The 72,089-nt window shown below is 45.3% G+C and overlaps 2 protein-coding genes across 4 annotated transcripts in view; both read left to right on the forward strand.

Annotated features, from left to right (window-relative positions):
* SPART (spartin) overlaps positions 1-1,201 on the forward strand; it is a 17,734-nt gene extending 16,533 nt beyond the window's left edge. For 2 of the 3 annotated variants that reach the window (XM_054973693.1, XM_054973694.1), the window contains one exon: positions 1-1,201. This exon is cut by the window's left edge and continues 76 nt beyond it. In XM_054973693.1, coding sequence (XP_054829668.1) covers positions 1-114 — 114 coding nt within the window. In that variant the 3' untranslated portion in view covers positions 115-1,201. The other variant, XM_054973695.1, reaches the window with a different exon arrangement.
* Positions 1,202-7,597: 6,396 nt separating this feature from the next.
* Positions 7,598-57,519, forward strand: CCDC169 (coiled-coil domain containing 169). Its single transcript, XM_054974110.1, has 8 exons — positions 7,598-7,707; positions 13,823-13,905; positions 15,925-16,035; positions 16,138-16,178; positions 28,906-29,004; positions 29,200-29,253; positions 37,161-37,237; positions 53,522-57,519. The coding sequence occupies exons 1-8, from the start codon at positions 7,625-7,627 to the stop codon at positions 53,622-53,624; spliced, it is 651 nt and encodes a 216-aa protein (XP_054830085.1). The 5' UTR covers positions 7,598-7,624; the 3' UTR covers positions 53,625-57,519.
* Positions 57,520-72,089: the final 14,570 nt, after the last annotated feature.

The following is a 72,089-nucleotide window of genomic DNA, read 5'->3' on the forward strand; positions in this document are numbered from 1 at the left end:
ATCGACAATATTGGTATCAAAGCCATGGTGAAGAAAACTGCAAAGGAAGCGGGCCATGCCGTGCTGGACGAATACAAGATTATAGAAAAGGAGAAGAAAAAAGATGGACTGTGATAACTCCAGTTGGTGGATTTCCTAAAGCCTTAAAGTGTGGTGTAATTTATTTAAAAGAAATGAACTATTAACAGATGTCTCCCTGTATTTTTCTAATTCTTGGCACTTCTGAACTAATTCCAAAAGCTTTTTAAAAAGTCTCTCCTAGAATGAACGTTTCAAGTACCATCTCAGTATTTCTGTTTTCACACTGGCACTGTCATCAAGCTTCCGTAAGAGGAAGGCTATCGAGTGCTTTTTTCAAATTGGTAGATAAAAGAGTTTAGATCTGTGTATAGTGGGACTATTTTTGTAACCTTATTTATAGGTATAACATATCTGGAGTAACTAATATAAATGGCTGCTAAGATTAAAAATAACTAACAATATAAATGGCTGCTGAGATTAAAAAAAAGTCTAATGAAGCTGTATGCACTACTTCAATTTTAAACAAACCCACTGGTTAAACTGTAAGCTCCTTATATAGTTTCCTTTAAATGAACACTTGGTTCCAAGCACTTGTAATAAACCAAAGATTTAAATTTTGCTATTTATTCAGTTAGTGATACAGCACAGTTAACTGCACTGTGAAATCCTGGACTCCTCTGGAGTAGATCACCTTTCTGTCCTACTATGATGGGCAAACCTAATCCCACTTGTAGGTTGGCCTCATCAAACCTGTGGAAGATATATATATTTGCTTTAATAAGACTGGAGCTCTGCTAAAGAGAAGGGTGTGCTCAGCATAAATGCTTTAATCACTTTGTTGCATGTTTGATCCGGGATCACATCTCGGTCTCTGAGAAAGCTCTCTAACACAAGTGGAAACGGCTGCCCTGTGTTGCCATATGGTACATTTCATACGGTTAAGTATTTACTGACCTCCACAGTCAATATAAAAAATTCAATTGTTATTGACATGAGAATCTTCACTCAGTTAGCATACCCTTGCTTTAGTTTGATGTAACTTCACTGAGAGCTTTCACAGATGCCAAATGTTGTAGTATTGGTTGGGAATGAATCCACTGGTTAAGGGGCTTACGTCTTAAAATCTGACTGAGCTTTCTTATTAATTTAAAACTACAAATAAACTTAAAACGAACTTTTCTGTTACTTGCATTTTTATTTGAATATCTGCAATCAGTTGAGTGGTCTTGGAAAGGAATTGGGGAATATCTGTGTTTTCATTTTGTATACGTTGGGTTAATTAGAATCCTTACGCCTGTGAAGGTATAGCATCTCTCCCCCCCCCCCCCATTTTGCCTCTGGGCCTTTGACAGCTGACAGGCAGAAATTCAACAGGCAGATTGTTCTGATAGGCACAGTGATGGGGTACATTCTCCCTATTGAATTGCTGCTTCTGTGGTCAGCAAAGCTGCTGCAGTATTTTTAAAAAATACCAACTTTATTTCCATGACCAGGTTCAAAAAGTAGTCTTTTTAAAGCCCTTCTTTGGCAATGATATGTGTGCACAGTGGCTTTGAGGATGCGCATCATTCATTTGCTTCCCCATACCCAAGATTTACAAAGAGCACCTAAGGCTGGCCTCTCATACTAATTTGTAGAACCATGGCTGAGCCAAGGAAACTGGACAGCTTGACTCCCTTAAGGGCTTAGAAGGTCACAGGAGTGAGAATCAGGGCCTTACTTAGACAGGAATGGATCTAAACCACATGTGGAGTGTTTCAGCTGTGCAGGTGCTCTGTGATAATGGCATGAGTTGTGATCAAAGTTTAGTTTTACCATTCTTCCAACACAATTAAAAGACCTTCCTCCCCCCCACACACACCCAATATCTTCATAAAACTACTCAGACTTTGAAGTGGAATGTGTATTTGACATGCAGAAGGTTCTCAGTTCAATCTGGCATTTCTAGTCAATGGATTTCAAGTAGCAGCTTTTGAGAAAGATTTTGCTATGTGCTGGAGAACGATTTGTGCCTGGGGATGGGGGTGGGAGGGGGTTACTTACCAACAGGTAAGTTGGGGAAGGTGCAGACAGCAGTCCGACTGTCAACTGTACTCATTGTCCCCAGCATGTGCTGTGCCAAGACCTGAGGAACCTGCACTCAATAAAGTTGTCTGATTTTCCCCAGCACAGTGTGTCTATATTGACCTCTCCCTGCTCCCTCCACAGGCTGGTGAGATGCTGGAGAACTACTTCCAAAGACGTATAATGTGGCTTGGATATGATTGTCTGGTATTTCAGTACCTGCTGTGCATTTAGGTTATAAGGAGAAAAAATTCCATGGGGGCTCTCTATGCCTCTTTCTTTAATAGCAGTTTAATGGGATGTTATTTGCCAAATAATATTATCTCCATGCCATGAAAATTTCAACTTCAATTTTCACACATTAAGACTCTATTAAAAGGACATGATATTTCCCTCCAAGCCCATTGGTAATCCTAGTGGCCAGCTATACTATGCAACAGAAAAAACAGATTCTAATATTCCTTTATTCCAAAAGCTTGAATTGTAATATTCCAAAACACTGGAACTTTCTCCCCAGGGAGACTTGTCTGTCCCCTTCTGTAGCCATCTACTACCACCGGATGTGGCAGGCCTTCCAGCTAAGGGAACCCATGCAGTCTCCTATAGTTTTAGGAACTAGATTTGTTTTGGAATGTTTTGGCATGTAAACCTTCTCAGTTGCAAGATGTTCTTCTGATAGTATATGTAAATGCTTTGGTTTCTTTAAGGTAACTTGTGTAGTAAGAAGAACTCGGAGATCATTGAAGAAGGTTTATTAAAATAACAAGATTTATATACTGATTGTTTTTAAAGAACAGGTGTGGGGCATGCTGTTGCTTTGTAGGAAGATGGATGCAGAAATCTGAGCTCTGCTCTCTCCTGAACCTAACTAAATATCTAAGAGAGACTACTGAGTTACGATCACCCTTGACATGGGTAAACAAAACGTGGAGGAAAAGAAAGCAAATGATAAAATCTCCAGAAGACTCCAGGACTATTTTTCCCCGATGTAGCTGACTGAATCCCAGAGCAGGGTTGGAAAAGACGCAGCTAAAATGGTGTCGGAGGCATAACCGGCAGGTAAATTTCTACCCGAAGTTGATCTGCCTTTACTAATCCAAAATATGGAGCACAATATTTTGGATAAAATTACAAATCTAACAGAGAAGATTAATGGAATAAAACTTGACATTACCAAAGCTATCCAAAAGGCAGATTGTGCAATGGATCTCAGTAGCACGTTGCAAAAGGAGATACAAGTTTTGCAAAAAGAAAATGACTCAATGAAAAATAGAATACAATCCCTAGAACTTTCAACTCGTCTATTAAATCTTAACTTTAGAGGGATTGATGAAGAAGAAACAGCAACTGAAGATATAATTATATTTCTAGCAAACTGGCTAACAAAATGCTTCAAGTTAAAAGATGACATTGCCCCATTAATCACAAAAGCATTCCGAGTCGGCTTTCCAAATAATCCACAAAGGAGAGGCCCTAGAGACATTTTGGCAATATTTCTGACTGAAGGATAAGAAAGAAGATCCTAGAAATGGCCAGACCACAGAATTCATTTTTCTACAGAGAAACCGGTATCCTTGTACTCACTGACTTGCCTAAAGAAATTCTCAGCAGAAGGAAAGAACTCAAACAAATAACAGAAACCCTCAGAAAAGCAAAAATAGACTGCAGATGGTCAAACTTCACAAAGCTTCAAGATAAACACACAGGAAAAGTCTATCTGGCAGAAGATCAGGAGTCAGGCTTAAATTTACTGCAAAACATCAACCTAAACCTAATTATGGACTTTGAGAATGCACCTAACAAGAGGAAAAGATCACAACCACCTACTCCTCAAAAGAATAGCAAGATTCCAGTCAGATACAGCTCATAGACATTTCTCTACACTGTTAAATCTTTTTTTTAATGTTTAATCTTAGAAGACATATCTAAGTGAACTCTCAATAAACATAGAGATTAAAATCATAAGAATAAAGGTTTGGGGGAGGGATAAAGGAAAATAGTATCATCAACTTAGCTCCCAGAACAAAATGACCCAATAGCACTGGAAATTGTTCCAGAAATCCAGAAGAAGAAAATTCTCTTGGGTTCCAGTGGGTCAGGGTAGTCATGTATAAGTTTCCTTTAGTGTTAGTAATGTTAATTTTTTTTGTTGTGTTTATTCATCTCTCTTTATATATATGGAAGTTGCTAGGAAAACGCAGTTAGAGGAGGGGAATTTAGTTGACTGTTGCAAAAAATGTTCATATATATTAAAAAAAAAAGGAATGTGCTTTGTAACTCTTAATACCAGGCTTGTACTGATCTGTTTATACCCTAAAATTAATAATACCTTTTAAACACACAGAAAATAGAGATCTTACAAACTGAGTTTTACCTTATGCTAAAGTTATGTTGTTTTATTATCTTGCTTATAGACAGATCCAATTTTACAACACACTGAACTCTGTAAACTTCTTAATTAACACTAAAGTAAAGTTGTTCCCCTTCCTTGAATTTATCAGCATTAATATCTATAAGCATTGTATTTTTTTTTGTATAACTACATCACATTTATATGATAATTCACACTTGTATGTGTATTTTGTTTATATTTAAAAATAATAAAAAGAGTAAAAAAAAAAAAAACAGAGCCCAGGCCCCCTGACATTCAAAGGAGAAACCTGGCTGAGTCGCAAAAATTTAAGCTATTTATATGGCTTCAGACTGTGATTTTAATGTTCAGTTCAAGGTATTGGTTATCACATACAAAGCTCTTCACAGCCTTGGCCCAGCATACCTACGGGACTGCCTCCTTCCTTATGTTCCTCCACAGCAGCTTTGCTCATCTGAACAGGGGCTCCTGCAGGCGCCACCTTGCACATAGGCAAAATCAACAGCAGCCTGTACACAGGCTTTCTCTGTGGTGGCCCCTACCTGTGGAACGGCCTGCCTGAAGAGGTCAGGAGAGCCCCCACTCTCTTAGCTTTCCGCAAACGATGCAAAATCGAATTATTCAAAAGGCTTTTGTATTGTAACAAGGAGCTCTCAGATGCTTAGCTATTGAGTTAAGGACCATACACTTCACCACTATGTTGCCTTACGTGCTACCTGTTGCCTTAAATACCTGCTCCTATGAGGTACTTGTGGTTCATGTGGTCTAATGTTAGCCCTAGAATTGCTTATGTTCTGTTTCAGCATTTCTTCAACTCTGTATTAGATTCTTACTGCTGTCTTTGTAAAATTGTGTTTATTTACCCTATGGCATTGTTTATGGAAATGTCCTTGAAATTGACTGTACTAATCTCACACTATGTAATCTGCTTTGAGTCTCAGTGAGTAAGGTGGACTATAAATGACATTAAATAAATAAATAAATAAATAAATAAATGCTTTCGTGTACAAACAGCCTTTCATTGGCTAGCCACCAGGTTGGATTCTTTCACAGTGCCTGCCAGCATAGGGCAAACTCCCAGTGGTTTGCCCCTCTGCAGATATGGCAAACCTCTGGGTGATTGCTCACCAGTGGCAGACATCCCAGACAAACACAGCAGGCACACTGTCAGCCGTGTATAACAACGTAACTTCCTGAAGTGATATCATTGCATTTGCAGCAGGAGTGCTCCCATGCTTCAAGCAGAGCCGATTTCAGCCCCAAACAGGCCAATTCTTAAAGAATCACTCCCACGGTCACCGTGATGATGTCGCTTCTGGAAATGGTGGTGTTATGCCCCTGCTGGAACCGTACACTTGAAGAAGAAGAAGCAGCCTAGTATATACTGGGGCCCTGATCTGGAACCCTGCACACACAGGATTCCACACTTTCCCAGGAGTCAGACTAAAGGATGTCGATCCCCAGAGGCAGTCTTGGGCCTCTTCCAGAGGTAGAGTTAAACCACTCTGTCACAATACCAAGCAGAGCTCTACACAAAACCATCTGCCCTCTCCCTGAGGCAGCCCTGAACTGAACGTCTGCTGTGTTTCCCTCCAATTTTCTGTCTTGGTCTGGAAGGTGATTGGAAGCTCCCCCATAGGCTTAGGGCTGAAACAGCGGAGTGCCTGTTCTAACTTCCGGGGCAGGGCATCCTCCTGTCCATTGCAGTGGGTGAGGACCTTTTTGTTTCCTTTGGTGGTCCCTCAGTGGTCCCTCTCTCTTGCCCAATGTTTTGATTTTATGTTTTGTTTGCATTTTAGCTCTGGTTTTATTTGTTTTAATAATTTGGTCTTTTGTTAGTTTTAATGTGATTTTAAGATGTGCTTTTATTATGTGTTTTAATGTGTTCGCCTTCTTAGTGACCCTTATGATGAGGACAGAAAGGCGGGGCACAACTTATGTAAAATATAAAGTAAATAAAAATAATATAAACCAACAGAATGAAGAACGGCTAACTTTAATATAAGCAGCAGTTAAGAACATAAGAAGTGCTTTGCTGGATCAGACTAGCCGTCCATCTAGTCGAGCATCCTATTTCAGACTGGCCAACGAATTATTTATTTATTTATGTCATTTATAGTCCAGCTTTCTCACTGAGACTCAAGGCGGATTACACAGTATGAGGTTAATACAATCCCTATCAAGTAAGTACACTTCAATTCAATGCCATAAGGTAAACATATACAAGTTTAAAGACATAGCATTAGCAAGGATCCAAGGCATAGTAGAGATACTGAAACAATCAATTCTAGGACTAACATTAGACAACATGGAGCGCTGGTTGTACATAGGAGTACATATTTAAAGCAGCAGATAATATATGAGGCAAAAATGGTGATGAAGTCTATGATCCCCAACTTGTTCGTGAAGCACCTGAGACCCCATCCCAACAATGCAGCCCTCCCATTTGAGCAAAAAGCCTTTTTGAATAGTTTGGTTTTGCATCGTATACGGAGGTCCTGCCTGTCCCCAGACCCTGCCTTCCCCAGACTCCACCCCCAATTCTCCAGGAGTTTCCCAGTCTGAAATTGGCAACGCTATCAGTGCTCCCAATTCAGAAAATAGTTGCCTGGCCAGCCAGTGTGATACTATGGCGAGAGTATGAGGCTAGGGCAGGATGGACCTGGTTTCAAATCTCCACCCCGTTTAGTCATGATGCTCCCTGAACTAGTCAAACGTCCTCAGCTTAATCTACCTCGCAGTCTTGTGGAGACAATAAAATGTAAGAGAAGAGAACTACGTATGCCTCCCTTAATGAAAAGTGGGGCGGAAATGTAATTAGAGCAGGAGGAGAGCATGCATCAAAAGAAACCGCAAAGGCGACTCTCTAGAGTCCGTAGACTGGATATTTTCAATTAAAAACCCTACAAAACCAAACCACCGAAAGCGAGCCTCTATGTTTACTATTGGCTTTTATATAGTTGCGAAAGACATGTGCGTGTCTCCTCGTTTTAAGAGAGAGCGCCCTCTGCTGGCCCCATGCGAGAGGAGCCCGCTGCTGTAACGAGGCGCGCCTTTTCTTTCCCGGGTTTCTCCGCCTCGCCCTCTCCAAGGAGATTCGGACGCGGAGGCTGTTGGAGGAAGCGGACCGGCCAGCGGGCGCGCAGGTGGTGGCTGCTGTGGGAAGTCATGGGGCCAGGGGAAGAGAGAGACTGCAGAGAACTGTGCTTTGAGCAAGTTATGCTGGATGTAGAGCAAGAGACGCAAATGAAGTGAGTCTCTGGCTGATCCCCCTTCCCAGAATGGTGACATTCCTGTGATATAGAACCTATATATGCCCCGCTTCGTTTCTGACTCGCAACTGTCCAGGAGCTGCTTTCTCTCAACTTAAAAAAAAAAGTAGCAGTGATTCCGTGTGGTTTTATTGCATGTCCTCATAGTGAAACTTCTGCATTTATGCAGAGCTTTAGAGCATTTAAAGGGCTTCATGTACCATTATTTCAGTAAATCTTTACAACAAACCTGTAAGGTAAGCCAGCGTTAATATCCCTGCCCTGAGAAGGAATTGGGGAGGGTGGGAGGATGTGATTGACTGAGAGGAGAGTGGTTTGACCGAGACGGCTCACTGAACTCCAGGCAAAGGTGAGAGACTGTGCTTAGCTGTGATGTTGAAATGGTTGTCAAGGTAAACAGTACATTTATATTTTGAAATATATTGGATAAGTAGAGTCTTGGCTGCCGAGAAAATGCATATTCACTATTCCTGGTCATAGTTAGGATTTGACGCTGGAGAGGTGGGTGAGAGTTCAGTTTCCCCAGCATTTTCCTGCCATTTCCCTCCCTCTGATCCCACCCGTTATCCCTTCAGTGGAGACGTAGGCTGACAGCGCAATATTAAGCAGAGTTATACCCTTCTAGCTGGGCTTAAAAGAGTGTGATGCTGTTTAGGATTGCACTGTGAACGCTTTAAATCAACTGCAGAGGGGAGAAGGAGGCATTGGGTATGCAGAAATAGTGCTCTTTGGTGTTAAAAAGAGAGACTGCATGTCAGCAGCAACCCTGATGCAGAGGCTTGTGAGGGTCGCACACTCTTGAACATTAGTGCTGAATTTGTGCTGGAGCCATTTTCACCCACTTCCCAAGGCAGAGCCCACCTAACCTTACTCGAATAACTAACATTCAAGTGACACATTACATATACGTGCTAATTAACGTGGGCCGTAATTGACTGGGAAGTGGTCCTGCACAAGCTTCAGTGAAATAAGCACAAGTGTGCCATGGCAGAACTCTTGTTTAGTTAAGTCACTATAGTGGAGTATGGGAAGAGATTAATTTTAACAGGGCCCTGGCCTGGGCCATGATGAGTTCATGGTGTTTTTATAGTTGTTTCAGAAATAAAACAGACTTTTTTGTTACGTGGCTCATGAAATTGTATGTCTGGGACTGGGGGCAGGAAAAAGGGTATGACGTGTTCTGGGAGCACAGCAATGGTGCTTGAGTTCTAAACATGGTTCGCACTAGCAAGCTTCATAGTGGGCTGTTCCATGGATCAGATCCAACAGTCAGCCAATCGACTGCTTTTAATTGCACTCAAAATGGGCTTCCGGAGAGGGCTCTCTCGCTGTATTTGGGTCTGTCTCTGATGGCTGGAGATACAAAGTGAAACGAAGGTGGCAGTGTTCCTTAATTAAATGAAAGCTGTAGTTGTGGGTGGCTATAAGAATAATAGTTACTTATCTTACAGAGTTGGCCTAACAAATACAAAATAATACAGATGAAGTGCAGTATAAATGCTAAGTAAACTTTTGGTAACTTAAAAGAGTAACAAAACATTCTGGCAAAAGCTTTTGGAAATTAGATCTCACTTTGTCAGAGGTAGCGAATGGATCCTCGTGGTGCTGTCATTTTATGTCAGAGAGACGACAAATAATTTGACAAAGAATGCTATGGAGCAAAAATTACAAAGGCAGATAAACTGGTTTACTTACCTGCAACTTCAAACTTTTTGTTCTAAACTAGGTGTTACCCAGATATTATGTCCCCCTTTGACGGTTTTTGAATGCCTCCTTGAACAGCACCCTGTAAAGCACAAAGGATTGATTTTGTTACTCTATAAAATTGTAGAAACGAAGGCTCCAGGCTTACCTGGGGCCAGGTTGCCGCTGTAGGGCGGGACGGAGGGAGCGCGCGGCAGCCGCCATTGTGGAGGGCTGGCCCAGGATTCCCGGTACCAGCCAGCAGCCAATCAGTTTGAATCCTGAGCCGCCCAATCACTGGCCTGGGATTCAGGCGGGGAGGGGTGGGGCTTGCGCTCGGACCGCATTGCCCCAGTCTTCCCTCTGGTCCGGCGCTCGGGTATTTATACCCGGCTCGCCTCGCCCGGTCTCCAGTTCGTCGCCGGCTTCGGTGCGGTTTGGACATCAGCAGAATTTAATTCTTCAGTTTTGACAATACGCTATCATATGTTTAAATTAGTCTCCAGGTGATATCTAACACCAAAATCCTTATCGTATACTTCTTCATGGCTGAGCCCAGCATGTTGGACAAATTGGGAATTGGAGGGCTCTTATATCCTCTGTTGGTTGACTTGTCCAGTGTTGGCACCCTTTTGGCAAGCAATTTTGGTGACAGTTAAGATGATAACCGGTGTAACACTAAAATTTAATCCAGAGTGTCTCTTATTAGGAGTGAATTGGAATATAGATCAACCCCAATGGATAATGACTATTATAGCGACTCTCTTAGCAGCAGCCAAAATTTCCATGGCCTTTTGCTGGAAAGCCTCTACTGCCCCAACTTTACAGATGCGTCATACACAATTATGGGATGTCTTAGCAAGACTTTTTATTTGAACCAGATGCCCTCTCTAATTTCAAGAATATTTGGTCGCCAGTTTTAACTTATCTTTCTGAACAGAAGGAGATTCCAAAGGAATTATATCATAGTTATGTTTAATATATGTCATTACACACTGGCTGCTTCCACACACGTTGGATAATGCACTTTCAATGCTCTTTAGTGATCATTTGGAACTGGGTTTTTGTGTGTGAAAGACAAAATCCACTTCTAAAGGATAACTAAAGTGCATTGAAAGTGCATTATTCAACGTTTGTGGAAATGGCTACTGTATAGTTAATTGATACATTCTCAATTTATATCCATCTTTCCTATGTTTCTAATTTAGTAAGATCTGTATAAATCTATTGATGTTTTAAGAGGTATTGATATATTTTTTATGTACTGTTGTTTCTTTTATGCTCTGTATTTAAATAAAAAAACTTTTAAAAAGAGAGACGACAAAAAACAAACAGCAGGCTCAAGAGGCCATGAAGTGCAGAAAGCACAGGGTGAAATATAATTATTGCAGCTGAAGAAGTAGACTCTAGTGTCCCAAAACTTATACGGGAGTGAAATTTTGCTAGCCTTTTGTTAGCCATAAGACTTGATTATTTTGTTGCAATAGGCTAATCTCTCTCTCTCTCTCTCTCTCTCTCTCTCTCTCTCTCTCTCTCTCTCTCTCTCTCTCTCTCTCTCTCTCTCGTTGTAAATTGTATTTCCAAGAACTCAGTTTGAAAGCCACTGGTTCAGAAGCTTCAGTAATACAGAAAATGGCAGGCTGCTTCCTTGTTTAGAAAAGATCCATCTAGCCCAACAAGGGCTGATTCCGCACATGTTGGATAATGCACTTTCAATGCACTTTATGAATCGTTTGAGGTGGATTTTTTGTTCCGCACACAAAAAAATCCGTTCCAAATGATCTATAAAGAGGATTGGAAGTGCATTATCCAACGTGTGCGGAATCACTCAAGCTGTCCAGGGATGTTGTGTTCCTGGAACTACTTGCTTCTCTCCCAGAGTAAAGAGCCAATCCTGGTTTAGTTCTCTCTAATTCATTTGAGTGGGTGGTGCTTCAGAAGAACCCAGGAGGCACTGCCCCTGTGTCTGCAGGGAATATCCATACAGAAACACCACTATCCTCATCGTAGGCTTGGCAAGTTGGAACCACTTAACATTTTGTGGAACTTCTCAACATTTTGTGATTTATTTCAGGCCTTGGGGCTGTTTATTTCCTGCTCGTTTTTGACATTTTAAAAGAGGCTGCTAATTCAGTAAGGTCGAATCCACATTACTCATTCTAAGTCGCATGTTCCCCGCATTCCCCACGCAATCCCGAGTGCCGGTCACATTACCTCATTAAACAGACGCATTTCATTCGCATTTCTCCCGAATATGTAGTCACAGGTTTTCAACGGGAGTTTCACAGTGGCCGTGAATGGGCCAATGCGCAATTTACGCAGTTTTTTTAAAAACCACCCCCCTTCCTGTCTCTCCGGCTGTTCCGAGAGTTCCTATTGGCTGATCCAACTTGCAAGTGCTTCGTAGTCTGCAAAAGACTGTTTTTGACTTCATAGCATTGGATTTATTGATTATGCTGTTTCTGAATCAAATCTGGTAGTTTGAAAAATCATTTTGGGGTGAATCCATCCTCAGAACGGACTCGCGAAACTTCCTTTTTAACTGTTTTTTATTTTTTTTATTTTATATTACTGTAATATCAAAATTACGAAATATCGAAATAATGACACTCCAAGGAAGTGAAACTTCAGTAAAATTCAGGCACTGAACTGTCCTGCATAGGAAATGCCCATGAAAGCTTCCCACATGCTTCCAAATTTCCAAAAAAGAAACGGGAGAGAGCCATCAGTGCTGTCAGTGGGGGAAAGAGAGGCATCATTATCTTCAATGATGTTTCTTTATAAGGCAAGATCGAAATAACGGAAAAGTGCGCTCAAAAAAATTTTAAAAAATGGGCGGGGAAAAAGGTCCCACCCCAAAAAGCCGTTTCCAAGTGGCCATGTGACCGGAGGGACGCGCGAGAAAGACGGATTGGAAGCAGGAATGTGAACGAACAGGAAAAAATCGCGGATTGGAGGCAAACGGAAGATATCCGATAAACATGCGGGTAATGGGTGAATGTGGATTCGACCTAAGTTTGTGGGCCCCTGATCTTGTCCAAAATCCTGCTTCCCGCAGTAATCAACCAGTTGCCTCTTGTTGTAAGCCCTCAAGAAAGCAGTAGCTTCGCTTTGCTACTGCTCCCTAGCAACTAGTATTCAGTGCCATATTACCTCTGAACTCTGGAGGTTTGCTTTAGCTGCATCGTGGATATTTATATGCATCATATACAGAGAGGCAGATTTAAAGTGGTTTACTAAATATAATGGCTCAATATCCATTAATGCATTTCATCCCTGTTGCTGCAGTTTTACAGTGATGACTGCTTTGTCGAGCCCTCCATCTATCAAATAAGAACAGTGACATCATATGCAGAGTGGTTGTAATTTTCTGTGGAATTCCTTCCCTTTTTGAGCTCTACTGGAATTAGAACTTCAGCATTATATAGGAGCAATGCAAGATCTTTTTTTAAAAGAAAAGGGACTCTGGTCATTCTTTGTCCTGCATTTCCTGCAATCAGCTCAGAGCAGCATTTATGGTTCTCTTGCCCTTGTTGTGTCCTCACAACAAGCCTGTGAGGTTGTTGTGAATGGCACTGGCTCATGGCAAAGCAGGAAACTGAATCTGATAGTACAGAATCATATTTTATGTACAGTATATTTTTATATCTATATCCTATATTTTTATATCTATGACCTGAAGCTAATGTATATGTCTTGATGACTTTGATTTTGACTTCTGATCTTGGATCGTAACAATAAACATGATGATGATGATGAGTTCTGTCGAATCTGATAGTGCAGTCCTGAATATTGTTACGTTCTTCTAAGTCCATGGGCTTAGAAGGGTGTAACTCTGCTTAGGATGGCACTGTGAGCCTCCCAGGTCCTTGCCTGACATTCTTAAGCACATGGACTTTTCAGAGGGAAAAATTATGGAAATCACTTTAGTGTCTATTCATTTATATTTTAATATGGGTTTTAAATTGGGTGTTGTGTGCCAAAAGTGGATGGCATTTTTTTAAAAAAAACATCCTGGTCCAGCATTATTACATATGGCCACAGCAGGAGTAGGAACTGAATAATCTGTTAGTCCCAGGACTCTCAAAGCCTTGATGTGGTCTCGCTCAATAACACGAGCTGAAGCAGCCATCTGTCAGTTTAGTGTTAACACCTGAATATCCCTCCCAGAAAATGCTAGAGATGGGGGAATATGTTGTTTTATGAGGACAGCTGCTTCCCGGTTTTATAGGCTCTGCGAATTAGAGTATTAAGAAAAGCCTGCGCTCTGAAGTATTCTGTCGAATTTATCTGATAATAAATTTCCAGTATGAGCATAAAGATAAATTTTATACAACCATAAATATTAAGTTTTTATAGGTCATTGAAAGGCTGTGGGTTATATAACTACTTAATCTCTCTGTTCGTACAGAGAAGTGGTAGAACTCTCACTATTTGAAATGAAAAACACAGCAGCAGAACTGGAGAAAAGACTGAACAACATTGAGGATGAAGGTAAGAAACTAAATCTAGACTGCTGGTGAATTAAAATTTTAAACTCAATAGAGTATTGCAAATTTAATGACAGTATCAACACAACAATAATCCCCAGTCATTGCTGTTGAAATAAAATTGAAGTGTACCTGATCAGAGTATACACAACTGAGCTCAAGGCTTCCAGTCCTCATAAATAGGGATCCCTGCCCTCTTACTCTCGCTCTGAAAGCTAACTCCAGTCTGTGTGTGGTGTCACAGGGCTTTCTAAGGATTTTTTGCGAGGGAGGAATTGAGCATAACTCAGGATGAGGTCAAGCGATGGCTTTCCCTGGCTGGTTCAGGCTTCTAATTGCACCCATCAATCACATAAGGTTTTGACTGCCAGGCTTACTTTAGTATTGTGATCTAAACACTCAAATAAAAAACAAGGCATCAGTCTAAATGTACCGTAGCTTTTGCACCACTGCTTCCCCCAAACAACCATTTATTTCACAAGTAAGCACGTAGAGATAGGGTTGCCACCTCCAAGTTAGGAAATTTCTGGAGATCTGGGGGGAGAAACCTGGAGAAAGTGGGGTTTGGGGAGCGAAAGGACCTTGGCATGGCATAATTCCATAGAGTCCACCCCCTAAAGTAGCCATTTTCTCCAGGTGAACTGATCGCTGTGGCCTGGGGACCAGTTGTAATTCCAGGAGATCTCCAGCCACTACTTGGAGGCTGGCAATCCTATGTAGAGAGGTCCTTGCCCGCAAGAATAGGAATACAATAGATCTTCCCCAGACGACCCCCAAGTGCAGAGAAGCCTCTCTAGAACAAGGCAAAGGCTCTTCTGAACTCCCTTCTTGCCATATCAGCATGGGACGTTATGCATCCTCACAGATTCAGTACAGTTCCTCAAGAGTCCTTGATTGGAGCACTGAACCTATCCAGTTCCCCGCTCTTGATATTGGGTAGCGGGTTAGGGATTATTCTCTCCCTCCTTTTAGATATGTCATAAGCTAGAGGCCTGAGAGGAATCCTGGGGGGAGATAAACAAGTTGGAAATTGCATTCTCTCACACACCCTAGATCTCCCCATCCAGATTCTCTAGGTGCTCAAGGGTGTGAGCAAGCCAATTTCCCTATTTTACTCTGTTTAAATGACTCTCAGCCTTGCGTGCCTCCTGGAATGTGCTCCCTCTGGCAGGGGTTGGGGTTGGATAACTTCCCAAGTTAGTGGGTTTTTTTTTGTCTCTCAGCCCCACCTGCCTCACAGAGTGTCTGTTGTGGGTATAATAATAACACTGACTTGTTAACCACTCTGAGTATTGCACTAATCTGTCCTGAAGAGCACAATATAAGCACAAGGTTGTTGTTGTTATTATTCTTATTATTAATTATCAGGGGAGTCCTTTTAATTTGAAGCAACACCTGCCTTGTCTAAGGATGGCCTCATTTTGCTACTTCCATATTTAATCCAAGACACTCACTTTATTATTGAATATAACAAGTGGAAGCACTATGAGGAAATGTGGGAGAGTTGGGGGAACAAGTTGGAAATCTTACCCCACCTCTCAACATATCTCCTTTCATGATTTTCTAAGGTCACAGGGCCTTGAGAAGGCTGGTTTCTTTCCACACACACACCTTTTTGCCTTTAATTGTTCCATACAGAACATTTTCAGTCTTTATGCCAGTTACTTAGACCTTTGGGGTGGAGGGTTGAATTACAAAGCCCACATTTTCAGCATACCTGAGGAGTTCCCCCGAGTGGACAGATACACACCCTTACCTTTTCTGTGGGGAGGGCTGGTTTCACAGGTGCATCACCCACAGCTAGCCAGTTTAATTCTAGTTTGAATCATAATTCTTTTGAAGTAAGATTCTTACTTGAGATATTGAATCTATGTGGTAGTATCCTGTCATGTATTGATTTAGGTAGTGATCTTCTCTTTTGTGAGTCAGCAAATGTATCTTGATGAAAAGGTTGCCGTGTTTGAGATAGTTTGGTTTAGTGAATAAAAGGGCAAGAAACACAGTATTTTTTTCTGTTTTTTAGATAATGAATGGAAGACCAGGTATGAAACACAAATAGAACTGAACAGACAGTTAGAACGGCAAATTGGGCTTCTCCGGGGGAAAATGCAGCATGTTTGTGGCAACCCAATAGGTATGATTTAACTTCCTTCTCCTGAAGTTGAGTTATTACACACAGCTATTCCCTATGTTAGGAATGTTGCTTATTATGTTAATGTATTTTTCTTATTTGTAGGTAAATTGACTTCGGTTCGCTCTTTTGATCAAATGCACCTGGTAAGTGTAATGGTGTTTAATTGGATGAACACCTAGTAATTTTACTATAAAAAGAAATATTATGTGTTATGCTACAACTTGAAAATTTCTGTACAGTTGCTCCTACCCCAGTTTTGTAACATTTACGTTCTGAAGTACTTGTCCATTCGTCACAATGATTGGGTTTTACTGCTGAATTTTAATGCAGTTTTACATGTTTTTGTGGGCAATTTCTCAGCTGTTGGCTTCCTTGCATGGCTATTGGTCAAACGATGGGTTGTAGGAAAAGCCCGTGTGTACTGCCAACTACCCCATGTGTCATATGAGCCCACCACTATGTGTACGATTTGGCTTTCATCATACATCATTGCTGAAAACTATTTCTGTTTTTCAAAGCTACTTCATGCAGTACAGGAATTGCCTATATTGCTTGTCTCTGCAGTGACCACTATAAATGATGTGGAGGAGAGAGACACATAGCAAACATAGTCCCTGCTCGCTGCTATGGTTTAGATCCCAAAAAACTGTAAACAGGACATGTCAGAACTTCTATGTGACTGTCATATGTTCATTAAAAGCCATCCCATCAGGATAGCCATTCTGCCAGAACAAGCGCAATACAATCCTAAGCAGCCGTACATCCTTCAAAGTCCATTGAAGGCAAAGGGCTAACTGCTTAGGGTGGCACTGTGACTAACAAAGAATTTTGTGACACTTTAAATCTTAAACTTACTGAGTCACAAACTTTTGTGAGTCAGATTCACGAAAGATTATGCCGCAATCAAATCATTAGAGTTTAAGGTGCCACAAGACTTTTTTTGTCATTTTGGTGGCAGCAGACAAGCACAATTATGCCATCAGAATGTAGCAAAAATTGGCTTTTCTCCACAGTTTTATTCCACTTGCAAAGGTTAATTTTCTTGATTTACAGTAATAAGGCAATAATAATAATGTGGATAGGCCTATTGGAATCAAAGCAGAATATTTAATAGTAATGAAAATGACTGAATGGTGCAAAAGGAAGCAAATTGGATTTTCAGTTCAGAGCTGCTGCTAAAGGTCATTGCTGTTTTGTTCTCATGAGCAGACCTCTTTCTTAATTGTTTCTCTCCATGTTTTTATAGGCCATTATTTTCTACATGTACTGGTTTTTCTGAGAATCTGATTTTATTTTATTTTACACGATTTCTTCTCCAAAGTTCAGTCTATTTGTCAAGCACAGTTAGAGGCAGTGGAGTAGAACTGACTGGCATAGGAAATGAAAAAAATCTATTTGCGCCTGTTGGGGTTGCACACTGAAACTGCCCTCTAGACTCAAGGGCAACTCAGTGGCATCCCTGTCGTGAGCATTGCTTAACTGATAAATTCTTTTAGTGCCCAATATTCTTTATTTTGTATTGGCAATAATTATGAATTAATCAAAATCATTAATCCCTTTGATGCATGCTTCACTGCATTGTGCATTTTGCCTTCTGAAAAACTAGCCAGCCTGCAACCTTTCATCAAGAGAGATTACAGGGAATGTATAAAAGTTTGCTCAGAAATTAATTTTCCATGTTATCAAAGGAAAACCATTTTTTCCTCTCATAACATGGCCTACGTGATAGCAGAGGCCTCCACCAAACAGCTGTCATGTTCAGCTGGGACTGATTCTAATTAGACCAGCCTTCCTGGCCAGGAAGCTGAAATGGCTAAGCCATCAGCAGCAGAGGAGCTATGGGCAGAGAGGGGGTCACATCCAAGAAGTGGTCAGTAGAGACAGGGCATAGTTATTCCCAAGCAGAATGTCAAGTCCAGGAGGCAAGGAATGAGGCCGGAGCCATAGCCCAGGCAGGTAGTTTTAACGGGTTGTGCAATTATGTCCACCCCTGTTTTTAAGTAATCCGGATAATAGGTATTTTATCTTGTTTTATGCTATCGTTATAAATTGTTATAAATACAATAAATAAAGTTCCAGGTTTTGGGGACCTGAACAAACATTGCCATGGGCCCCTTCTGTTCATCACCAGGCTTCCGTCCTGCTTCCCTTTTCACCTTCATGTCCCCCCGTCTCCTGCGCACAAGTTGTTCACAACTACCTGCACAACATTCATGCCTTTTCCTCAACAGCACTGGCTGGGGCATGCACCTGCTGCGCACCACAAGCTTGTGCTTCCCCATCAGCACTGGAAACACAGGGGGTGGAGTGCTTGTAAATGAATGGGCAGGGAAGGGCACATGGACGGGTGCCTGGGGAGGTATATACGCATGTGAGGGAGTCAGCGACAGTAGGCCCCATCAGAAGTCCTGGACTCTGGCAGCTGCCCCACCTTTCAGTCTGCTGATGCTGACCCTGGAAGCAACGCAGGCCTAGGTGCTTTCACATTAAACAAGTTGTGAGGACTGGGAGCGAAGGCCGAGGCAGAGATGATTCACCCCACCCCCTTCCCTCTCAGGCTCCTGCCTCTGCTGAGTTGGCCTCGGCTGCAGTTCCTAGAAAAGTTTAATGGCTCCTTTCAGGATCAGGCTGGCTGGTGGCACCGAGAATAGGGCACTGGGGCTGGACTCCCTGAGTTTGAACCCTCTAGCACTTTAGCTGTCAGGAGGTGGGGGGAGTGCATCCTGGTGACTGCTTTGTCAGTAGTTTTCAATACCATCAGCCATATTATTCTTCTGGGCTGGTTATCCAAGCTGGTGGCGGAGGTGCTGTTTTGCTGTGGCTTCAGTTTTACCTGAGAAAGAGATCTCAGGCATAATTGTAGCAGGCATGAAGTGAGGGATATTGACAAGAGGGCTCTCAATCCTTGAAATACCCCCCACCCCCTTTTGAGCTCAAATCCAGACCACCACATTTCCCCAGATCCCAGTCTTTGTGTCTACAAATTGATGAACTCAACTTATTCAGTCCTCCTCTAACAGGAGGCTTAAGTTGCCTACAGGAGGTTAATGTGCTATGGAATATCCCACTGGAAGAAGGGATGCAAGCAGGCCGTAGCTTGTTCCTCTCAGGGAGAAAGGATAAAGCTATGATAGTGCGGATGGTGTGTGTAGAGGGTTGGACTTAGGGTTGCCAGGTCCAGGTTGGGAAATTCCTGGAGATTTTGGGGGTGGATCCTGGAAAGAGTGGAGTTTGGGAAGGGGAGGGGCCTCAATGGGATATAATGCCATAGAGTCTGCCCTCCAAAGCAGCCATTTTCTCTCTCTCTTTTTTTTTTTTATAAATTTTTTATTTTTCATAACTACAAAACACTACACAGCACTACACAAGACTATCACAAGGAAAGGGGAGAGGGAAGGGACAAAAGGGGATGGAAAAAGAAAAGGGGGGGGAATGAACTACAAACACTAAACACTACACTTCATGTTTTCCCTTCATACTGTCATAATACAAAAATAGCTCCATAGGATAATGATGGAGTGGTTAATCATACAGAGAATAAACATTTCAAATTCTGATTAAACTTTCCTCCCCCTTCTAGGTCCCGGACGCAATTCTCTCTGTGCAACCGCTGTTGCGGTGCTCTCCTCCTCCTCCCCCCCCTCCGGCTTCTCCTTTTCTTCGTTCTCGGTGCAGCAGAGTTCCGGGTTTTTATTCTCAAAATCCTTTAGTTGATCTTCTGATAGTATCTTATAGGTCTGATCTTTATATCTAAACCATATTCCTTCCGGGAATAACCATTTGTACTTTATTCCATGGTCCCTCAGAAGAGCTGCAAATTTTTTATACTTAAAACGCCTTTCAAAGCAGCCATTTTCTCTATGGGAACTGATCTCTGTGGCCTGGAGATCAGTTGTAATTCCAGGAGATCTCCAACCGCCACCTGGAGGCTGGCAACCCTAGTTGGACTGAATCCTACGTGTCCCAGGTAACCTAGGTTCAGACCGCCACTCGGCCGTTAAGTTCATTAGATGACCTTGGGCCAGTCTCTTAGCCTAACCTACCTCACAGGATCATTCTAGGGGCAAAATGGAGGAAGAGAAAAACATGTTCACCAACCTAAACTCCATGGACTAAGGCTGGATGAGGTGAAGTGCTTTCCCATATAAGTGTTTCATGGGTATTCCACAGCGTTTAAATGCATTTAGTGCACATATTAGTTCATTCATAAGTAGCATTAACATGCCAACACTCATTGACTTGGGTGGGTGACTCCTGGCAAGGCAAATAGACTAGAGCACAGGACAGATCCATTTCATCCAACAGACAGCAGCAAATCAGACAGACTGGGGGTGGGGCCATTTTGCTTGCTTCTTCTGCTCTTGCTATACTGTTCATACTATATATTAAAGGAGTCATCCCTTATATAAAATATTGGCTCCTGTTCTAGAATATCAGAGTTCTATACCATGTAACGGAGGTATGCTGTCACACCCAATCCGTACAATGTTCTACAAGCATTTTGTAGCGCTGTACAAAACTCCTTGGCAGTTTCCACACACGTTGAATAATGCACTTTCAATGCACTTTAGTTATCCTTTAGAAGTGGATTTTGTGTTCCACACACGAAAACCCAGTTCCAAATGATCACTAAAGAACATTGAAAGTGCATTATCCAACGTGTGTGGAAGCAGCCAATGTCTTTCTATGCACTTCAACTCCTCTTTTACTTTTAACTTGGCCTTCACTTTTTCCTGACTTCCTCTTTGTGCATACAAAGGAGTATTAGAGGAACAACGAGGAACAGAGCCCTTGGAAACAAATGGATGTGTTTGTAATTCTAGTTACTCTGCTGCAGTTTGCTAATAAAGGTGGCAAATGGTATTCTTATTCGCAAGTAGATTTACTTGCAGCTAAGTCCTACAACTTTCTATCTGAATCAGGGTTGGTACTGGTTTACTTGTGAGTTGGCACCCCAGTTTGTCCTGAATCTGAGGACCATGTACCTCACATGGTTAAAACAGTTATCTCAAGGACTGTTGTCAAAAGGTTGAAGAAATCTCTTTACTGAGATACTTGTGTTCCTATAATAAAACCTAACATTGTAGCACAATTCTGAGCAGAGTTATATTCTAAACCCACTGACATTAATGGACTCAAAGTTAGCTCTTCTCAGGACTGCTCTGTTGGAGCCTTAATCAGACGTGTATACCCCTGCACAATGTTCCAGCTATCTGGTCTTTTCCCAGTACTATAGTGGGGTGGGGGGGGTGGGGAACAGAGGATGAAGAATATTCCAAGCAACACATGATGTGAATTTCAAAATTAACCAGGAGGGGGCACTTCATATTTAAATATGCTTTATGCTGCTTGCATATGGGTTTCTGGTTTCAAACCTTTGTAAACATGGCAAAGTATTGAACATGTAGCACATCATCCAGCAAAAGCGAAGTTCCATGAGTTCTCAGTGCTTGACAACTCTCCTGTTGTCATCAGTGAGGTATAAAAGTGTTAATGGCTGAACTATGCCATTTGTATTCATGTGTCCTATGCTCAATCAAAAAAAAAATCATCGTTTGTTTATTTAATCTATTTAGAAGATTTGTATGCAGCTTCTCCAGACCAGCTTGAAGTGGCTCACAAATAAAACAGTAAAATAAAACTAAGCATGTTGATAGTTTCAAAGATTTTATATCAGCTTCCAAGAAGAAGCTTCCACCTTAAGCAAATCAGTGTCTATACAATTAAATCATGTTTGGTACGGACCTATATCAGAACTCCTCTTGATAGGAGATAAGGGGTGGAAAATACCAGCAGGTATGTAAAAAACACACACACACACAAACAGCAGTAAAAAAAAACATACCAATAAAACAAGTATTACGGCAGTATTAGTATAGTTAAAATGGGGGAGGGGGTTGTAGCAGGAAATATTGTTTCCTTTTTTATTTAATTATTTTTCCAGTTACCAAGCCTAATGTAGGTTGCTAGTTCTATGCACTGGCACCATACATACCCCAAAGTTGTGGCCATAATGCTACAATATGTAATTAAATCTGCTGTCAGAGAGTGCCTTCTGGTGCCGGAAGGAGGAGATACTGTTTTCTCAGTGACCCTGCATGTGCCTTTGATGCTTTGATGACAAGTGGCAAGTGAAATTATAGGGTCTTTACCATGACTATCTTTTTTGTTTTTTGTTTTTTTTTAAATAACCTGTCATACGATTATATTGTCTCTGTGCTTCTGGTATCTGCTGGAGAAAGTCAAAGAGAACTGAGGCTCAGTCAACAGAAAACATATCACATTCAAGGGAAACACAATTTGCAGTCCCTGATGGGTTTCCCTGCACCCTTTTAATGTCTTTTGAAGACTGGGGACTAATTAATCAGAATCTCTATTTGTACTGCTAATGGTGAAATATGCTAAAGTATCTAGAATATGATTACTGTGTATGTTGGTTTTTGTTTTTGTCTGCAACAAAAGTAATTAATTATGCAGTCCTAAAGAGAATTGCATCATTCTAAGTCTGTTGGAGTCAATGAGTTCAACTCTGCTTAGGATGGCACTGTAAGCTGCTGAACAAAGGTTCAATCAGTAATATCGCTTAGTGAAGGAAAGGGGAATTGATAAGACTACTTTCTCCTGAGATCTGAGATATTGCTTACTATGAAAAGTAAACCGTGAGACCAAGGTCATAGCCTGTTTGCCCCAGTGAACCATGCTGAACTAGTAAGCAATATACTGTACACATTCCGAGAGCAATCCCAAGTAGGCCTACTCAGAATTCTGATAAAGTCTATTCAATGCAGCTTGCTCCCAGGAAAGTGTTCTTAAGATGGTACTGATAATGGCTTAAGTGAAACAAATCGAATCATTTGAGGCACAATGATCAGCATACTGTGAAATAAGCCAAAATGCATTCATAAAACTAAAGAAAAGGGGGTGGGGAGGTATGCCCACAATTTGCATCAAAACTTTAAGTATTCAAAGGCAAACCTGATGAGTGGAGAGATGAACTGAAAGTATTTCCAATAGAGGTGGGCACGGATTGGAAAACAGACCTGAATTAGACACAGGCAGGCCCGGTTCATGAACACACAATTTGTGGGACTCACCTTTTTCACAAATTTTGGTCCATTTTGGCCTGTCCATGAGTCCAGACATCCTGGTGCCGATCTATCAATTCCCTAGACGATGGAGGGACATCTGCAGCCCTTTTGCAGCCCTTAAAAACTTAATAGGCAGCTCTGCCTGCCGAGTAGAAAGCTCTCATTCTACTCTATTGAGCAAGGAGCAAGAATGAATTCCCTAGGCAACGGTGGATGCTCTGCAGCCAATCTTAGCCCTCAAAACCTTGATAGGCAGCTCGGCCTGCCAACCAGAGATCTCCCATTCTGCAATGGAGAGGTTGGACATTCTGCAGCCAATCTTAGCCATCAAAACCTTGATAGGCAGCTCAGCCTGCCAACCAGAGAGCTCCCATTCAGCAAGGGCGGGGTGGATGTTCTGCAGCCAATCTTAGCCCTCAAAACCTTGATAGGCAGCTCGGCCTGCCAACCAGAGAGCTCCCATTCTGCAAGGGAGAGGGTGGATGTTCTGCAGCCAATCTTAGCCCTCAAAACCTTGATAGGCAGCTCTGCCTGCCAACCAGAGAGCTCCCATTCTTCTCTATGAGAGCAAGGATCAAGAATGAATTCCCTGGGCAACGGCTGGGAAGGTGTCTGTGTTGTGAGTGAGGGGGCTCTTCCCCCACCCTTTTCTGTTTGAATTTGCCTCATTGCAGCTTTTTGGTGCTGCTAGCCAATGCAAGTCAATTGGCATTTGCGACTCCAGTATCTACTGGAAGGTTCCTGGGGGCAGCTGCTTTGGGGGGGTCTGCAACTTGGACATCCAAAATGCAATCTTGACCAAACATGGTGGGTGGCTGGCGAAGAGGCTGCTGAAGATGCTCTGTGAGTTTGGGCCCTCTGGGTATAAAGGGGGTGGAGCCATGGCTGCTGGAAGTGACAGACTGCGGACCAATGAACTGGTCTGCGAACCAGGCTGGTCAGTGAAAAGTTCATGGTCCATGGTCTGTGAAAATTGACAGACCAAAGGCCAGCGGTCTGTGGGGTTTTCCCGGTCCATGCCCACCTCTAATTTCCAACAAAGTAAATAAAACCATTTCAGAATAAAAGCCAAAAATACTAATAGCGCCAGAATCATCAAATCATTGTGATGAATGGTTTTATAGTGTTGTTTCTCACTGCAATAGGACCAGATTAACACAAGGAAGCAGTCCTCCAAGTTCTGATGTTGCCCAGCCTCTGCACTTCTTAAAATGGCTTGTGTAGGAGGCCTGCACAAGCTCTATTGAGAAGAGCTGAGATTTCTTAAGGTTTGGAGGCCCATTGCCTGGAGTATTGGTTCTTCATGAGGAAGGAGGCTTAGTTCAGATGAAATGGTAAACCATAGGTTGCTGCTCTGTAAATGGGTCTGGGGGAATGCACAGACTCGTGTTCCCTTCTCTCCTCACAGACAGTGATGCAATGAGATCCTTCTGCTTTTACAGCAAACACTTCGACCATTACTTACAAACCGGAGACTTGTGCTCTTCTCTGCTCACAACCAAAGTTCAGAATCTGAATTTGCAGGATAAGTGTAAATGATAATTGGCCTATAATTGGTCAAACCGTGATTGACAGTGAAAGCAGAAGTATGTAATTAACTGGCCCCATGAAAGGAGAGAAAGTAGGGGGAAGAAAAAGCACAGAAACCCAAAGATCTAAAGTAAGACTAGATTTTACATGGGTGTCTTGATACTTCAGAAAGAATATCTCATGGCAGCAGTGGATGTTTCTTTAGTGAATTAATTGTTTTAAAGCTTCATAGAGTATTTAGTGAAGGTATAGGCTACCATAAATGAAACTTGAGTAACAGTTAGTTGGCAATTCTTCTAATTCCTGTCCATTCTAAAAGTCAAGAAGCAGGGTTATAGATGCTCTTAGGAGTACCATCCAACTCCATGTCTGAATATTAATTTAACTGTCATAGAAGCAGAACATTCTAGCTCCCTAATTTAGACAAGTTCTTTCTTCACAGCCAAGGCAATGACTTCTTTACATGGAAGTCTCATTTATTTCGATGAAACTTCGATCAATTTTATTTCAGATTGAAATGCAAACCAGTTTAAATGGTACAAATGATACCATGGTGTCAGAGAAGAAAAGGATGGATTTGTATTTTCTCTTCCTGTTTTCTCTCCACAAGTATCAAAGTAAGATCACAAGAAATGCCACGTTGTATCAGATTGAAGGCCTGTCTAGTCCAGTATTATGTCTCTAATAGTGGGCAACCAGATGCTGTGGTAAGCATTTAGTAATCAGACATAACGTATACATTATGTTGTACTCCTAGGCTGGGGGCCGAGAATACAAAATGGCTTGAACGAGGGATCCCTTCATGTGGTATATACATTCATCCCACTGTTGCCTTTGGTCAAACAGGTGTTGCCTTGTTTCAGAACTCTGCAAAACATGTTCAACAAGAGATGACAGCAGGACGGAGATCCATCTACATATATACCATTAGAAGCAATGCCTCAAATGAAACCGTTCCCATCTCTCTTCAAACTGGTGTCAATTTCCAGGCTTGGCTAATAGCCCTATTCCCCATGAGTTCTCTCTCTTTCACCACCTACCACTGCAGCATATTCTAACTACAAGTTAAGCATCCCTGTGTACCTGTGAAGCCCATAGGGCCAGGGACCTCATCCCTAGGAAGGGAGGCTTCTTCTTTCCACAGTGCCAAAGACATCCACACATCAGAAATGAATAGGTTGCCCTTTAATCACTTGGCTCCTTTACAATACCAGTTCCAGGTGCTGGGTCTGTTACCCCAGCCTGACTCCTTCTCCCAGCTCCTTAAGCTCCTGTCCCCGTAACAAAAAGTCTGCCAAGAAAACTCGTGATGCGACGTCCCCCCATGGGTCAGTAATGACTCGGTGCTTGCACAGGGGACTACCTTTACCTAGGTGCCATTACCAGAGGCTTTATCCAGGGGAGAGCTGGTTTGCCTGGATCAAGTGGGAAAAGTTCCTTCTGGCTTCCATCTGGGCCAAGAATGTCACCTTCTGACTCTCTTGGAGGCTTGGCACTCATTAGCCCACAAAGGAAACAAACCTGACTGCTCCTTCCCTACCAAGGTTGCCAACCTCCAGGTGATGGCTGGGGATCTCCCAGAATTGTAACTGATCTCCAGGCCATAGAAAACAGTTTCCCTGGAGAAAAAGGCTGGTTTGGAAGGTGGACTATATGGCATTATAAATGGCTAAGTTCTCTCCCCTCCCCAGACTCTGCCACCCCAAGGCTCCATCCTCAAAATCTCCAGGAATTTCCCAACCTGGAGCTGGCAAGCCAGCTCCCTTCCAGTGGGGCCTTTCCCTGGGCTACTCCCCATTCCTGATTCGCTGGTCCTACTGCAGATCAGGCCCTTTCTCTTGAGGAGGCCTTTACATCAGAGACGGCCATTGCTCCATAGGGAACTAGGATTGGTTGGCCTTCCTTTTGCCTGCTTCTCCCTTGTTGGCTTCCATTGCTCTTCCCTCACCTCTGTAACTTAGCTGCTGCTCTGCCCAACCCTTCTCCCCCAGGAGGAGGATGTCCCAGGCTGTGACAGTACTCTTTATTTGTTCTAAGCTAGTCAATTTGGCTGTAGGGTTTGGAATGCTGAACCCATCTGGGAGATGGGTTCAAATCCTTACTTGGCTGTACAGCTTGCTTGGTGACCTTGGCCTGTCACTCTTGGTTGTAACCTACCTCACAGATAAAATGGAGGACAGAATAATATACACTGCTCTGAGCTCTGGGGGTGGGATAACAATGTACAGAATAAGTAATTCATTGCTGTTTAATGTCAGTAATATTCTGGAGAATGTTCATTTTCATTCATGAGAGTACCATCTGTAATTAGGGTATGTTTTTTTATTTAAGAAAAAAAGTGGTGTGTGTGTATTCCTCTTGTGTGTTACTTCCTTGGAAAGATTAAAGTTCACAGTTGGCTGCCGAGCTATGGATGAAATATTCTTGAAATCTGTGGCCCTGATGTCAGTTTCTGATTTTTAAGCCAGCAGGGGGTTATTGCAGTGTGCCAGCAGCTTTTTAATAACACTTCATCTTTTGTCCACTTCATTGTAAACTCTTGTCTCTGATCTGACTTTTAAAAAATCATTTCCAGAAATGCTGAAAAATAGGCAGCTGTGGAAATGTTGTGACATGGTGCTTTTTTCACAAATAAAAATAGCTCTTCTGATTATAGGCTCCTTATCTGATGTGCCCATCTTTCTCATATTTATTGTAGTTTATTATTGAGGGAGATAAATTGTGGGTTGGAAGACTTACCTGAATGTAGGAAGAAAGAGGTGTGCAGATCATACCATTTTGAGTTTTTACTGCTCTTGGAAGAACAACACCACAACTGCTTAGTTCAGCTCAACTTTACTCAGTAAGGGGTGGTTTGGGGAGTGCTATTGAGTGTAGGTTTGAGGCTGGAGTGTGGAAGCGGGACTTGGGAAACCCAGCTTCAAACTGCTACTCTACCACAAAGCTCACCAGCTGACCTTAGGCCCATCACGCTCTCTTTCAACCTACCCCACCCTCCCAGTCTTGTTGTTATAATCAAGTGGAGAAGAAAACCATGTATATTACCCTGACATCCTTGAAGGAAGGACAGAATAAACATGGATCAGTCAGTTCAACTGCAATAACAGGTGTCGGGTTGCCAGATACCTCTTCTCATGCTATCCAGGCCAGTTTAGATTGCCCCTGTGGGGCAGTCACACAGGGATTGCTTAGCTTGGACACAGCTGGGAGCAGGCCAGGCCAATGGTTAAGCCTGTGGTTGCTGCTGGCTGGGCCTGAGCCAAGTAGCCTTTGTAGTGTCAGTCAGGCCAGCCAGCCAGCCTGCCATACATGTGAATGTATATCTACTGGGGGGGGGGATGGGTAGTAGCGTATCTTGGCTACGCTTTGCTTGGGTTGAGTGGTGTTATCAGTGCAGCTGGAACTCAACATCTGGGCACTGACCTTGGGAAACTCAGATCTGCATCTCTTTCAGGACTTTCGCTGACTTGAACTGACTCTTGTTTGACCTGGGGGGGAGGGGACTGGAAGTATAACCTCTCGGGGAAGACTTTGCTTTGGCATTGCAGGCAATTACTACGTACAAGTGCACTTCTAGGGAGCAATATCTAATAAAGACCTTTAACTCTTACAACTGTGTTTGATGAAGTGGAGAGTCTGAGAGAATCCCCTAGCCAGGCCTGATGTGTAGCCATGCTGATGTGCTGGCTGCAGGCCATAAGCAGCCCATTTGGAATTTTCCTGGTAAAGTAAGAGGCCAATCTGTCCACTTTTGGCAGCAGTTCTGAGAATGCTGTTCATGGAAGGGCTGTTTCCGTGGCACTATGATATGAAGCAACATTTGTATATGCATGTCAGTATAGCCCCCCCAAAATGTTCCAAGCAAGGTAAGCTTTTGGAGCTGCATGTGATCTTCCCTTCCTATGTGCACCTGTCTAAATTGGAACCACATAAAACTTCACGGTAACTGGGAGGACAAAATGAAAGCCTGAACTAAAAAAACATCTCATTAAGATACTGGAAAATTTACAGTGCAGAACTGATAGTAACGTACACTCCGTGTTGTTTTCTCTGCATCATCTTGGGTAAGTCAGCAGGAGACTTGTAAACAGCAGAGAGAACAGTGACCGCAATTGTCAAGTGTCTAAAAGTGTTCAGCCACAAATTCTGGGTTGTGATAATGATCTTTTTTTTTCTTTTTTCCACATGAGAAGAATGGAAGGGGGATGTTTATAAGCTAGTTGATTTTATTTTATTATCTACACAATGGCAGGATTCTTTAAATCAGTTTCTGAAACAACTGGAAGAAGAGAAGAACAGTCTCCAGAGCCAACTGAAAGATTATGCACTCAGATTGGAACAAGAAGTGAAGGTCTGTATTCTCCTATAATCACCTCACCTCTCAGACATTTTTTAAGTATCTTCTTTTCTATCTGACATGTTGTAAACTACAGTACTGAATAGAAGAATGTAATGATTCATGTAATATTTATCTTGGGCTTTACTTGTTCTCTAATCTTTTCTCAGCCCTGCTTTTCTAACCCCTTATTGCTTGTTTGGAATTTAGGCTTACCATAAAGTTAATGATGAACGCCGCGCATACTTTGCAGTGATTTCGCAGGTGAGTCCAAAAATCTCTGTAGCCTAACTTTTTATCTTAAGCTGATTGCTACTGTTTTCCCCAATGGATTTTTCTTCTCTGTTTTAAGCTGATTTCACTCAAAACCAGAGCTCTGAAAAATGAAGACTGACTTATCTGGATTGCTAGGGAAAGGATGTTAATCCCTTGTTGTTCCTGTAGACATTATGGTTGTATCTGTGTTGTTATAGTGCCTCCAATTTATTGTTAAGCTCAATTTCTATGCTGTCATTCCTCTGATGCACTAAAGTTTAATGTTAGTAGACTGGTTTTCCATATATGACTTCCTTCATTTCTTCCCATCTCTATTCTGTTGTAAGAAACATTAGTCAAAGCATTGCTCTGCTTAAATAGATGTGTCTTTTGGATACTGTCATGTATTGTTGGATGTAGTTTCATCACACTTACATAATTTATTTTTATTTCCAACATCATATGGTTTGGGATTGCTGAAGCTGGATTAGAAATCAAGACCAAACTAGACACAAATCTGGAAGATTTGTGAATCTATCTTTCCAGCAATTTAATAGTGGTGTGTTTAATTTGAATTGAGGCTGTGGTATGTGTTTCATGATTGAAATTGACCCATGTTCCTCCCAAACACTGGAAAGGAAAGAACACATGCATACAATAAGAGGGCGTGTCCATTTTTTCCCACTGGAACTAGTAACAGGCCAGGTCAGTTAGTTTTGATCAACAAAACCAAGTAGGAGTATAGAGAAGGATTAAAACCCTTTGCCCCCTGTCCTGATCCAAATGCAGTTGCTGTTTCCATTTTTAAAAAATTGCCGGGGAGATCAATTCATGGATTTCCCAACATCTTGGCTAATGTGGCCAATGGCTCTTGTTGATCTTTAGGCAGATTCATATACTGAGGTACATTTAAATTCTGAAATGTAATTGTGGGCCAAACTAGACATGACAGCATCCTCGTGGCTGCTACTAGGATGCCACCACCATTTAGAAGTTATTTTAAAATGCCATGAAGTTCTGATTGTGATTTGGTCTGCAGTGTGGCAGACTGAGATTTCCACGCCTCCCCCCCCCCCCGCCCGCCATGACTTATGAAGTGCTGAAATGGCCATGTGGCAGTTTTGGCACTTGAAAATCGGGGCAGGGGAGAGAAGAGTACAGTTCTGCAGGCCCAATCAGGATCAGGCTCTTGTGGCATTTTAAAATGAATTTTAGATGGCAACAGTGTCCTAGTGGCAACCATGAGGACATCATCTTGTCTAGTTTGGTGCTATGTTCAGTCACACTCACAGCTGAAATCTCGAAAGAGAGAAAAGCAGGATTCCTTTCCCCCCCCCCCCAACACACTGTGATTTCTGTAAGAAATGGTCACTCTAAAAGCATCTCCCAGCCCCATTTAATTTTTTTTCTTAATACAAGATATTGAAAAATAAAACGAATATGATGCCCTAATTTCTTCTAGTACCTATTTGATTTACTACTACTGCATCAACACTGTGGTGAGCCAAGCATTGCAAATAAGTCTACAAAAGTTGGTTAATCTCCATGTGTACATTTCTAACATGATGATGTGGAGGAAAACAGATATAGCTTTCTTCCATTTTACAAAAATGTCCTTGGCTAGTTACATAGTTGAGATTCTTATTTGTCACATGTTTCTAGTTGAGTGGCTACTTAAAAGTTTGGGACAACAGTGGTGGGGGGTGGCAGCCTTCCTCACGCCACACCCCGGCTATGTTCAGCACCTGTGCAATGTGTTACCTGATGGTTTTGGAAATAGGAGGGGGTTTAAGAGACACCCATGTTTTCCTCTTCTCCCCCTAGTCTTACTGCTTCCAGCATCAGGAGCTAAGGTCCAGCATGTCCTCACTGGCTGGCTTCCAACCCTCTTTCAACCCCTGTCTTATTACCTGCACCAGTCTTGGCCCCACACCTAACCTCTCCCAATAGGATTGCATTCCATGAGAGGCTGGAGCCAATCACATTCACCTTCCCTGAGAAGCTTCCCCCTAAAGTACCACTTCAGCACCTAGCTGTGCCTGGGCTGTAGATGGTCAGGCCTGGCCTATCAGAAATAATCCTTCCTCCAGTCCCCCTCTTTGTCTTTCTCAGCCCACTGCCCTGTTAGGCCACAGTAAAGGGTTTAAAGGGCCACTCTGTCCTGGCAGGCACCCATACTTTTGGACCAGTGCCACTGCTGCAGCTTACCCAATTCCCTCTCCTATTGTCAGAGTAAGAGCCAAGTGAGTCCTCAATGGACCTGCCCTGCCTGCAGGACCCTGGTGTCAGTGCCTCCCCCCTCCCAGAGCAGCTGCCAGTTTGGGGGGAGAGGGCAAAGCCAGCACCCCTTAACACACAATATTGTTTTAGTGCACATATCAAGAAGAACCTGCTATGGGCCTCACCCCTTCGGGAGGCAATGGCATCTGGATGCTCCCATGTCTGTGGGAGAGAAACGTAGCTGCTTTTTGTGGCTGGAGAGTCTTTCTTCAGCCGTTTGTCATTCTTGATAAGAGAATGATCAGAAGATACCCATTTGTGTCTCATTTGGTGAGTTCGATGGAAAGATTTACTGCCTGGACTATGTCAGGACAGTGTCCAATGCTGAAGTGCCGAGGACTGGGAATACAACATTGTTAGAAGCTCCCAATCTTACCCACTCCCAATCTTACCCACTAATTGCTTTCTTCAATATCTTAACTACAGTTTGGAACCTGCAATGCAGGATGATTCTATGCAGCTTTGGTGAGAAATTTTCTCTTGCTTAACTCTCGTCTAGCTTGGAAGTCTTTTATATGTTGGAGAACAAGAATGAGAAGAAATGAATATACACACAGGATCTTGCTTTATTTATATTGGAAGAAGAAAGTTTCAAACGGACCTGGGGTGACTTTTTTACTATGTATGTGGAAGCCTGTGTGTCTTTTTTCATGACTTGATAAGGTAAACAGTCTGGCGTGAGAAGCTGGAATGTAGTGTGAAGTAACAGCCTTGAAGATAAGCCGGCCGAATGACGACAAATCTCAGGAAGAGAGGCCCCTGTCTCTCTGCTATAGAACTCTGGCTAAATAACACTAATTTCTGGATCTATGAGAAATAATACTGTGAAAACTCTATGAAATTGCACTTTAATTACATTAAAATAATTGGATTTTATTGGAACAGAATAGGAAAAGAATATAACTTAAGGGACCAATCAAAAGAAGAAGAAGAAGAATGGTTGAGGTTTTTGTTTGCCTCATATGATATACCCAAAGAGTGGATTGGACTGTTTGGAATCTACATCAGACTGTTGACCCAAAGGTGAAGGTGGAATACATAAAGTTTGTGCTGGATTGGCAACCTAAATGTGGCAATGAAATGCGCAATAATAAAAGAAAAATAAATTAACAAGAGAAGCCACAATTTAGGTTGTGAAGAGTTGAAAGAATGGGAAGAAAGAAGATTACTAGTCTGGACCAGAAGGGGAAGAGGAATAAGATTAGAACAGTCATGAAAATGTGAATAAAGAACTTTGGGAATAAATAAATAAGGGATGAAGGGTAAATAAAGGGACCCCAAATTTATTTTGTAAAAAAAAAAAATTAAAGGGAATTTCTAGCCCTGGGAAAGTTTATTTCCAGAATCACAGGGACTAGCCACGTTAGTCAGGAGGCTGCAGTGGGAAAGGATGGAATGGTTCTATCTTCTACCATCTGTGGAGCTGAGCTGATGGAAGAGTCTGCAGCTTCCTTACCCATGTATCCGTGTGGCCATATATGTCATGCAATTCTCAAGTAAATTTTCTCTGGGTTAGAAATGATTGTTGCGGGGTGGGGGGGGGGGAATATGAAAAATATCTATGACAGTCAGCACCTTCCAATTTCTAGGTATCAGGTTCTGCCATGGCAGCAGCGGAGCTCTGGGTGCGAGTATCCGCGGGAGGGGCCTTGGGCACCAACAGGCTTGGGATTGCCCCCTGGATAGTGGAAGGATGGGGGGGTATACATCACCCTCGCACCCTCTCAGCCACCTATGGACCTATCCTGTAGGCTCTGCTCTTCCCTCTACTCCTGCACCATCTCTTGCCAAGTGAACTCCTCCCCCTGCTCCAACCATTCCTACACAACCCACCACGACCTCTCTACTGAGCCTGCCTTTATAGGGCTTCTTCCAACTTCCCCCTCCCTTCCTCCCAGGCTCCCTCCTATCCCTGGGCAGCCTCCTAGCCCTGGGTGGATTGCTCATGATGCCATCCAGCTGGGTATGCTCTCAGGTATTCCTCCTCTCATTCCAGTTGCTCCCTGGTCTCCTATCTTTTCTTGCAGGGTGGGGCTAGATGCTGTCCAGCTGGGGATGCTCTCAGGTGTTCCTTCTCTCATTCCAGTTCCTCTCTGCTCTCCTATCCTTTTTTGCAGGATGGGGCTAGCAGGGGCCTTTTCAGGTGACGCAGCTTGGCCGCCTCTGTTCGCAAGGTGCCGGACTGACCTCCTGGGTTCTGGCCGGTCCCCTGCGGTTGACGTCGGGCCCACCAGCCCCACCTGGGGTGGGTGCAGGTGCTACTAGCCCATCTGACTGAGTATCAGCGTCCCAGGTGTGCATATGCGCTTCTTGCCCTCTGTTTTCCCTTCACTCCTTGTTGGTTGGGGCTGCGTCACCTCCCTTGGGCTCTCTGTGCTTGCGGCTGGGGTGCCGTCAGTCCCCAGGCAGGGGATCTGTGGCAAGTCTGGGGCGCTCAGGGTGTTTGTCCTTGGACACTAGGTAACTTGAGACTACTGTAATCATTTAATACCTTGTTTTGAGAGAGAAAAGTACAGATCTCCTCTAACTGTTCTACTACCTAGGGTGTCCCAGGTACAGTCTCCTGCATCTCCAGTTAAAAGGATCGGTTAATAGGTGACGAGAAAGACCTCTAGGACCCTGGAGAGCAGCTGCCAGTCAGAGTAGACAATACTGACCTTGAGAGACAATTGATCTTATTTGGTATAAGTCATCTTCATGAGTTCCTGAAAATTATATGTGCATCATATTATGTTGGAGCTCTGTAACCGTCTGGGAGTGATGGTTTTCACATTTTGTTTGAGGGAGGAAAAATACAACTGTCTCTGTTTTGATTTTTCCTTTGGGATTCATTTGACTACATGCGTGTACCAAATTTCAGGATTCTGTCTCATCAGGAAATATCCCTCCTTAACGATATTCCCATGTATGGATTTATTCAGGAAGAAAGTAAATAATATATAATTTAGAATGAATATATAGTTATTCTAAAGAAAGAGATACTTCTTTTTTCTTATTGTTCTAAGGAAGATATTCTTTAAATAGTGTGAAAAGTAGTGGCTTGGAAAGATACTTCACTATACCATAAATAAACAACTGTCATTCATCTTATTATTTACCAGAGCACAGAAAAAGGAAAACTTGTAATTAGCTGTGTTTCTATGTATTTAACCAGCAAGCAAATGATTTACTCTGTATAATTATCTCTCCTATGGAATGAGGTAAAATGGTTGAAAAATGGTCCCCTTTGCGAGGCTGGCTTGGTACTGATATATTTGTATTTGTCCTTTTTAAGAATAGGGGGTGATGTGGGTGGGAGGGTACACATTCTAATGTGTGTGTATGTCTCTCTCTCTCTCTCTCTCTCTGTTCTCTGTTCTCTGCTTACTGAGCAATGAATTTCAACACATCCAAAATGATTGGTACAATACAGCTGAAGTTAGATACTCCTAAATTCTCTTAAAATCAATGAAATTTTAATATTAAAAATATTTCTGTTTCAGTTTAAAAGGAACAGAATGCAGATTATGATGCTATTTCCTGTGCCAATGGTAGAATTTTTTTTGTTCTTTTTAAAGAGGTAGCTCTCATGGAAGGCTATTCTCAGAATCGAACCTCTCCCCTTCAAACTTTGTGGTTTTTAAAAAATTTTTTTGAAGAACTTTCATGATTTTGAGTTTAAACCATCCTTCTTCATTCACCCCAGAATACTCTGGGATTTGGTTACATTTTTATTACATGAGATAGTTTTCTGAAAATGCAGCATTTCACAAGGTATACATTTAGGCTCTTGCCTTATTTGATACAGAAGAGAATGGTACTGTTGTATCATCTCTTCTGTCCCAGGGCAGATACATCTGACGAAGAGAGCTGTGGCTCTCAAAAGCTTATGCTATAATAAAGTTGGCTAGTCTTAAAGGTACTACTGGACTCTCTACTGTTTTGCTACTACAGACTAACACGGCTAACTCCTCTAGATCTCTGTCCCAGGGAGGTATGATAGCCTGCTTATTTATTTTATTAAATTTATATCCCACTCTCCCTGCAAGCAGGCTCAGAGCGGGTAACACCAATCAATAAAATCACACTAAAATACATTAAGTACATAAGCACATTTAGATACATCAAACCATGAAAAATCAGTGCCCAGGGTCACATCGCTTTAAAAAGGTTCCTGTGATTTAAAGAAAAATAAACAACATTCTATTGCAGTGGCAAAATGCCAGTGTGGTAATACTGCATTTAAAATATTCTGGGCTTTAATAGGAGCAAATTATTGGGTGTGGGGGTAGAAGAGAGGAAGGAAAAGAAAATAGCCACTCTGTGCATGCCCATACACTCACACACTTACAGACCAAGGCATGCAGGTACTTGCTGGATCTTGGACAAACTGGGCACATTGGGCTTTTTGTGCTAAATGAGTTGCCAACATCTATATTAGGGTACAGGTTTTGTCTTTTTATTTCTTAATAAGTATTATTTCTGTTTTTCCCAGTCTTAATCACAGGATATTTTGGCTATTAAAATATGCCCTGACCTGGATAGTCCAGGCAAGCCCAATCTTGTCAGATCTTGGAAGCTAAGCAGAGTTGGCCTTGATTAGTAATTGGATAGGAGACCTCCAACAAAGACCAGGATTTCAGAGGCAGGCAATGGCAAACCACCTGCCTCTGCTAGTCTCTTGCCATGAAAATCCCACCAGGGGTCTCTGTAAGTCAGTTATGCATTGATGGTACTCCACCACCACATCTGGTGTTTAAGGACTAAGTGGAAGATGTTATTCTAGCCATTCCATCCATATTTTGCCATATCTAGTGATACAGACAATTCTGCACACAACTAACTTCCTCCTGTCATAAATTAAATAGAATTAAACTCTGGAATTTTTTTTGGAAAACTGCTGAGAAATGAAAACCATGCTTGCCCATTCACAACAGAGAAATGCAGCAGCTGCATGTAGAGTGTTTGATTTAGTGCTGAGGCAACATTTCTTGGTCTCTTAATCATGATTTAAATATTTAATTCAAAGCTAGCCACAGTGAATGTTCAACTCTGGCTAGGTCTGAAAAGGGAAGTGAATTATATCCTCTTCCATCAGCTGAGGGCAAGAGGAACATGCCCCCCTGAGTAATGGAAGCTTGCAGACCTGAGGGACACTTCAGTTCTGACCTTTCAGCCATAGATAAGACATCAGCAAATGTTATAGCCATGTTATGTACAATGTTATGTAAACTACTAAATACATTTAAGGCGGAAGTTTCAAGCATGTGGTTTAGTTCATCAGTTAGTAAATATCAGCATGTAGATAATCACTTTTCCTAAGTTCTCCACATATATTGTCTCAGGCATCATGTTTATACCAACCATCGAAGATGGGCCAGAAGCTATAGAACAGCCAGAAGCTATAGAACAGTGCAGGTTCTTATATAAGAGATCTTTTTAAAAATATTATTTATTTAATTTTTTGAGTAATACAATACTAACACATAAACAACTAGTCAACATTCATCCAGATAACTTTGATAATAATACAAATAGGAACATACAATCGTTACATTGTCATATAAGAGATCTTTAACTCAGCCCTGCCAAATGAGGCGGCATTACTTTCCAGTTTGTGTATAGAGTTAAAAATCAGCATGTACTTACTTCTGCAGATATCAAGATCATTGAAATCATCTGAGAGGCAGAAAATGGATACAGTACAAATCAAGAGGGAAGACCAGATTCAGAGGTATTTATTTACAAAATTTGGATGATGTACTTCTACCCTTATCAGGGCCGCCAAAGCAACTAACAGATTAAGAACATACCATATAAAAACATCTTAAAAATCATTAAAATTAAATACAATTATGCATACCAGAACTGAAACATAATGCAGAAAGGAGGGATCACTGAGGGAATGCCAAATGAAACAAAAACGTTTTCACCTACTGTTGGAAGATGGCAACAGAAGAGAACAGCTGAGTCTCTTTGGAGAGAGAGTTGCAGAAGTTTTTTTGTTTATTTCTTACATTGGGAGGGGGATCTTCTTCATCCAAGGCACTCAGCACAGCCTGTGTCAATATTCCTTAGCTTACTAATGTGACATTGTTGTGAGGTAGATTATGCTGAAAGACAAATACTGAAGATCATCCAGAAGAGTGCATTGGCTGAAGGAGGGATTGAACCCGTGCCACCCTGCTGAGATTATACATCACTGTCCATTATACATGATTGGCTCCTTCTGACTCTGTACATTCTGTTAGAGAGGCAACAACCCCAAGTTCTTGATTCTCTTTGGGGCTTAGTTCATAGCCTTCCCTGCATCTTCTAAGGTCCCCTTCCCTGAACCACTCTGGAATTATGACAATGCAGCATTAATGAGGTATGTGCTGAGATTCATTATACTTACATGATCTGGAAGGGTTTGTACTGTTGTGTAGTCTCTCTTCTGCTTCAGAGAAGTATATTAGCCTCAGTTCCCTGTGTCACATCTAACGCAATGTCAGAATATTAGTATGGTAATGTTACATTTTAAATGTTCCAGGTTTTAAAAGGAACAGATTATGTAGTAGTTTGAGGGGACAAGGGAAGAGAAAGGAAATCATGACAAGGGTACTCAAGACCAGCTTGAGTCTAAGGAGATAAGATGGGATATAAATATTTTAAAGTCTCAGTCTCAGCCTTTTGCATACAGCATGGAAATTGTTTCCCCACCCCCACCCTCCGGTGTGAAACCACTCTGCTGAGGAATGTGTGAGAACATTTTAACCCCATGAGGAAGGGCTAGTCACAGTTTTTTCCCTCCTGACTAGGGGTGTGCAAAGGCACACTGTTTCGGGATTCTCATTTTGGGTATACCCGAAACAAGAATCTGTTTCGGGTTTAGCAGTTCGGGTATCATTTCGGGTTGTTTCGGGTTTCTTTTCGATGGGAAAATGCCTCCGTCTTCCCGGATGCCTGGGGGAGGCATTTTCCCACTGAATCAAGCCACAATTGGTGGGGACCTTCCTCTAACTCCTCTCTAACAACCCCCCAAGTTTCAGACCAATTGGACTTTGGTCCCCCTATCCTCGCCTACAAAAGGGAAACGTGAACGTATTTTTAGCTTGCTGCTGCTAATCTTCATTATTTCCTATGGGGAAAAAATGAAGAGGCAGGCTTGTCTTGCCGGGGGTGGCATTTTGCATGCAAAATGCCCCCCAACCCTCAGGGGACCTTCTTCCACCTTTCCTCCCACCCCCCACCAAGGCTCAGCCTGCTCCCACTTGGGGGGGCATTTCATGGCCTCCCCAAGTAGGTGCTCTTTTCTCCACCAATTCCACCTGGGGGAGGCTTGTCTTGCCAGGGGTGGCATTTTGCATGCAAAATGCCCCCCCCCCAACCCTCTGGGGCCCTTCTCCCACCTCTACTACCACTCCCCACCAAGGCTCAGCCTGCTGCCACTTGGGGGGGGCATTTCATGGCCTCCCCAAGTAGGTGCTCTCAGCCCCCAAAGTCCACCCCCACAGCCCCACACAAACCCAATTCCCCCCCAGCAGCCACACACAGACTCAAATCCTGATTCCCCACATTAGCCCCTCACAGACCCAAATCCACCCCCAGCAGCCCCACACCCATAACCCCAGGAACAGACTGGCAAAGGCCAGCCTTCCCCCTTTGTTCCCTATGCTGGGAACTTCTAAACTCTCTTTCCCAGGGCAATTCCGCACAGCCCAGGGGTGCCACAATGGTGGGCAAACTTCTGAGTGCCAACTTGTCCCTGGGAAAGAGCACCTGACCTGACACACAGACAACCATCCCCTGACACCCCCACCACCTACAGAGAAGCCTGGCCAGCCTGCCGTACTGTTTCCTATGATGGGAACCAACTGCACATCAAAGAATAAAACACGAACAACACAAAATAAATTTTTTTAAAAATTATTTTCTCACTTTCAAAGTACAAGTAGGCAAAGCATGACACATTACACCAGCAGTCCCCCACACAGAAAAATAACACGACTCACTTAACATCAGAGAATCACAAAACCACAATTCCTGTCAAAAACAATTTATTTCTTGAACAGCTTTAGGTTACACAGCAGGGGGGCACACCAAAGGGTATGCCAGAAGTATCTTACACAAAAATAACACAACTCACTTCACATTAAAGAATCACCTGAAAACACAATTGCTTTCAAAAACACTTTATTTCTTTAACTGTTTTAGGTTACACAGTAGGAGGGCACAACAGGACATGAAAGCAGCGTACTACACAAAATAATACAGCCCACTTCACCTTTTTTTGACAGCAATTGTGTTTGAGTGATTCTCTGATGAGAAGTGAGTTGTGTTATTTTTGTGTAGTAGACTGCTTTTACGCCCTGTTGTGCCTCCCTACTGTGTAACCTAAAGCAGTTAAAGAAATAAAGTGCTTTTGACAGCAATTTTTGGGGTGATTCTTTAATGTGAAGTGAGTTGTGTTATTTTTGTGTAAGATACTGCTGCCATGCCCTTTGGTGTGCCCCCCTGCTGTGTAACGTAAAGCTGTTCAAGAAATAAAGTGTTTTTGACAGGAATTGTGTTTTTGTGATTCTCTGATCTTAAGTGAGTCATGTTATTTTTCTGTGTGGGGGACTGCTGGTGTAATGTGTCATAATGCTTTGCCTACTTGTACTTTGAAAGTGAGAAATGTTTTTTTTTAAACTTTGTGTTGTTCGGGTTTTATTCTTTGTTGTCCAGTTAGTTCCCATCATAGAGAACAATGGGGCTGGCTGGCCAGCCATCTCTGTAGGTGGTGGGAGAATTTGAGGGAGGGTGTCTGTGGTTCAGGTGCTCTTTCACAGGGACAAGCTGGCACTCAGAAGTGTATCCACCATTGTGGCATCCCTGGGCTGTGCACATTTGCTCTGGAAAACAGAGTGTTATAGTTCACAGCATAGGAAACAAAGGGAGAAGGCTGGCCAGCCTGTTCCTGGGATTGTGTGGGGCTGCTGGGGCTGGATTTGGGCCTGTGAGGAGCTACTGTGGGGATTTGGATCTGTTTGTGGCAGCTGGGGGAGAATTGGGTATGTGTGGGGCTGTAGGGGGTGGACATTGGGGGCTGAGAGCACCTACTTTGGGAGGCCATGAAATGCCCCCCCCAAGTGGGAGCAGGCTGAGCCTTGGGGCTGAGCCTTGGTGGGGGGGTGGGAGGAAAGGTAGGAGAAGGGCCTCTGAGGGTTGGAGGCATTTTGCATGCAAAATGCCACCCCTGGCAAGAAAAGCCTCTGTTATTTCCCAGCTGGAAATAGTGGAGAAAGGGGAGGAAGAGCACCTACTTTGGGAGGCCCCCCAAGTGGGAGCAGGCTGAGCCTTGGTGGGGGGTGGAAGGAAAGGTAGGAGAAGGGCCCCTGAGGGTTGGGGTTCCGGGAAGCCTGGGGGAGGCTTTTTCCCATTGAAATGCATTACTAAAACAAGCTGAAATACCGAAACGTTTCGGAAATCGCTGTTTCAGATTACCCGAAACGTTTCGGGTTTTCTGAAAACAACTCAAAACAGGTTGTTTCGGGTTTTTTCCGGGTATCATATACCCGAATTGCACACCCCTACTCCTGACTAGCACCCCAGTTAGGGGCTTTTGTCAATTCACATAGGGTGATCAGTTTGGAGTTGGTCCATGTATACAAGCATATTATACCTAGTTCTTTCACATTCCTTACAAACTATTATTACCTATTCTGCTGGCAGGTTTGCATTTACTGTGAAATAATGTATTATTATGTATGTATGTGGTGTCAAGTCACAATCGACTTATGGCAACCTCAACAAGGGGCTTTCAAGGTGAGTGAGAAAAAGAGGTGGTTTGCTATTGCCTTCCCCTGTAGAACATTCCTTGGTGGTTCCCCATCTAAGAACTGATGGATCTTAGCTTCTGAAATCTGACAAGATTGGGCTATTCTGTTCTGTCTTCCCTCCCTAATTCATTATTACAATGTACAATTTGGCAGGTATGAGGTTTTTCTACTTAAACCTCAATAAAAGGTAATTTTTTCTTCCCCCTAAGCCTTCTACCACATATGAGCAGCAATTTCTTTAAATATTTTATGATAGCACAATTGTATCTTATTATATAACTTGGATAATTTTAAGATGGCATTTTGCCGCATCCTGATTACTTCAGGTATATTTGTAAAAGTCAGACACAGTTTTTTAATTACACAGGTGCTGCAGAAATCTTTCCACATTATTAAAACTAAGAGAATGCCAACCCATTTCAGGGGGCTGAGAATACAAAACAGATCTGCAGTATAGGACTGGTGTGCCAAGTTTAAATTTAGAACAAATAATTACCGCATTAACAATTGGCCACAGAATTACAATAAAGTATCCCATTATGAAAACTAAATCTATCTTGTTTTTGTAATCTTCATAGTTTAGCTGTCCACAGATGAAAAGCTTGTTAGTCAAAAGCTTGACGTTTAATTGAATGACTCAATTTATTATATTAAATCAAAAATATCAGTAGCTCAATACAGATGACGTTTTGAGACTATTTAATGAAAATCAATGTACCATGAATAATAAAGAGCTCAGATGAACAATAAATTGGAAGTTAATCTTAAGAGGTACAGATAATTTACAAACATGTCTACAGTACTGTATATTTTTGTGCAGAAACAACTAAAAACCATGGCTAGGAACCAAAGACATATTTTAGGCACAGTCAGTGAGATTTCTGGCTCTTTTTAAAACAGCTCACTACTATTCCATATTGCTTTTGAAAGTCCTCTCAAGTTCTAACAAGGGTTCCATGTGGTATTGGCACCTGCTGAGCACCAGGGTTGATAACAGCTGCCATAATTTATTAGATTTCCAGCCGTATGCTTTTCATAAACCATATCATAGAATCATAGGGTTGGAAGGGACCTCTAGAGTCATCTAGTCCAACCCCGTGCACAATGCAGGAACTTCACAACTTCCTCCCCAACTGCCCCAGTGACCTCTACTCCATATATCATGCCCATATCAAAGCAGTAGTTTTTGTTTTGTTTTTAAGACAAATTCATGCCTCCCACACATGCATGTCAACCAGTTCACTAGAACAGTTTGGATTTGGATCTTTGCAACAGATCAGCTGCCCTGCAAACAATTCTAGGTGGTGAGAAATTGGTTTTCCCCAACGCTGCTGCAGGTATCCCCAGTGTGCTTTGATAGATCTTTCCTGAAAGATTACACCAAAAGCAAAGTTAGGAAAGATTTGATTGGGAAGGTGCAGATTTCTGCATTTCCACCTTACCTCCATATTCATTGTGCCATTTATCCACATACTTGCCATTCCCCCTCTTGGTCCTGGCTGACTTTTTTGCCTTTTTAAAGCAGAAGCTATGTTATTATAGTGTTAAAACACTGGTTTTAACCAGCACATGTAGCAAAATCACCTCTACTTATTGCAGGCAGTTCCATGAAGTTCTCTAACTGTAGAAAAATGATTTCCTGAACGAGTCACTTTAAAGGAGGACAACAGTTGTCTGTCTCCTACATTGTTATTTGGGAATACCATCTCTGTACCTGTAATCACGGTATAGGTTAAGATCACTGCAGATGAAGCAATGGGAAAAATCACCCTCATTCTGGGGTTGTTTTTCAGTGTATGGAGATCCTGAAAAGTAGTGGTAGCAAGAATTACATCCTCTAGCATTTTGGCTGATTATTTTCAGCATAATGAGTCACATTTTCTGTTATAGTTGGGATTTTAACTCACATGGTTTGTATTTTAACCAATAAATCAATAAAGCTTGACTCAATTTTTGGTGATGTTCAAATGAATATTGTTAAAGGACTTTTAGACCCCATTCCATAAAATCTTGTTGTGAGCACACATTCAATCAGACATGTAAGATAGCCTTGCTCCAATGTCACAATGTCCAATGTCACAGTTCTTCCTCTGAGATATCCTGCTCGTCAGATAGGTCTCAGGTGGGTGAGAAAGGACTTGTTATTATTTGGAAAGGCAGATAGCAAAACACTTCTAAGGGTCTAAGGGTAAAAGAAACTGAAACATGGAAACGTGTCTGTACTGTCTCACGACAAAGCCAGACTGAATTCTGAAGGTTTTGTATAAGTACAGTCTGTTGTCTAGATATTTCTAAACTAGTGTCAGCCATCACCTGTACAAGAAGGAGGAAGTTCAGTGATAGTTGCTACTTGCTAGACTCTCATGTGGCCCCAGAAAACAGCTCCAAGCATCTCCATTGTAACCACCAACCAACTTCTAACTAACAAACCAACCCAATTTATACATCTAAGTGAATGGAAATCTTAGGATTGGGCAGCAAGCATACTTTGTAGTGAGTGACAGAGTTAGGGCAATCAATGAATAATGTTGTTTGAAATACTCTCTAATGTATGATTTGTTTGAGTTGTAGTTATGGGATGGATGTTGTTTTTATATTTGTATTGATTTGCAGCCTATGCTTAAGCCCGGTGAGGAGGACGGCGCGCTGAAGAACTCAGGACAACAAGAGAGCTGGGAAAATAGGCCACAACTTTATTGAACCAACAAACAAACAAGGAGCATTGGCAAGCATATGGATCGGATCCCGGGCAAAGGCTGGCCCGCCTGCCAGCCACTCAGACCTCCCCCCCAACAGGACACCCGCTGAAGGGGGGGGCACCAAGGAGTGACATTAAAGGGGGAATCAGATGGGTGTACACCCCTGCCTGATTCCCCTGCCACCTGGGAGTGAGCACCTCGCGACCCCCGGCCGGGTCTGCCACTCACCTCACTCCCAAGATTCCATATGGGAATCCCCTGAACAGGGTACCAGCGCCGTGGCCCTGGTCCCCCGTATAGAGATCCGATCCAATGCTACCCGCAAAGCTGTGACAGAAAAAACCGCAGAAACAGGGAGTGGAGGGTGGGGTTCGTGTCCCGGCGCAGACTGCCGGGCAGCGGGGCCGGGTCTGCATAAATACAGAGCCGCCGGACCAGAGGGAGAACCTCGCTCTCTAGGTCCGGCGGTTGGCCCCGCCCCCCGCAGCCGCTCCCCGACGGCCCCTGATTGGGCGGCCAAGGTTCAAACTGATTGGCCGCCCAGACCAAGGAGCCTGCCGGGGAACGGAAGCCGGGACCCAGCAGCCGTTCCTCCCTCCGTGCCGCCGGCAGCAACGCCTTCGCCCGGTAAGTCGGGCGTCGGTCCCTTGCAGCCTATGCTTAAGCCCGGTGAGGAGGACGGCGCGCTGAAGAACTCAGGACAACAAGAGAGCTGGGAAAATAGGCCACAACTTTATTGAACCAACAAACAAACAAGGAGCATTGGCAAGCATATGGATCGGATCCCGGGCAAAGGCTGGCCCGCCTGCCAGCCACTCAGACCTCCCCCCCAACAGGACCCCCGCTGAAGGGGGGGGCACCAAGGAGTGACATTAAAGGGGGAATCAGATGGGTGTACACCCCTGCCTGATTCCCCTGCCACCTGGGAGTGAGCACCTCGCGACCCCCGGCCGGGTCTGCCACTCACCTCACTCCCAAGATTCCATATGGGAATCCCCTGAACAGGGTACCAGCGCCGTGGCCCTGGTCCCCCGTATAGAGATCCGATCCAATGCTACCCGCCACCAGAGCCACACGTGGCTCCCGCCAAGGCTCCTACCAACCAAGCCACCCCAGCAAAACATCCCTCAGGTCCTGGAGCCAGATGTCATGGCCCCAGCTGGAAAGGTGTACCCCGTCCGGCCGAAACAGCGCCTCCAGGCGAAAGGAAATGTCCGGGTGCATGACGAGGCCCCCCCCGGCCGCGGAGACGTGACGCCCCACGGCCCGTGCCAGCCGCTGCCTACCCCCGTCGATCTTCTCTGGGTGTAAGGCCCCTCGCCACACGCGCCTTTGGAGCAGATCAGACCAGATGAAATAAGTCCCCGGTAGGATGGAGAAGAGGTAGTCCAAATCCCTGCACATGGAGAGCTTCAAGTCCAGGCATCCCCTCTGGACCAGATCATTCTCGCCGAGCTGGATGATAAGTGCGTCCGGTGGGCCCCGCTCCCGGGCCTGGTGCTCGATGACTGGGACCAGCGACTCCCACCGCATGCCGCGCTGGCCGAACCACAGGACCTTGATGTGCCGGTCCAGGCCGAGGTTGCTTCCCCATCCGGAACCCGACGCGTACTGCCCGGCCCAATGCACAATGCTGTGGCCGCAGATCCAGACTGTCCTCCGCTCACCTGAGGAATGAAGAGAAGGGGAGAACCACACCATTAGTAATGCAGGACACGAGCAGGGCGGATGTACAACCTGAAGGCCCTGGACCTCCACCGGCCGATCCGCTGGATTAGGGGAGGCGCGATGCCCAGCTCTGCTGCCAGCGTGGCAGCCCCAATGCGGAAGGAATGCGTGGCGAACTCCCGGGCGGGGAGCCCTGCGGCCTGGAGGCAGGCACGGAGCACGGAGGCGAACTGGTAGCGAGTGAGGGGGACCCCATTCGAATGTATCAGGAATGGACCCGCCAGGCACGGGCGCACCTTGAGGTACTCCCGCACCATGGAGACCGGGCAAACCACCCCGCGCGGGGCGGCCCGCAGAGCGATGGACGCCCCACGGCCGAGCTGGTCTGTTTTTGACCTACGAATGGTCAGGGTGACCCTCTGCCGTGAGAGGGCCACATCAGCCAGCGCCAGAGCCCTGCCAGAGGAGTCTGAGCGGGCGCTGGCCACCAGCTCGCCGATGCGGAGGGCCCCGAAGAACGCTAGCGCAAAGGCTGCTCGGAATAGCCGGGCCTCGAATGAGGACCAGCACAGGCCTGACACCTCCCGCAATAACGCGTCCAGGATGGGCAGAGTGATGGGCCTCCGTTGGTCGGGGAGGGGGGGGCGACCCGACCCCAACCCGCCACAGCCCGGCGTGCGGGGAAGCTCGCGCAAGGATCGGGGAACCCCTGGGCCCTGCTGACAAAGGATATTGCGGCCAAGTCCCGCTGCATGGTCCTCGGGGCGGCCCCCCGGCCCCGTGAGTGGGCCAGATACCGCAGCACCAGGTCCTGGGATGCCGGCCACGGGGGCTGGCACCCTGCCCTTGTCGCGAAAGTGAGGAACTTTTGCACCGCCGCCGAATAGGCCCGCAGAGTCGATGGCGCTACGGAGCTGCAGATTCCTTGCCAGATGATATCCCGCCAACCGTCCACAGTTCCACCGGGAATGGGTCGGGTGTTGGATGAGCCTTGGGAGCCAGCGCGAAGAACCTCTCCATCTGGAAGCGAGACAGCGCGTCTGCTATGCCATTATCTACCCCTGCCACGTGGCGTGCAGAAAAAGAGATGTTAGCGGCAAGGCAAACCAAAACAAAACGGCGCACCAGCCGCATGACCCGCTCAGAGCGAGATGACTGCTTGTTGATGACTCTGACGGAGGACTGGTTATCACACCAGAACAGGACGCGTCTGTCCTGGAACTCCTCCCTCCAAATTGTTATGGCAACCAAGAGGGGGAAGAGCTCCAGGAAGGTCAGGTCCTTAAGAATGCCTGCCTTGCCCCAAGATGGAGGCCACTGCTGAGCACACCACCTGCCCTTGAAGTACACCCCGAACCCCAGGCTGCCCGCTGCATCTGATTGAACCTGCAGGTCCGAGCCCGGGGAGAGGGTGTCCTGCCATAAGGAAACACCGTTAAAGTTTGCCAGAAAGCTGAGCCAGACCCGAAGGTCCTCCTTGATTCCCCGTGTCAAGCGGATGTGATGGTGGGGGGACGAGGCCCCTCTGCAGGCCCAGGAGAGACGGGCGCAGAAGGCCCGCCCCGGGGAGACCACCCTGCAGGCAAAGTTAAGGTGTCCGATGATGGCCTGTAGTTCTCGTAACGTGCACTTCTGGCGAAGCAATAACTGGGAGATAAGCGATGTCAGTCGGGCCAGCTTGTCCGGGGGGAGCCGTGAGACGCCTGCCACCGAATCGAGCTCGATGCCTAGGTACGTTAATCTCGAGGCTGGGCCCTCGGTTTTTTCCTGCGCAAGGGGGATGCCCAATTCCTGGGCCAGCGACTGGAAAATACGCAGCCGCTCCGCGCACGCGGAGGTCCCTGGGGGGGCCATTATCAAAAAATCATCTAAATAATGGGTAACATGGGGAGAACCCATGCGATCCTTGGCCGCCCATTCGATAAACGTGCTAAAGGTCTCGAACGCAGCACATGCCACCGAGCACCCCATTGGCATTGCCTTGTCCACATACCAGTGCTCCTGAAAGTTGAACCCTAGCAGGCAGAAATCCTGGGGGTGGACCGGCAGCAGCCTGAAGGCTGATTCCACATCACATTTGGCCATGAGTGCCCCCTGGCCGCAAGAACGGACCAGCCGCACAGCGTGATCGAAGGAGGCATATCTCACCGAGCATAGCTCCTGTGGAATGGCGTCGTTGACTGAGGAACCGCGGGGGTAGGAAAGATGGTGGATAAGTCTGAATTCCCCCGGGGCCTTCTTGGGGACCACCCCCAGGGGAGAAACCCTCAGGTTCGGGAGAGGAGGGGAAGGGAAGGGGCCCGCCACCCGACCCGCCACAACCTCCTTGGCTATCTTGGCCGCCACCACCTCCGGCAACTCCCTGGCGGACTTCAGGTTGCCGGAGGTGGTAGCAATTCGGGGCCCCTGGCAAGGGATCCTAAAGCCAGCCGTAAAGCCCTTTAGCAGGTAGCAGGCAGCCTGCCTATTGGGGTAACGGGCGAGAAGCAGGCAAAGGGGCTCAACTCGCACGGGGGAGAACGCCAAGCCGAAGACTGTGCACCCAGGGCTATTTGCCACCGTTGGCTGGGGCGGCATTGGCGCCGAGACCTCCGTCCTTATGGGAGCCGCTGTTGGAGGCCCGGCCACCCCGAAAGGGGGCCGAGGAAGGTGGGCCCCGAGAGCATGACGAGCGGGGGTGGGAGCCGCTGCACGATTCGCAGCTATGCTCGTATCGGCATTTCTGCCGCTGACATTTCCCTTGATTGAACTCCCAGCATAGCCAGCGGGACTTTTCCCGCCGCCTGAACCACCGCCCAGGCTGGGGGCCCTCCCCTCTCCCCCTCATGTGTGGTCCAACCAGCCACAGCCATAGCTTCTGGCTGATCAGGTCCCATCTGGCCCTGGGGTTATGGGAGGCCCTTTTTCGGAAGGCCTCGTCATAATCCATGGCGGCCCCCTCGCCAGCCAGCGCCCGGGCCCTAAGTACGTTCCCCAGGTGGTTAGATAGGTGCCAACCCCTGTCCGGGTAAGCCGCCTGCACCACCCCCATGTATACGGTAAATCCCTCCAACCAGTTATTGAAGGTGCGCTCGGCGACTTCCTTCCTAACCCCTTTTTTGTCTTTTTTGGATGGGGGGCCGGTCCTGCCATCCTCGGCCTCGGGCCTGAGCAGGGCAAAAACGTCCACATAAAACCCGTCCAGTATCCGCTCCCTGACCTTCCGAGCCAAGTGAATACCAGGAGGGTCCTCGTCATCCCCAAACAGTTTGGGGAGAGAGGGTGGGTTCTGGTCCTGCCCCATGTCCCAGACCGCCCCGGCATCCCCGCTGGGGGCGCCTCCCGTCCTTCTGCGTAGCGCCCACCCAGGGAGGCCAGGGACGGAGGCGGCCTCCCTCCAGTACTCATCCCCAGGAGCCTCGTCGCCAGAGGAGGAGGACTCACCTGATGATCCCCCGCTGTCTGACTCCTCACGTCGTCTGGACCTCTTTGCCTTTTTCCTGTGTGTCTTCTTCTTCCTCTTAGCCGGTTGCCGCTCACCACTGGAGGCACTGGAGCTCCGACTTGGAGACCGTGCCGCCCGGTCCCCCCTGCTGGCCCTGCGTCCTGCCGCCCTCTGGACCTCAAGAGGCCCTGGGGGAGAGGCCCCCCCATGCCCTGCGTTCCCCAGCTCCTCGACCCTTGCTGTTAGCAGCTCTAAAGCCCTCCCAATCTCCTGCAGAGAACTGGGAGAAGGGTCAGAGCGGGTCCGGCCCCCCCCTCGGCCAGCCTGTGTCGGTTTGGGGAGGGTCCCAGCCTTCCTCCCTCTACCACATGTGGCCTTGGCGTTGGCCCCAGCCTTCCGACCCCCCCCACCTTTGGAAGGGGCCAGGCGTGGCGTAGTAGAAGACTCCGGCCCTGGGGTGGCCCGGGACAAGCCCCCTGCTGGCCCTTGGCCCCTGCCTCGCTTCTCCCCCGCTTTTCCCTGTGCCTGGGAGGCAGGTTTTTTCGAAGCACCCAGCTTCCGTCGGGCAGCCCCCGATTCCCCCACCTTCCTGGAGGAAGCTGGCCCGCCACTGTGTCCCCCCAGCTTGGCCCCGGCTCCCCTGCCGCTGCGTGTGGGAGCCATCCCGGTTTGGGCCCTCTGTGGGGATTCCGGCTGGAGAAAGGTAGGCTGGGGACGGGGAGGAAGAAAAGGAGCCGAGCGGCAACCACCCGGGTAAAGTGGGAGGTGCGGCCTTGCAAAGGGAGGGGGCCTGCGGTCGGAGCAGCCGACGACCTGCAGCCTCCTCCTCTCGTCGCGGGGGCTCGGGCTCAGCTGGACCCGATCCCCGGCTGCCACGCTCCCACCTGACGCCGAGTCAGGGAGCCGCCGTCGAAGGTTCTTCCGGCCCTCCGCTCGTGCTCCACCGGTCTCGCTTCACCGCGCTAGAGATCGGGTTCAGCTACGCCCGACTCCAGCCGCGGCGCTCCCACCTGACCTGGGTCAGGGAGCCGAACGCTGGGTGGTTGTCTTGACCCGGCGTCTTCGTCTTCCTCCACGTCTTCGCTCGCCGTCCTCTTCCGTTCGTGTCCCGGCGCAGACTGCCGGGCAGCGGGGCCGGGTCTGCATAAATACAGAGCCGCCGGACCAGAGGGAGAACCTCGCTCTCTAGGTCCGGCGGTTGGCCCCGCCCCCCCGCAGCCGCTCCCCGACGGCCCCTGATTGGGCGGCCAAGGTTCAAACTGATTGGCCGCCCAGACCAAGGAGCCTGCCGGGGAACGGAAGCCGGGACCCAGCAGCCGTTCCTCCCTCCGTGCCGCCGGCAGCAACGCCTTCGCCCGGTAAGTCGGGCGTCGGTCCCTTATGTTGAAAGCCACCATGCAAGGGGAAGGACAGAAATTTATCTAGTAAATAAAATCACAGGGAGTAATGCACAGGAAGATAATTCAAACAAAGCTCCTGTAAGCAGGGTTGTCAGCTGCCTGGGCGGGGGGGGGGGGCGGAGTTCTGGCCTTTTAAAAGAGGATTAACAGGACATTATTTACTGGGTGTTTTTTTTTTTTACCTCCATCCCATGAAAAGCTTCAGCTGCACATTTCTACCGATTCAGCCTCTATTAAAGGGACAGGCTGGTCCTGTCCTTTCTCCCAGTCTGTTGGCTGCTGCCCTACCTTTGAATAAATAGACCATCAGTGTGATGGAGGCAGGCTATTGGCTGAGCATGTCCAATAGGAAGTAAAGGCCGAATCCACACTTCCTTTTTGTTTCCGCGCCTTTTTCGCAAGCGGTGCACTGTTCATGCAGATACTCACACGCTTTCCCATTCTGCGTGTTCCCCGCCATCACTGCGCCACAATTGCGCCTTCCTTCCAAACCATGTGATAGTGGCGGAAATCCGTTTTCTCCCCACCATTTTTTTTTTGTGTGCACAGTGCAGAAAGGTCGGTATACTGGTAAATCAACTGTAGTGAGCAGCGGTTTGCACGGGAAAAGAAACGGTCACCAGAGCATGCGCATGTCACACAGGGACCATTTCCCTACTGTGTCCCACCATTTTTAAGAGCGCGAGGAGCCAAGCCAAGCAATCCTGTATTTCCCACAACCATCGTCTCCAGTAAACAGCTGGTGCGGAAAACAAATATATTCCTGAAAGCTTAGGACGCAGATGGGAGATTCTACCTGTTGGCGCAGCGTGGTTTGAACTGTAGCTGAGCTATAAATAAGGCTTCCACACACTTATAGCATTCAAGTGTATGTACAGTTTATTTACAGTGACTTATATACAGAATCTTGTTCTCAGTGGCAAAATGCTTCGCCAAGCACCTAAGGGAACAAGCTCCACACCAGCACAAGACACTGCTGGCTTATATCCTCCCATAGCACCCCCCAGTGTCCAATCATAACACATCTGGTGAGGTGTCATAGGTTGTTTCTCTGCTCTTGCATCATCCAAGGACCTGTCAAATAGATCTTTTACATCAGTAGTGACATGACAGATACAAACAGCAAGACATAGACATGCTTCTTGGCTCAAATGTGCGAAAGACAGAATGCATCATCTCATGGTGTTGCGTGGCTGTGCTGTGAAGCATGCCAACCACAATCTGAGCCATCATCACAAATATCACACTCTGAGCATCCATGTTGTTAACTACTAAAAGCAGAAAACCACTCTGAGCAGCAGAATTTCCGGACAATGCCTTTAATGTGACAATCTAATTTCAAATTTGCCCGCCATACCAACCAGCCAATTGTTAGAAAGTGGTCTGTGACGAATAAAAAATGAGCCAATCAAAGATGAGGGGGAGGGTACATTGCCATTTCTTAAAAGTCGGAATATCGGTATACCGGAAAATTGACCTTTTTTAAAAAAAAAGGGGGGGAGTGACGTGCACCGTCAGTTCTGACGGCGGAGGATGGAACCGCCCACTGTAACACTTTACTCAGTGGCGTGTGGAGAAATGATTGCGCCATGAAGATGCACTGGAAGGGTGAATGTGATGATGCACAGCATGGTAGTGGAATGAACCCAATTGCCACGACTGCGCAAGATAAGCAGATGGTGAGTGAGTGTGGATTCGGCCACAGTCCCACCCAGGAACCTTACCACATAGAGTGAGCCTGTCTCTAAACTTAAAAGGATATCCAAGTTGCCACTGAGAGTTTCACACATGGCATAAATCCTGCGGTTCACTCCCAGTAAATTAGTTTGCCGGCAAACATAAAGGAAGAAATCTTGGGGCCTAGCTCGAAAATGGAGTTCTGAACTCCTGGCTGGAGCTTGGAAGAATTTGATCTTACTTAGAATGGCAATTTTAAAAACAATACAATACAAAATAATTTAATCGATCAAGTCTAATATTCAAAAGTAACACATTCTGACATATCTCTAAATGCAGCCCTTTTTATCTCTTAGCATGTTCTTTACCTTCTTTACCTTCTTTACTTAAGAGTGCTAGACCCAAGCCTGTCAGTGGGGCACTTTTACTATAAGAAATTGTATGCAGAAGAATGGTTCTCAGTGAACAAAATCTAATAAACCGGTATACATTCCTAGGATTTCTATAGATTACATATTCCCCTAACCTGTCTATCCTATATTTACCCAGCTCTCTTAACATAAGATCACAGAATTTAAAAATGAGTCTAGGGGAATAATTCCCCTCAGAGAGTTGTTAATTGGAGACCCAGAAAATTATTTCTATCTTGTACAAATATGTTATTGATATCAAAGTTATTCTCTCCAGACTTCCCTATATTTTTTGTTCAGATATTCAACATCCTCTAGATGTACCTCTAAACCAGTGGTGCTCCCTCAGTGGCAGAGGGCCACATTTGCAATGACCATAAAACAAAAGAACTACATGACTACTCTATGCCCTGTGGGCCACCCCACCACACACCATAATATAAGATATAGCTGTCCACATGATTTTATAGGCCCTTTAATTTCCATCCCTAGCATGGGGCCTGAAGCTCACCCATCCTTCACTCACCTTGGCAGTGGCTGTTTCAAAATGAGAGTCCTTTGCCAACCATTAGCACCATTGGCAATGGAACATGGGGCAGGTGCCACATTGGGGAACAGTGCTCAGAAGAGCCACAGGTAGTTCCTGAGTTACTGAAGGAGTATCACTGCTCTAAACTGTATCATTCTGATGTTGTAAAATGGCTTGAAAATTATGCTTGTTAAATTAAAATGGTCTGTCGGCTTTCAGTCATTTTTATTTATTAATCCTAACTTTTTAACACTTGCACTCAACCTGTTTCTCTGAGCCTGAGCTACCAACATCTATAATAATACAGTGGCAGCTTGTAGTAAACTATAAAGCATATGAACAGTTTTACTCTCTACACCAGCTCATATACGTATGTGTTTCTGACCTCTCTACTCACTTATGTTTCAGAGGAAGGTATAATATTCCAAAGAATCGAAGAATCTTGGACCCAAAGAAAGGACCAATTAAGAAGACTGCAGGAGTGAAGTATCTTCCCAAACTGAAAGTTTGACTACTATTCCCAAAATTTTCTATTTGTTTATTCCCCCTTCCCCAATAGGAAAGTGAATGCTTTATTTTAAGGCTGAATGTATACTAAAGTCCCAGTCCTAACCATAGAAGCAAATACTCTTGCTCTTTGGCACTCTTTCAGTTTGCATGCAAGGGTACATCTGCGCCAGGTGCAAGATTCATGATATGTCCATGAATATACTGCAGATAACTGTTGCAGTCTGCATCCCACCTCTGCTGGTCAGATCATGCCCTGCTTCGGTCACCCTGCTTTGTGTGTGATCCGTACATATACCACTAGGACAGAACCTTTATAGCTGTGACTCTGACCCTGCAGAACCATCTTCTACAACTGATGGATTGTTTTCCTTTGCTGTTATCACAGAAGATGAAGAACATGCTGTCAAGGTGCAACTGACTTGTGGTGACCCCATCCATAGGGTGTTCCAGGCAAGAGACAAGCAGAGGTTTGCCATTGCCTTCCTCTGCATAGCAATGCTAGTGATGTTTTACAACCCCTCTGTAATGAGAGTGCCTGTAAAACATTGTTCACTGGGCTTTTAGGATGTTTCTAGAGTTTTTCTGACTGTCTGGTTTATGTGCGGCTGTTTTTAAATCTTGTTTTTATTGATCTGTTTATTTCTTGATGCTGAACATTCAAGAAAGGTTGAATGTTCCAGGAAAAATATATCTTGGTGATAAAAGAAAACTGCACTGTTCTATGCACACACATGTGCATGTGCACAGACAGACAGACACAGACAGACAGACAGATTTCAGGGTATATACTTTTTCATGATGCCTTCTTGTTTCCTTTTGTAGGACAGATTGTTTTGCTGGCATATTTCTTATCCCTCTGATATATCAGTCGTTCCTTGTCTTTCTAGGGATTTTGCACAGGGACAAAGAGCAACCCAGTTTGGTTTGCTACACCAACTCAAAATGTTACCTGAATGTTATCCCACCCCACCCCACACCAACCCAAAGCTTACACATATTTTGAGATTTTTAAACTTGCCTTTTTAACATTTTAATATTTTTACAAAAACATATATTTGGTCTGGGTGGCTCCCCTTCTGGCTTTTTGAACCACTTGGCTAGCCATCCCATCACTATTAGGTATATGATGAAATTGTATGAAGAGATGATGAAGCAGGAATAGCTAGTGCTTATTCTCATTCATAGCTTGTTCCCTGATCATGGAGCTTTGATACAAAATCCTACTCAGCTAGGAAGCTCACCATGTCAGCTGCTATCTTGCTGACATGGATTGCAGGATTGCTGTAAGAATAAATGAGAAAAAATGCAAGCCATGGAGGAAGGACATAGTACAGATGTAATAAATGAAGTCATCACATGATGCTTCAGTCGAGAAGTGGCATGTGAACTGGCCCCAAGGACTGTCCACTGAGCAACTCAAGTGTTTCTGTAGCTGTGTTACAGGGAGGGAGAGGGAGCTTGACATGGAGTTGCTTTTTTTCAGCAGCAACCCTGTGTTTGTTGTTGCATCTAGTTCCAGCCTCTATGGCACATAATGGAACATACATTGGATCCATGCTGCAAATATATTAAGGAGGCCAGGAACAGCAGCTTAACTCTTGGCAGATACCAAGTTGCTTGTTAAGAGTGGTGTGAATTTCAGTCCGAGCTTGTGCAAAGGTCCAATAGAGTGCCTCTGGCTGCCCTATACTGATGAATCATTCCAGTGTATAAACTATTAATTAGGGAAGGCTAGGACAAAATAACAATTAAAGTAGTAAGCCTCTTCTGAATGTGGCCCATATCCATAACTAACTATAAAGTACTCCTTGGATTTATGTACCAGTAAGATATTGAGATGTCAAAGTGCTTGTAAATTTATTATGATCAAGTAACAAGTAGAGCTCGTGTAAATGGGAGCTGCATGAAAGTCTTGCCAGGTTTTGCTTGATTAAATTCAACTGGCAACTGCTTCTATCTATCCACAAATAAAAAGGAGACTATAGCAGTGCAATCCTAGACAGAGTCTTCCTGCCTAAACTCATTTGATTTCAGTGAATTTAGACTGGAATAAATTGGCATAGGATTGCAATGTGAAGTGCAAATTATACTAAATCAGGTGGAAGGACAAGCAATTTGTCTTGAATGCTTAATTCAGCATGAGAGTTGTTGACACCCTGATCCTAAAGGCATTCTGCTGATTTCACTGGGATTCTCTGCTATGCATTATAGATTTAGGCTAATTTCCCCATCCCTGTGTGGTGAGTTGTGTAAGCCCCAGATAATCTCTGAGGTTCACCAGTCTTGTGAATAAGATCTATGAATCTCACTGCCTGTGTTACAATGAAAGCAGTGAGAGAAGCAGCAAGAGGCCATTTTGCTTCTTGTAATGCTTTTGTGCAACAAGATACATGAACTAGTGCTCAGAACAGATTTTCTTTTGGAATCACCTTTCATCGGTCTCTCCCCGCCCCCAGTCTGATCACATTCACTTTTTTTTAAAATAGCTCTTGTCACCCTTGAGAGAGCTCAGAACATGGAAAGATAGAAACTCTTGCATTCAGAAGGATTGGTCCAGGTCTAGGGACTGATGCTTCCATATCCTTCTCATTTATTTGGACCTAATAATAGTTGCTTATTTCACTCTGATTAGGTTACACATAAGGATCCTAGCAGATAAAGATCCCAAGAACTCTTTTGTTTCTTATCGTTCATTCATGTTCCTAGAAACTTCTAATCCATTCATGTCTTTCCTCATTTTTCAATCACTCTTTCTGTCTCTACCTTAGGTATGCGATATAGCTGTCTGTTTCTATCTGGAGGAAAATCAAATCCTTTCTGTCTAATGGCATCTAACTTGCCCATGTTGTTGGAAGTTTTTACTATAAAATCAATACCTGCAATGCTTTTCTTCCAACTCTGGAATAAGGCCAACCTGTTTTAAAGAGAATTAAAAAACATTTTGTGCCAAACAGATACTATTCTGTATTGCACAAATGGTGAGTGAAAGACCTTGTTTTAGAAACAACATGGTTTGTTTCTTTTTTTTCTTTTCTCATAGTATATGTGTATATGTAACCTTTTCAATTGTTGTCATGTAAGCATCTCCTCTTCGCAGATTATTTTATGGCTGCTCCCACAGGGTTTTCCCCACTGAGTGGAAAGCAATAAGCTCCTGAATGGAAAGTGAACAGAATGTCCCTATGATGTTGTGTTTATTGTTAGTGCAACTCACGGTGTTCCTAAGGTTTCCCCCTTAAAAAAGATTAAAAATAGATCTGTTTTAATGCAGCTCATAGGGGAATCTGCAGAATGGCTACAGGGGAATATATCTGTGGACACCCATACGCTCTTGAAGGTGGGTGAATCTAAGTTCCACTTTCAAAATACTCAGGGCAGCCCATGCCATACAAACGCTTAGCCTTTCAAAGGGCTTTTTTCCTTTCCCTGCTGAGCTGAGAGAGGAAAGGGAGGGGGTCTGAATTGGAGGGTCCTGGTGAAATCATTGACACATCTGCAGTTTTGTGCAGGTATAACATAAAAGGGGGAAGCAGGGTTGGGGCACCAGCATGGGAATGGTATATGTGAATGGGTGCAGTTATCACACCACCTGCTGCTCCAGCAGGGGTGATTTTTTATATCCCATGTGCACACTGCCTAGTGTTAGATACTTCCCTAGAGCTTTTCGGTAGTATATATCTGTGAGTGCATTCTATCTACACTTATGACTTTTTCTCCAAGACAGCTCATACCCATTGATGGGATGTACGGACACTGCAGAATTCTCTGCTTTCTAAAGAAGTGATAATTTTGTAGGAAGGGGTGTCTTATATGTCTCTAGCAGGGAAAACTATACTATGGGTACTGTGGATATATGTAACAGTGTTCTGTCATTTTTCCAATCTGTAACATTATAATATTTGTAACAACCTCAATAAAATTATTATAAAAGGTATGTGTAAAGGCATGTGTTTCTTTAATGAGACTCTGTACTGCTTCCTTTGGTAACTTAAAGAACATTAAAATGGTTTCTTAAAACCACAGTGTCACTTGTTTACTGTTTAGCCTTTTAAAAAAATGGTTGTTGTGGGTTTTCCGGGCTGTATTGCCGTGGTCTTGGCATTGTAGTTCCTGACGTTTCGTCAGCAGCTGTGGCTGGCATCTTCAGAGGTGTAGCACCAAAAGACAGAGATCTCTCAGTGTCACAGTGTGGAAAAGATGTAGGTCATTTGTATCTACTCAGGAAGGGTGGGGTTGAGCTGAGTCATCCTGTAAGAGTTTCCCAGGGTGTGGAATGCTAATGGCGGGAGGCTTCACTGTATCCTGAGGAGGTTCTTTTGCATATGGATTGGTACTTGATGTGCTAATCTTCTCTGCAGGGCTATTGTCGGGGATAGAATGTTTTGTTAGCCTGGTGTTTTTCAGAACTGGAAACCATGCTCTGTTCATTCTTAAGGTTTCTTCTTTCCTGTTGAAGTTTTGCTTATGCTTGTGAATTTCAATGGCTTCCCTGTGCAGTCTGACAAAGTAGTTGGAAGTGTTGTCCAGTATTTTGGTGTCCTGGAATAAGATACTGTGCCCTGTTTGCGTTAGGCTATGTTCAGCCACTGCTGATTTTTCAGGTTGTCCAAGTCTGCAGTGTCTTTCATGTTCTTTTATTCTTGTCTGGATGCTACGCTTTGTGGTCCCAATGTAAACTTGTCCACAGCTGCAGGGTATACAGTATACTCCTGCAGAGGTGAGGGGGTCTCTACTGTCTTTTGCTGATCATAGCATCTGTTGTATTTTTCGGGTGGGTCTGAATACTGCTTGAAGGTTATGCTTTTTCATAAGCTTTCCCATCTGATCAGTAATTCCTTTGATATATGGCAAAAACACTTTTCCTGTAGGAGACTGTTTTTCCTTCCAGGATTCTACGAAAGGCAAAGCTTCCCACCAGCAATATAACACGCAAGGAGAGAAATGCCATCAAGACCCTCAATGCAGATCCAGACATCATCATTCTACCAGCTGATAAAGGCAATGCTACAGTGATCATGAAAACAGGGGAATACAAAAAGAAGATTAAGGAACTCCTGGACCCCTCCACCTACAAAAAACTAAAACGAGATCCCACTTGCAAAATCACCAGGCTAACAAATGCGCTGATCAAGAATTCCTCACTACATCCCGACACGCACAGAAAACTATGCAAGACTGAAGCACAGCCACCTAGACTATATGGACTCCCCAAAATACATAAGGATTCAGTCCCACTCCGACCCATTGTGAGTGCCATTGGTTCACCGACATATGAATTAGCTAGACATCTGGCAGATCTCCTGCAGGACCACATCGGGAAAACCTCGTCTTACATCAAAGATTCAGCAGATTTCATCAACAAAATCAGTTCTCTGAAACTCAATCCACAAGACATACTTGTCAGTTTTGATGTTGTATCCCTGTTTACCAAGGTTCCAGTAAAAGACACTATTGTACTTATTAATCAGATTTTCCCAGAGGATGTAACAGCCTTATTCCATCATTGTCTGACAACCAGTTACTTCCAATGGGATAACGAATTCTATGAACAGATGGATGGGGTGGCCATGGGGAGCCCTCTCAGCCCAGTTATAGCAAACTTCTACATGGAACATTTGAAAAAACAGCTCTAGAATCAGCACCCCACAAGCCTAGTGTATGGTTCCGGTTTGTGGATGATACATTTATCATTTGGAGCCATGGGGAGGAAGAATTGATGGGGTTTTTGAATCATCTCAACAACATCCACCTGAACATACAATTCACAATGGAGAAAGAAATCGAGGGAAAACTCCCATTCCTGGATACCTTGGTCATCCGCAAAGCAAACTTTCAGTTAGGTCACAAGGTCTACAGGAAACCAACTCACACTGATCGGTACTTACACAAAAACTCCAATCAACACCCCCGACAGAAAAGAGGCATAATGAAAACATTAGTGGATCGTGCAAGACGGATATGTGAGCCGCACTTTCTCAATGAGGAAATTAATCATCTAAACCACGCACTTCAGGCAAATGGCTACTCCAGAAATGAAATCCGAAGAGCAATCAAACCCAGGATGAATCAAACAACCAAGGAAAAACAGTCTCCTACAGGAAAAGTGTTTTTGCCATATATCAAAGGAATTACTGATCAGATGGGAAAGCTTATGAAAAAGCATAACCTTCAAGCAGTATTCAGACCCACCCGAAAAATACAACAGATGCTACGATCAGCAAAAGACAGTAGAGACCCCCTCACCTCTGCAGGAGTATACCGTATACCCTGCAGCTGTGGACAAGTTTACATTGGGACCACAAAGCGTAGCATCCAGACAAGAATAAAAGAACATGAAAGACACTGCAGACTTGGACAACCTGAAAAATCAGCAGCGGCTGAACATAGCCTAACGCAAACAGGGCACAGTATCTTATTCCAGGACACCAAAATACTGGACAACACTTCCAACTACTTTGTCAGACTGCACAGGGAAGCCATTGAAATTCACAAGCATAAGCAAAACTTCAACAGGAAAGAAGAAACCTTAAGAATGAACAGAGCATGGTTTCCAGTTCTGAAAAACACCAGGCTAACAAAACATTCTATCCCCGACAATAGCCCTGCAGAGAAGATTAGCACATCAAGTACCAATCCATATGCAAAAGAACCTCCTCAGGATACAGTGAAGCCTCCCGCCATTAGCATTCCACACCCTGGGAAACTCTTACAGGATGACTCAGCTCAACCCCACCCCTCCTGAGTAGATACAAATGACCTACATCTTTTCCACACTGTGACACTGAGAGATCTCTGTCTTTTGGTGCTACACCTCTGAAGATGCCAGCCACAGCTGCTGACGAAACATCAGGAACTACAATGCCAAGACCACGGCAATACAGCCCGGAAAACCCACAACAACCATCATTCTCTGGCCATGAAAGCCTTCGACAATACATCTTTTAAAAAAACTTCAGAGCTACTGTGCCTTTAAGAGCTGCATTAGAACCAGGCATTCAGCAGGTAAATCTTAACTTTCTTATTACTTTATTGGTTAGGTAGGCTGCTGGTTAATAGCCTAGGATGGTTAGCTGTTGTCTTAATGTTTGAAGCTAATGGTTTGGAGATAATCTCCCAATAAATGCTTGTTTTTGAATGAGATGCTCATTAGATTTGATGCAGTTTACACATGAGTAGGGGCTTGTGTGGTTTTCCTGTTGCTGGTGCAGCTGCTCATGAAGTGCAACAGCAATGGGACTTCCACATGGCAGGTTTCTCTGCATTTTCCGTGCTCAAGTTCCCCAGCAACAGCCAACCTCCCCCCCCCCCGAGCTACTGCAACTTTTGCATTGTTTTAATAGACATGGAAGTAAATCAATGTAACATTATAATGACAGGTGCGACAGGTTTTCTGAATTCCCAGCTTTAAAAAAAAAATCTCTAGCCCCTTCCCTTCCAGAGAATGCCTTTCCCCTTATATCTCTGCAAGAGAAGGGATGAAAGACTTTACAAAAAAAAAAGAATTCAAAGAACCTGTTACACATGGGAGGAGGTAGCATGATGGCAGCCAAAGTGTAGTTGTCTGTCCTTGCTTCTGATTTTATTAACGTAGCTGTATAATAAAGTGCCCTGTGTCAGAATCCACATATTCAAAGGAGGTGTACAATATGACACAGTGCACAAAATATTTGGGCACAGTTGCACAGCACCTTTTATGTATTAATGGGTTGTCCATGTTATTAGAAAAAGTTGATTTGCTTATGGCATTGATTCTTAATTCCAAATTATGGGTTCTTATTAAGGTGATTTCCACACAGGGTAAGCTTGTGTAGTTTCCCTGTTGCTGCTGCAGCTGCTGATACAGCATTTGGGCAGGAGAGCTTCTATATGGCAGGTTTTCCCCCAGCAGTTTCCCTGCCTCAGTCACTCAGCAGCAGTCTCACACACTCATACACACACACACACACCAGGCCACTGGGGATTTTTTAGGGTGGGGATAATAAGACTTGCATTCAGTCTAAAGAGGCCCTTTACATCAGAGGTCTACATCAGAGGTCTCAGTTCTCCCGTCTTATTCCCCCATCACAACAGGACAGCACCACACATTAAAATTAGTGGCAGCCAACACTGACAGTCCCAATATATTTTAAGAAGTGGCAACAATCAGGCCCTGAATGCCTCAAGAGCTTTTCAAGGGTTTTAAAAATTTTATATGGTTCACTTTGAATGAACATTCATTCTAGACTTTTCACTTTTCTCTCTATTGAATAAGCCATAGTTTGCTTAGAGCACCAAAAAAGCCATGGGCTTTGCTCTTGATGTCTGAATACATACTGTGTATGATTCTGCTTTGTGTGTGTGAACAAGCCAAACTCCTTTGTGCAACAGTTTAAAACGGCAGGTTTGAAAGATCAGTTTGCTCTCTATCTTCCTGAACTTGCATTTAAACATGGTTATTGGATGTTAAGCTTTAATAAGTTTTTTTAAAAAATCTTGCCAAATGTAGAATTGAAGGTCTTGAGGTTTGGAAGGGCCAGGGCCTTTTCGGTCCTGGCCCCGACCTGGTGGAACTCTCTGTCTGAGGACACTCGGGCCCGCCAGGATCTTGTATCATTTAGGCGGGCCTGTAAGACAGAGATGTTCCACCAGGCATATGGTGGAGGCTAATTTTAGCCCATCGTTGCCGAGCCTTCCACCGGTCTCCCTCTACAAGGGGTATGGAGATTCCACTCATGCTGGCTGCCCCGTAAAGGGTACAGTCAGGGCTTTTTTTCAGCAGGAACTCGGTGGAACAGAGTTCTGGCACCTCCGTCACATGGCTGGTGCCCCCCCCCCCGATCTCCAGACAGAGGGGAGTTTAGATTGCCCTCCTCTGTCTGGGGATTAGGGGGCGGGGCCACCGGCCATGTAACCATTTTCGCCGAGGGTGATTTAAACTTTAAAAAATTCCCCCCTTGTTCCAGCTGACCCAAAGTGACATCATTGTGTGGTCCTGAGTTCTACCACTGAGTTCCACCACCTCTTTTCCCAGAAAAAAAGCCCTGGGTACAGCATTTTATCTGTTTTTATGATTGATTTTAAGTTGGATTTTAATCAATGTTGTACCTTGCCCTGAGCCCGCTTGCAGGGAAGGCAGGTTAAAAATAAATAAATAAATAATAAATAAGTACTACAGTTAATCTAAAAGGCACCAGCAGAGCAAACCTAAATGGGTGAATGGTCTTCTAGCATCTTAAGAGCTTCTGTAGATGAGTATTTATTATCATCGCTGTTTGACTTATTAAGGTCAACGCTAATAAAGTAGGGCTTGTTTTATTACTGGTAGCATTAAAGTGAGGCAGCAGCAGTTAAACTACAGGAAAATGGTAACACTGTTGCAGTATTAACATGTACAACATCAACAAAACAAAAATCTAGCAAGACCTCAAACTTATCAAGAAAATGTGCAGCCTCCAATAATGTTAACAGCAGAACTTAGATGTTGTCTACGAAGTTGTTGCTCTTGTGGTTCAGACTCATTTTATATTGGCCAACTGATGAACTAGGGAAGCACATGGAATGGGTAGCACTGATAGACAAGTTAACACAGAAAAGTGACTAATGGCATACTGGTTAAATCTTCTGAGTTTACAATCTGGTTTGTGTAAAGTGACAGACCAGGAGCCAGAGCCAAAGACAAAAGGAATGGTAACGCTTCTTAATAATTGTAGATGTCATTTCAGTAGGCCATAATTGTTAGCAAATTGGTCAGTCCAGACACCTATCAAAGCCTGGTGACTGCCCTTCAACTGACAGGAGGTGGCAAATGCATGTGGGAAGAAAGAGAAATTTAGACTGGAAGGGTCTTGGTCCCCCCTTTAGCTCATGGTGAGGTTATGCCCTTACTTAAGCTACTGTATAGTAATATTTTAAAGAGAGTGATCCTCCCATTTCTCCTCAAAATGCTCGTGACACAGAACATTAATGCCATGGTCTTTCTAAAGACAGCCTCCCTCTACTCCATCTGGGACCTGATGCATTGGGACGGATGTGGCATGTACGCGATATCTGCAAGGCCATAAAACTCTGTTTGCATTTTGGGTATATGTGTATACGTATTTGGCACTGACATATTCATATCTATGTTGAAGGTAAATTCATGACCTGTTGTGCACAGGGTTGATAACAGGACTGGAGAAAAATGTCCTGTTCCTTTAGAGGCTGAATGGGTATGGGTATCAGGCAGCTGAACTAGTGTCTTTGGTATGCCCCCTTCAGTTTCTGAGCTTTGTAGTGTCTGTTTATATTACCAGCTGGTCAAATGTATTCTGAAAGATTTAAACTATGTTCTCAGAGGTGTGGAGTCTAACTGCTGACATGTTGCTTTCATTATTTTTTATTATTTATTTATAACTCCTTGCTTTGGAAAAGATTCACCTGATATAAAATCAAAATATTCTCTATGTCTGTATTTCCACGAGGACCTTGGACTAAAAGCTGTTTGCAATCTCTGTGTATGTTTATCTTCTGTAAAAGACAACAGTCTTTGAGAAAAGTATCTATTACAATTTGGGATGCAGCTCTATTAACTCTAGGGCAAAAAAGCAATCTCAAGTGGGGTTTGACAATCAATCTACAGAAAGCTAATGAGATATAGTGGTGAAGAAGCTGAGTACTGAAAAAATATCTGTATGTGCTAATCTGTCCCCCTTATCCCACACTGGCTCAAAGTGCCAAGGGGGTGACAACGTATGACTTACCATTCGTGGCTGTCGTACGGCTAAGTGTGTTGGGTTGGGGAAAGCACAATGGTGAACTACCCTGTAAAAACTTCACTGCAAGACTCTGCGGATCTCTCTCGACGCACTATAGGACAGAAAGGCCTGGAGGGAGACGATCTACGGAGTAGCCGAGGGTCGGACGCGACTGTGTGGCTTGGATCGGATCGGATCATGCTAATCTGTATGTCTCTTACCTACTATGAACTCACTCAATGCTCTCAAACAACTGCCTTTCTGCTTCAGCCACCCGAGCTGCAATATGGGAGTAAATGATACCTTATTGTTGTAAGGATTGGTCTTATGGTTACAATGCCCAGAGCACTCAGTGGAGCCTGACAAAGATTCTTTCCTCCCCTCACATCGTCCAGACCCATCCCAAGCTCTGTATGACTAGCCAAGTTCTCAGAAGTTCTAAAAGCTAGTTCTTGCTACCCTAGTCGGAATTAAGAGGCAGACACACAGGCTTGGGTACTAAAGGCTACTTTATTAAAACAACAACATCATATTCAACAGTGGCAACAAGGGGAGCTAACTAATGGTACAGGTCAAGCCAGCGGTCACCATGGGACCTTCTCCTTGAACTTGTCTGGGCAAGACCCGCTGCCCTGGGTGCGAGCCATCCACAGAGATGGCTTGGGCCCGGCCGGCCAGGCGAATGGTTCCCTCCATAAAGCTCCAAACTCCCCAAGCCGTACAGCCTGAGGGAAGGACTTGTCCGGGAGGTCCCATCAGGCAGTCTGCCCTCGCAGCTGGGCCGTGGAGCCACAGCTGCCCCTGACAGACCCCAATTCCCCACCAATGGGGATGTGCCAAGGGTACTCACCAGCCCACTCTCAAATCCCAACTCTAACCTGCCACCGACAAGACCAAGCCTCAGCTTAGGCCTCGACGCCCCACACGTGGCGCAACGCCTCCAATAACCCCGCCGCAAATCAGTTAGGAAAATGTTGTTGCCTTTAAAAGAGAGATGAACTCCATCACCTCGGTAGAGGTCCCCAAACGTAGCTCGAAGACCTGGGTGGGGCAAATAAACCCTCAACCCAGTCCCCAAAGCCTTGTGCAATGCCTTATTGGTCTTATAACATGCGCCCTCAATCGCCCTAGGATCCAACGCCTCCCGCCAAACCCTCCTGGGCAATATATCGGACCCCATTATCAAGACACCAGGCCAGTACTTGCCTATCAGCCACAAGTATGCCTGTGGACAGCAAACTATATATATGACCGTGCCCGACTAACTATGTAAATGAAGTACTATAATGGTTATGCTGAATCTTCAAAATTTTTCAGTATTTTTCAAAAGTATGCCTGTGCCTGAAGTGACAGGGCCTTGCCCTTCACCAAGCCCAAGTCATTACCTCCCAGGTGAATGACAAGGATGTCGAGAGGAGGGCCACTCCTCCCCTCAAACAACAGTTGAAGCAGGCCACCGAAAGCCACGACGGCCCTGCCTTTCCATCATAGCCCAATGGCTCAGGCCAAGCTGGGACCCGAACGCTGTCCTCTTGGCCTGGTGGGCCGCCCAAAAGACGAAGCTGTGCCCGCAGATGAGGATATGGCACCTCCCTCGATGCACCGCAGCACCTAGGAAAAACAACAGTTAGGAACTATAAAGACCCTGGCAGGGGGCACACGTAAGATTTGTAAGCCGAGGACCTCCATCGGTCTACCCTCTGTATAACTTGCCTGTGGTAACCCATAGCTGCAGCTGTGGGGGCTGCCCCTATCCTAAAAGAATGGGTGCCAAACTTAACACCGGCCAAACCAAGTTTGGCCAGAACCCGTTCAGTCACAGCCCAGAACTGATAACGGGTAAGGGGTGCCCCATCACGATGGCGGAACAACACACCCTGCTCTTCGCCGCGAGCCTCCAAATACTGTGTTAATGCCCGCAAAGGGCAAAGCTCCTTGTCAGAGCAGGAGCCCAGCTGCACCACAGAACCTTTTTGCAGCTGATCCATCTTAGAATGCCAAATAGTGATTACCACAGAATCCCCAACCAACTTAACATCCCGGGCCAACAAGGCCCGGTTTGACTTGTCCCCAGCGGACTGAACAACCAGCTCACTGACCCTCAAAGCACCAAAGAAGGCCGTGAGAGCCGCTGCATGGAAAAGCTTGGCCTCAAAACCAGTACTACACATGGTAGCCCAGGTAGCACCTAGCCCCTTGAGAACAGCTGGGGAAATGGGCTCCTTGTCATCGGCATGTGTACCTAGCTCCCAAGACCAGCCCTCCAGCATCTTGCGTACTCTAAAATCTCCTGTTGAGTCCTGCCAGCCCTGAGCCTTACTCACGAAGGTCAAGGCTGCCAGTTGTCCCCTGATTGCCTTGGGAGCACATCCCTTACCTCTACGTTCGACACAAAATTGTAATATATGATCCACCAGCACCGGCCACACCTGCTGTAGGCCAGCCTCCTGCCTGAAGGTGGCAAACTGCCAAATGGCACGGTCGTAGGACCTCCGGGTGCTGGGGGCAATGGCTAACAAAATGGCCCACTGCACCTCGGATTCCCAAGGTGCCATAACACTGCGGGCATCTTGGCGGGCTGCTGATCGGCTTCAGGGGCAAGCTGGCGAAATCGTCCCATCTGTTGGTGAGACAAAGCGTCTGCCACCCCATTGTTGACCCCAGGAACGTGTTTTGCCAGGAACAGAATGTTCAACCGGAGGCACCAGAGCGTGAACAACCTAACTAGTCTCATTGCCCTGGGCGATTTGGATGTGAGGGAATTAAGCACCTGCACCACTGCCAAAATATCACATCAAAAGTGCACAGTGTGATTGGCCAACTCACCTTCCCACAGCCAAACTGCCACCAAGATTGGAAAAAACTCGAAGAAAGTGAGGTCCCTGTCAAGAACCCCATCGTGCCAACCTGTTGGCCATTCCTTGGTGCACCAGTGCCCCCGAAAATAGACCCCAAAACCAGTAGCCCCAGATGCATCAGAGGTGATCTGGAGCTCCACCTCGATCAAAAGGTCTTCCCTCCAAAAGGTGACCCCATTAAACGAGGTGAGGAATGACTCCCACACCTCCAAATCCTCCCTGATGCCACTAGTTATGCGCAGCCTATGATGTGGTAGCCTCAAGGATGCCATGGCATCACACAACTGCCTCCAAAAGGCCCTCCCCGGGGCCACTGCCTTACAGGCAAAGTTTAAATGCTCCACTAACTGCTGCATCTCCCGCGCTCGGCCCTGCTTCCTCCTTCTGCCTGCACCGCGTCCAGGCGCCGCTCCACCACCTGGCCCGCCAGCATCTCTTCTGCCCGGTCCTCCCCGGGCCTTGGGGTAAGCAGGGGGGGTTCCATTGGGGGGGGTGAGCGCCGATGGGGCCTCGCAGGGGGGTGGGGCAGGGCTGGGTCGGGCCCAGTCTGAGGCAGGAAGGTCCTGCTCTGGACACGAAGGTCATGGACCTTCTCCTCTGGCAACCTAAAAGATTGACGAACCGTATCAAGCTCGATCCCCAAAAATTTTAAGACTGTAGCAGGGCCCTCTGTCTTCTCCTGTGCCAGAGGAACCGCTAACTGCTGAGCAAGCTCCATAAAGCCCCTCAACAACCGCGCACACTGCCCAGTGCCAGCTGTCCCAACGAAAATAAAATCGCCAAGATAATGAGCGGTATCACGACAGCCCATCTGCTGCTGCAGAGCCCATTCCAAAAATGTGCTAAAGCGTTCAAAGGCAGAGCATGAGACAGAACAGCCCATGGGTAGAGCCCAGTCCATGTAAAACTGGCCCTTGAAGGCAAATCCCAGCAGCTCAAAATCATCAGGATGCACAGGGAGAAGGAGAAATGCAGACTTGATGTTGCATTTGACCAACTCAGCCCCTACACCACAATGCCTGACCACCCGCATTGCTTGGTCAAAGGACATGTAGCAAACCGTGCACAGATGATCGGGAATGGCATCATTGACTGATGCCCCTTTCGGATACGAGAGGTGGTGTATCAGGCGGTACTGTCCTGCCACCTTCTTAGGCAGCACCCCCAACGGGGAGTCTCGCAGGCAGGGCACTGGTGGAACAGAAAACGGGCCAAGAACCCGGCCCGCTTCACATTCCTTCGCTATTTTAGCCCTGACCACCCCTTCCATGCCAGCGACAGATCTAAGGTTCGCTGCCATGAAAGGGGATCTAGGGCCCTGAAAGGGAATACGGAACCCAAATTTAACCCCCTTCAACAAATAGCTGGCATCCTTCCTTCGAGGGTAGTCCTGCAACAAGTCACTGAGGATTCTCAAATTTATTGGGCTGGGACCCTTTTCCAGCCTGATTCTGGTTACCCCCCCATGGGCGCTTGCCCCCCTTTCCGCTTGGATCGGGGGCAAGCCGTAAAGGCATGGGGGCCAGAGCACATTGGGCATTCATGCTTGTAAGGGCAAGACTTCCTGGCGCACACGCCTTGAGATGCAAACTCCCAGCAAAGTAGCCGTGTCTGAACCGACTGCCCCACGGAGGTGCGGGTGCCAGAAGAAGTTGATGCCCTATGGACAAGGTGTCCACTATCCAACCTATCCCCGGGGTTTGGCTTTGCCAGCGCCATCACTGGCAGCCATAGCTGCTGGTGTATCTGGTCCCAGGGAAGATTAGGGTTCATAGCAGCCTGCATCCGGAACTCCTCGTCGTACTGCAACCAAGCAGCACCACTGAAGTCCGAATAACCCTTATAGATTATATCCATGTATTGAATAAGCGAGGCTGCCCTCCAAGGTTGTGCCCGTGCCAGCACACCCGCATATATAAAGAACCCTGGAAGCCAATTAAACCAGGTCCTATCTACCCGTCTACGCTTCAGCTTCTCCTTTTCCCTGTCATCTAACTCTTCTTTGTCCTTCTTCTCCAGCTCCCTGAAGAGAAGGGTGAGGACATCAACGTACTCCCCTTTCAAAATTTTCTCATGAGTGGCTGGGGTTAAATGATCCCCCAACGGCAAGGCAGTATCGCCAAAGGGAAGAGCCCTGAATGGGACTAGCCCATACGGGGATGAAACTTGAGGCAGCCCACTCCAACTAAAGGTGGGGGCAGTGAACCAAGCAGGTTGGACTGCTGAGACCTTCTGCACAGGGGGCACTGTTGAACAAGCCGCCTGCCAAGAAGGTTGATTCCACTGGGGCCAGGAGCCCCCAGGGAACTGTGTCAAGGATGGTCCTGCCACAGGCCTATTATAAGGATCAGCAGACACCTGCTGACCAGAGGCTAGTGTTAGCCAGCAGTTGGTGCCAGCCTCGGGGGCAATAGCCCCAAAGCCAGAGGCTGAGCCCAGTCCACACTGACCTCAAGGCCATGTAGTAACTGGCTGCTGCATGGATAACCTACCATCACCCTCTGGGGCATCCACTGCCACTGCCACCGGCATAGCTGCCTGGGATCCCGCCTGAGTGGCCGCTCTGTCATCTCCCCCAGTCGCAGGCTCGGTCCCCTCCAAGGCACTACAATCCTCCTTGCTCGCTTGGTGAGCAGAACCTTCCAAAACAGACAAACGTTTGAGAACCTCAGCCTGAAATGCCAAGCAGGACGCTGCTCTGGTGGGTCTAGGCCTCTTTGAACCCCCACTCGCACCAGCTGGAATGCCCCGCCCATGTTCCAATGCCGCCAAGCGAGCCTACATCTCCTGCTGCCCAGCATCATCTACTTCATTGTCAGGTGAGGAGAGTGCTGGAGGGAGTGGCCGCTTAGCTGGGGGTCGCTTTGCAGGCTGCTTACCCTTAGAAGTACCAACACCTTTTTTGGGTGGCGTTGTTCCTTCCCTGGAACTTGCTAACTAGCTGACTTTTATTACTAACAATAAGTATATATAGATCCAGCAAGCAAAGCCTCCCTCTTTCCTATACTAACTGCCCTCAATATGGCACAGTACCTTACCAAATGGTTGTACTAGGCTACAAAATGGCCACCAGGCCTCCAATCAAGAAAGGGCTGGCCCTCCAACACCAGTCCCCACCCTTTGCAAGATGGCTGCCGTCCCTCTGCAAGGAAGAGCTGGCCCAATAAGCCGCCTCAACCATCCCCAGCCGGGGAACAGTGTACAGAAACTCCTTTGCAAAGTGTAAAGCGCAAGGAGCCTCCCTGAATAAGCCCCCTCACTCCTGCAAACCTTCCCCCGTGCTGACAGCAAACAAGGGGGGGAGCCGAAAAACACACGGCTAAAAGCTGCCAAAAGGGGGGCACGGAGCTGGACGAAACTGCCCGGGAGAGGGGCTACAGAATCCTCGCCGAGCCACTTCTCCCCGCTGCCGCCACCGCCGCGCGTTCCTGGCCTCGAAGCTTGGAGCAAAGGAAGGACTTCCTAACCCTCTGAGATCAAGGCACCGACTGAGGGGGAAAATGGCGGAGCGTGCCTTAACTGGCTAGCTCCGCCCACTCCTCAGGTCCTGGAAGTGGAGAGCTGCCTTCTCTCCTTCCAGGATAGCAAATTGCAGCACCCAGCCTTAACGGCTGCGCCCTGGCTCGGATTGCCGTCTTCTGGCAGCCCTGAGTGTATCTGACTAGAATTGGAGAGACCAAGTTCAAATCCCTAGTCAGCCACGAAGAACGCAGTGACCTCAAAACTAATCACTCAGTCTTAGCCTATCTCACAGAATTGTTGCGAAAACAGAAAAGAGGTGGATTGCATAAGTCACTCTGAGTCTGGACTCATTATAGGGAGGGAAGGATTTAAAAAAAAGTAGAGGATGTCCAGATAAGACCCATATTGGTTTGTGGATTACTGAAAGTAAAAGAGAGGAGCCGTTCCAAGCACAAGAACCATTGTGAAGTAATAGGTGGATTCTGTATGCAATGAAGGTGAGAAGGAGGGGCATTGTAGCAGGAGAAAGAGAGGAAAACTTCAGTGGTCTTGTGTCTTAAGGGAGATTGTACAGGGTCATAGGAAGTTCATTCAGAGGGGTTGTAGAGATCTGTCATGTTGGAGTATAACAAAGCAGTAGCATATTATTCCCAAAGCATACAGTATTCTAGAAGACAATGTTACCTGGAGGTAATCCCCATTTACCAGCATGCTTTTCAGGCAAGTCACTATGGTTTCAGTTTCCCAGTCTGTGAAGTCCAAAGGAATATTATTAGCCTAAGTCACAGGATTGTTGTGAAGCTCAATGCATTGGGGAGGGGCTGTGGCTCAGTGGTGGCCACCAGAAAAGGTTTTGCTAGACTCATTTTTAAAGATCTGAGGCACAATAAATTAGTTGAGAAGAATATGAAGATGTGTTCACTGTAGGAAATTATATTGAGGACAAGATGATTTCATTGCTAACTTCTACATTAATGTATTTCTATATGTTTCTGAATGCTGTACATTTGTTTTAAAAGTAAGCAAAGGAGAGCTGGAGCACCCTAATTAAATAAACTTATTTAATAAATAAATCAACATTCCTAAATAAATAAATTTATTAAGTGTGAGTGATACATATAGTTGCCAACCTCCAAGGCATGGCTGAAAAGGTCTCTGAATTACTACTGATCTCCAGATGACAGAGATCAGTTCCCCTGTAAAAAAAAAATGACTGCATTAGAGGATGGACTCTATGACATTGTACCCTGCTGAGGTCCTTCCCCTCTCCCAACCCCTCCCTTTCCAGGCTCCACCCCTAAAACCTCTTGGAATTTTCCAGTCTGAAGCTGGCATCCCTAGACTGGCACATGTAGTGACTCAGTCTGTAGCAATAAGTGTTTATTTTTGGTAACCTTAACAGTGAATATAATTAACAAAGTTGTAGGCTTCAGA

This window comes from Eublepharis macularius, chromosome 3, assembly GCF_028583425.1.
Source record: "Eublepharis macularius isolate TG4126 chromosome 3, MPM_Emac_v1.0, whole genome shotgun sequence".
Taxonomy (NCBI): Eukaryota; Metazoa; Chordata; class Lepidosauria; order Squamata; family Eublepharidae; genus Eublepharis; species Eublepharis macularius.

What these genes read in the sequence shown, in the direction of transcription:
- CCDC169 (XM_054974110.1), top strand. Translation starts at nt 7,625, where the DNA reads ATGGGGCCAGGGGAAGAGAGAGACTGCAGAGAACTGTGCTTTGAGCAA. An exon ending in GAGCAAGAGACGCAAATGAA is followed by an intron (nt 7,708 to 13,822) that starts GTGAGTCTCTGG and finishes CTGTTCGTACAG; the next exon opens with AGAAGTGGTAGAACTCTCAC. An exon ending in CTTTTGATCAAATGCACCTG is followed by an intron (nt 16,179 to 28,905) that starts GTAAGTGTAATG and finishes ACACAATGGCAG; the next exon opens with GATTCTTTAAATCAGTTTCT.